Here is a 72,089-nt window from a genome sequence, read left to right on the forward strand (position 1 = left end):
CGCCCACAGCTAATCCATCCCTAAATCCTATGATTTTACCTCTGGCTGGTCGTTCAAGTCCTCCCTGCCTGCCATTCTCTCTGGAGCTGCCATTTGCTTACAGCTTCATCATCCTTTTCTTGATTATTGTGTACCTTCATGAGTTCCGAGCCTGATCATGTTTCTTCATTTTATTCTCTCTGCTTGGAATTTTCTTCCATCATTTACCCCCAGATAGGGAAGTGAAACTTTCTTCCAAGCTCAGTTGAGTGTTCCCTTTCCTATGAAGCCCCCTGTGAAGCCCACACTCCTAATCCAGGCAGAACTCATAACTCTTGTGCGCCTGCTGTGCTCTCCACATTCTTAGGTTGCAAGACTTACCCACTGGGACCACCACTTGAATCCATAGCATTCTCTTTCTCCTTCAGATACCTGTGACCTCCTCAAGATCGTGGGCCATGACTTCCTTAGGTTTTTACCCAGCACACTACCTGGCAAAGGTAGCAGTTAACATTTTGTTGAAACAAGGAAGGTACCCCGGGTTAAACTTTTGCCGCTAAGAATGAAATTATTAGTAAAATATCTTACCTTTAGAATTCTTTAAAATTTTAAATTGTAAAACACCACTTCTTGTAGAAAATTTAGGGAACATAATGAAAAGTAGAAACAAGAAGTGGTAGCAAGTCGTCCATGCTCCCATTTATAATTTTATCTTGCCTTTCCCCCTCTTAGTTTAATGATTACATAACCATCTATAGTGGGATAAGTTGCCCCTCCACTTCCATGTTCCCATTCCTAGAGTCTGGGACTCTTAGACTAAACTAAAAAGGAGGGAGCCTGCTGCAGTGTCAATGAATACTGGGAAGAGAAGGGCAATCCCTTAATATAATAAAAGTAAAGAATGTTAGCAGAAGGTTAACCTTCACAGTTTTTTGATAAGATGTAATATTTTTCAGTGTGGTGCCACAGTGTCTAGAGTTAAGTTCCTGTAGGAATTGAACTGGAGATGAAATGAATAGATTATGAGTGCTCATCTTGACTCCCTACCACTCAGTGTATGCTTTATCACTCGTCATGTGTTGTTTTCCTTAACAATAGTGTTTCTCTGGTGAGATTCTACTTATCTGCCTTTTTCATATTCAATGACCAACTAAAACAATTGAAACAGGAGGGAAGGGGACAGGGTACAACCTTTAAAAGAATGACATAGCCGTAGGAGACGACAAAGACTGCTTAGAGCAAACTAGGTCCGAGATGATGGAAGATTTGACCTTCAGTAGACCTTGAGCCTCATTATACGCTCATGGGAATCCATTAGCTAAATGACACAGCACCATGACAGTTCTAAGGCTAACCATAAAAGGCCAAAAAGTGGGCGGTGGCCCAATTCCTAGAAATCCCCACCCCTTCCCCCAAATAATTGGAATAATCCTCCCACTCATTAGCCTATGAAATTACCCAGCCCATAAAAACTAATCACGCCAGGTTTAGGAGCTCTCTCACCATCTGAGATGGCCCATGCTCTGTCTGTTGAGTACTTTTCTCTCTAATTAAAAACCCAGTTTTTACCTATCACTTCATCTCCAAATTCTTTTGTGACAAAGCAAGAACCTTAAATTCACCGGGACCACAATGAACAAACTTGTATTTGTTGTCTAATTTATCATAGGCTTGAGGAAAGCCAAGAGAAATGGGACGAATCCCATCCTACCCGATCTTTGTATCATTAGACCCAGAAACAAACAAACAAAGCTGTTGAATTTCCTTTGGGATTTCTGGTGGATGCTTCATCAGCTATGGCAGTAAATCTAGTTTGTAACTCACTTTTCTCCCTCTCTCTTCCACGATGAGGGATGTGACTGCAATTTCCATTTGTTTGACGTAATATCTTAATTTGTGTACACAAGGCCATGATGTTGGACGTTTAAGTTTTTCCCTTTTTTACAATTATAATAATTATAATTAATATTTGAGGGATTAGACATTTTCAGTATTTCAGCTTTATATCTTTAAGCCTGTTCTAGAATTACTGAATCAAAGGATAAGAACAGTTTGAGGTTCTTGGTACATTTTTCTTATTTTGTTTCCAAAAGAGTTTTTCAAATTTATACTCTCTCCTGTAACGTACAAAAGGGGCCATTTTTGTCACATCATTTCCAAGAGTGAGTGTTGACAATTAAAAAGTAAATCCCTGCTAATTTTCTAGGTGATAGGCTGTTACAGAATTTTTATACAGTGTCCTTACCTCTTCAGAAAATCTCTAAACTGACCAAGAGTGTTTGTCTCTCTGTAAAGGTTTTAACTGAGCTAGAAGTCTATTATAGACGACTTTAAATGTTCTGATAGTCCTATATTTCTTGGCTACCTTGAGCCTTATTCCCATTTACATGGTGCACAGTTGTGCTTCAAAAATGGATAGTTATAAATAATGTGGGCTGTGTCATCTATGTGTAGGAGGAATAACTGTGTAAGAGAGATGGCAGCTGGAGGCCCCAGGGAGAAAAGAAAGGAAAGAAGATGTTTGAGTAGGGGTAAGTTGGGTAATCTGGGGAAAGGTTAACTCACTGAAGTTTGCTAACCATAAATCATAGTTTTATAACCAAAGGACTGTTAGAGAGTGTAACTAAGGGCCTGCTTTCTTTGGCAGATTGGAAAGGTGGGAACGACACAGCAAAAACCTTGGGAATCTGGACTGCCTTTATTTATTTATTTACTTATTAATAAATTTTTTTATTTTTATTTTTAGCTGTGTTGGGTCTTCGTTGCTGCTCGCGGGCTTTCTGTAGTTGTGGCGAGCGGGGGCTACTCTTCGTTGCGGTGCGCGGGCTTCTCATTGCGGTGGCTTCTCCTGTTGCGGAACATGGGCTCTAGGTGGGCAGGCTTCAGTAGTTGTGGCACGCGGGCTCAGTGGTTGTGGCTCGCGGGCTCTAGAGCGCAGGCTCAGTAGTTGTGGCACACGGGCTTAGTTGCTCCACGGCATGTGGGATCTTCCTGGACCAGGGCTTGAACCCATGTCCCCTGCATTGGCAGGCAGATTCTTAACCACTGCACCACCAGGGAAGCCCCTGGACTGCCTTTAAATTAGAACACTCTGAACACTCACTGGGACTCATTGAGTGTCCCTGTCTTTCATGACATTTGTTTGCTTCTCTAGCTGTCTGCCTTTCCTGAGTGTATACAATGCAAAATGCAGAGTTTGAATTTCAAATCACCATTTGGAAAGTCATTTTGAAGCCCCCAGAGTAGGAAGTTGCTATGTGTGGCAGATGCTTCTCAAACAGTTTCTAGCACTTCACAGATATTTTCTCACCAATCACCATGTATTTTTGTTGCTGTTTTTTAATAGGAAAGTTGGTCCAGTGAGATGAGATTCTGCTGTTCCCCCTTATTAATTTTCAATTCTAACTAAAGCAATCGACGAATGTGTACTGTTGTCTACTTTGTGCTGGATCTTGAAAAGGACCAAGAAAGCTGGCTAATGAATCTCCTCCCACCAGTTTCTTCTGTTCAGGAAAAAAACTCAAGATGATTAGTAACTAAATGAAGTGCTGCTTTCAAACAGATTATGGTCAGGTTTGGTAGAGAAACATGTTGTACCAATAATGGAATTGTTTCAGTGTGTGATGGTTAGGTACCAAATGTTGGAGTACAAGTGTGAATGCAGTTGAAGATTAATAAATAACAACTTTTCTAGAGCCTAACAATTTAGAAAGAACTTGTAAATAAATTATTCTTATTTGAGCTTCACCAAAACCCTGTCTGGTATTATAGTCCCCACCTTCAGCTAAAGAAACTGAGGCTCAGAGATTTTAAATAAATATCTTGTCAAGCAGAATCCCATGAGTAAGGATGTAGACAGGAATAAACTCACAAGTTCATGACTCAGTGAGGAGATTCGCCTACCTGGATTAGAGGATTCTACAAAGTGATTTGCAGAGAATATGATTTCAGAAGTAGGGTAGAGCCTCTGGAACTAAATTAGATGTCTTTGATTGTTTTGATAAGTTTTAGGCAGGAATATGAGTATTAAAAATGATGCCTGGTATAGGTATAACAGGTTGAATTGGAATGGGGAGAAGTTGATTTGTAGAGGTTGGCTAAATAATGTTGTGATCGCCCATGTATGATACACTGGACTTAAATGTGGATGGAAGGATGATGTAGGATAGAGAGGAGAAGAACCAAATGAAGGAAATATCAAAAGAAAAACATGGAGGTCTTAGTAATGAAACGGACATGGTTGCTGACAAAGATGGGGAGAATAAAAGGTGATTTGGTTTTGAGACTGGGGACAAGAAGAATGGCAATTCAGCTGACACAGAACTGTCTCCTTGAATTCTCAGGCAATGAAGCAATTCCCTGAAAGCATTTCTGGTGCTAGAGGAACACAGGGGTGGAGAGTAGTCACGTAGCAGGAATTTTCTGGCTTGTTTATAGTCACTAAGTTGATTCAATGAGGGAAGCTATTAAATAAGATTAAGACGGTATTTCCACTGTTAATGAGGGGCAATAACAATAACTGTTATAAGAACAATAACACTAAACTACTTTATTCAGTTTTCTGCCTTGTTTGTAGATGATATTTCTTCAAGCCACAACCTGAGACAGATAGAGACTAGAATTATTTAATAACAAGGTTTTTATTTGTGAAGATTTGTAAAGTTTTCAGTCTCCTTGAAGAAAAGTAGATATAACTGTTATGACAATTTGTATTTCTCTGGCTTGTGCTGAGTAGCAGAGCTTCTGAATTCACCTTTAAAACACATTACTGCTATTTTAGTAATGTGGGCATTTGAACAAGTCAGTAATAACAGAGGCCTTTGAATACAAGGGTGTCCTGAGCAGATTTCAGTATAATTAGTAGCTCATAGAATAATTATATTCTCAGGTTCCAGAGTTTCCCTCATTTCAATAATGAGAAATGTTATATAAGGGGAATATTCTATAACCACATTTCACAGCATTTGGTGAATAATGGAGAGGAGGCTATATTAGGCATCTTCCATGGACACAGAAGATCAGGATTTTTAAATGGCTTTTTAATTTACCTGAGTCCCTTGAGTGAGGCAACAAAGCAAAAAGGTAATAGGAGTTTTTAAGTCCTTTTGTTCCAAATCATTTTTGAGTGCCTGAGACCTTGAGCCAATACAGACTGTCCCTGACTTTACGATGGTTTGACTTAGATTTTTCGACTATACGACAGCGTGAAAGTGATATGCACCTTCCAGTGTCTGGGGCAGAAGAGAAGCTGAGATCTCTTTCTTCCTCTCCCTTCTCCTCCATCCAATGGCTGGCTCTTGCATTCTCCTAACTTTGCTAGGCTGTCCATATGGACGTCCTACTCTGGAAACTATTACATATTGTGTCCTAAACGTGTATTCCAGGTTCTTTACGGCAAGGTGACGAGAATTTCCTGAAAACCTACTGTATGCCCTGTGCTAGTTCCTGTGCAAAAAAATCTCAATGTTGACAGAGTCTGGCTCTTTGTCTCTACGGAAACCTTGATAGAAAGCTAAGTAACACTCCCAGTAGGATGCCATTCGGTTTGGGATTTGGACAATGCTGGGACAAGAGTTCCTTAGTGAATTAGTATCATATGCTACTGAGACTTCTCAATACTAGATTCTTTTCAGCAAGTATCAGCCTTCCCTGATATATATATATATATATATGTCATATCGTATGTATCTCATGCATATAAATATATATGCCAGAGGCTACTATTAAAGAAACAGAGACAGGATGTAGTGAAGCAGTGCAAAGAGACCTTGAACAGAGGATTTCTAGATTGGAATTTCCCTAACCTGCTGGGAGGCTTTGTCCTGGTTGTCTGACTCTGGGCAAATCCTTTGGTTTCTCTGTACCTCAGTTTCCCCATCTGTAAAGTGAATGGTTGGTCTAGAGGTTGCTTGTAATTTCTGCCCTTTCCCCTAGCTATAGCATTCTGTTATAAAATATGCAATTTTTGTTAGGAAAAAGTGATACCTTCTATACCCTCAGACTGCAGTAAACTGGTGTAAACTGTATTAAAGTGATAGTATTAGTAAAAGATGCTTCAAAACCACACTTTTTTCCATTACTGGAAAATAAATCTACTTGAATGGATTATTTGTGTGATGTTACTCTCATGTCTCTTTTAACTTGGGTGTTTTATGTATAGAAAATTAGTGTAACTTTTTTCAAAAGAGATAAAGCCTCAGCATTTAATCAGACCATTTTACTGCATCTGCTATCTGGGGGCAGTATATTTTCGGGTTTTTTCAGTAGGCTAATAGGGGCACATCATATTTCCATGGTGGGAATGGGGAGTGAGGTTGGTATGTAGGGTTGGAAAAATACAGAGGAGAGAGAACTAGGTAGGAACACAATGGACCCTATTAAGTCTGTGTTTCTTTTCGAAAGGAAAAAAGACACAGCTGCTCCTGTGAATCTAAAATAAATAAATAAGGATTTGTTGTTTAATTATTCAGTTACATAATCCATGTTAGTCATGAGAGTGAAGGGAACTGAAAAGTCTATTTAAATTAAACTGTCACAGGACGTTCTTCTGGGCCTTAGCTGCTTCTCTGACTCACCCTGAGAAGTTTGCTTTCGTCTTTGGCATCAGCCCAACGATGATGGTCATGTTGCCCTTGACAGCGGGAAAACTTAAGTGGTGGGGGGGGGGAGGTGGGGCAGGAGGGGGACTTGGGACACTTGCACTTATCTTCCCAGACTCAATCAGGGAAACACACGCCCTGTGAGAATGCAAACCCCTGCCTGGCCCTGTGATACGGCGTACCCTGTAAATCTATGGCAAAAATCATCATTCTTTTGGTTACTTTTGAGACCTGTTCTTTTGAATCAAAGTTGGACTCTTCCACAAGATTTCCTACCCGGAGTTTAAAGCTCCCTCTGATCTTTCCCCAATTCACTGCAAGCTTTTATTCTATTGCCAGGATTCTATAACCGTCAGTTACAAGACCCAGGTGCGATTTTGTTAGCAGCTAAATCTGGTCCCTTGATAACTACCAAAGGCAATGGCTTCCAACAGAGGCTGCCCTGGCCTTGGGCTTGTTGTGTGGTCAGACTACCAATTGCTACCTCTGACATTTGTCACAGATGCTTAGGAATGAAGATATTTTAGTCTAAGGTTCTTTTTTCTACCCCGCCTGTGAATTCGAAGTTGCACATAGATGGTTCTAAAGGGAAGCAAGTAGGTTGCCTGAGGTCACAGTTCCTCTCTGGGTCTCACATTCCTCATCTATAAAGGAGAGGGTTGTCTGAGGTCATTGCAGCTCTAACATACCAAGATATCACAATATCCACATCTTTATCACTGTTTTCCTACCAAGTTCCTGCTCAAACCCCATCCACGCTCTGAGGTCTCTTTGTCCCGTCTCCATCAAAATTAATGTCTGTCTTTGCAATATCATCTCACCGTGTTCTATTATAACCCTCATCACAGCCCGCTTTATGTTTCAGACCTTGGATCTGTGTCTGTCTCCCTGACCAGACTGTTAACTCCTGTGTATCAGGACAGCTCATGTCTTATTTATCTTTCCATTTCTCCCAGGGCCCTCTGCATTGCAGGCAGGCACTGGAGAAATGTCTGAGTTGAACAAAAGTTTTCACTTACAGGAAACAATCTGTAAGCAGGTCCTTAGGAATACAACAGGTAAAATCTCAATTCCTATTAAGCTCTTTAGAAGATTAGCCATTGAGGAAGCCATTAGCTCCTTGCTCCCAGACTGAAGTTAATTAAAAGGACAGTTGGCTCCAAGAATTCTAGTTCCCTAATGCATTTTTTTTTTTTTTTTGCGGTACACGGGCCTCTCACTGTTGTGGCCTCTCCCGTTGCAGAACACAGGCTCCGGACGCGCAGGCTCAGCGGCCATGGCTCACGGGCCCAGCCGCTCCGCGGCATGTGGGATCCTCCCGGACCAGGGCACGAACCCGCGTTCCCTGCATTGGCAGGCGGACTCTCAACCACTGCGCCACCAGGGAAGCCCTCCTAATGCATTTTTAAAGTTCTGTTGCAGATAAGGTTATTTCAATTCCTGCCAGATTAATGACCCCACAGAGAAGCTGCCTCTACAGATAGTCCAGAGGTAGCAAGTCTTGGAATCCATTGAAAACAGAGACCGGTCAGAGCTCTTTTTTATCCTGTTGTAGCAGAAAATCTAAAACGGCATCAGGGGAACTGTATGAGCAAGGTGAGGAAGTGGGAGATGTGGAGAAATAATAGTCTAGCTTTTTCAGAATGGAGATTATGTATTTCCGAGTAATGGTAGATAAGACAGGGGAAGTAGCAGGGGTTCATGCTGTGTAGGAGATTGAATCCCAAATGGATAGTTTGCTCTGGAACTGGTAGGATAGGGTGTGAGAAAAAAATTTTGAGAGGGGAGTGAATATTTTAAACGAGAGATCAGCAAACTTCTGCCAGTGGGCCAGATCCAGTCTGCTGTCGTATTTTATTGGAACACAGCCATGCCTGTTTATGTATTGTCTATGGCTGCCTTTCAGCTGCGTGGGAGAGTTGAATAGTTGTGACAGAGACGCTGTACGGCCCACAAAGCCTTAGCTATTTACTCTGTGACCTTTTATAGAAAAGTTTGCTGACCCTTGACATAAACATCATTCATTCATTCAGCCATCCATTTATTTACTCATTTATTGATTGATTCAGCAAACATTCAGTATTTAATAAGTGCTAGGGATACACTCTGGTATTTTTTCCCCATTATTTAATTTCAGGTTGGGTCCTCATTCAAACTGCCCTTTAGAATTGTTCAGAGAGATTTCAATTCTTGTGTACTTCTTGGGTAATCCATTATTAGACATGCAGTTTCTTCAAATGTCATGAAAATGTTCCTTCTACAAACATTCTTGGCTAATCTTATCGGGGCTAAAGTTCAAGCAATGTTTATATCAGTGATTCAGGTGGAAAGTGATAATGTAAGATTATAAATTAAATAATGCAGCACAGCAGAGAAGGTTAACTACAGTGTAAGTTAAAGACAAGGAGGCCAACTGTACTATGTAAGTAAAAATTAGTTTGGCCTCTTCATCGATAGCCGGTTGTCTTAACTTTTCTTCTAAGGAAAGATGGCAGCAGAAGGGAAGCGTGTGGCACCGTCTCCCCACAGCCTCGCCGCCTTTACGGCTGCTGTTACCACCACTGCATGCGCCACTTCTACCGTCACCTCCTGTGGCGTTCAGCTATGGCACATGAAAGTCACCCTACGATAGCTGTGTTAGTTTGCTAGATCTGCTATAACAAATATCAGAGACCAGGTGGCTTAAATAACAGAAACTAATGTCCTCACAGTTCTGGAGTCCGAATGCCCAAGACGAAGGTGTCAGCAGGGCTGGTTTCATTCTGAGGCCTCTCTCTTTGGCTTGTAGATGACCGTCTTCTGCCTCTGTCTTCACATGGCTTTTCTCTATGTGCCCACCTGTCTGTGTCTAAATCTCCCCTCTTCTTCTAAGGACACCAATCATATTAGATTAGGGCCCATCCTAATGACCTCATTTTACTTTTATCACTTCTTTAAAGACTATCCCCAAATATAGTCACATTCTGGATTACTGAGGGTTGGAACTTCAATATATGAATGGGGGAGGGTCAATTCAGTCCATAACAATGACTAATTTGTAAGATACGTGCTTTAATTTAATTCAAATGGTAACTATTTATGAGAACCTATTATATTTTAGGAAGCACACTAACCTCAGTTCCATTTATGAGCAAAAATTGTGACAGTGGCCACGGAACAGAGAGAAATCAGCCTACAGGTGTATTAATCCATGGCTTCCATCTCTTTGGTACCATCCTTTGCCCAGCTGACCTCCAGCAGAGAGAGCCTCTAGTCTCCCTCACACCAATGCTGTTGGATTCATGTTTCTAAAGGGCAACTCTGATTATGTCTCTCCCACCACAGTGAGCATTTTAAGGGAAGGAATTTTGTCTGATTTATCTATGAACCTTAGGAACCCCGCTCATTTCCTGGTGAATAGTAGATAGTCAGTGAATGTCTATGGAAATGAAAGTGAGATGCTACACCTGTAAAATAGGTGCTGTTCTAGCTACTAATGTTGCACAATAAGTGACTCCAAAAGGTAGTCACTGAAAACAACAACCATTTTGTTATTCACGGATTCTGTGGCTCAGAAATTTGAACAAAGCACAGCAGAGATGGCTTGTGTTTGCCCCACATGTGCAGACCTCGGCTGAAAAGATTTGAAGGCTTGGAATGACTTGACGGTTGGGACTTCTTGACTCAGATACCTTGTGCCTGGGCAGGGCTGACTTGACAATACCACCTAGAGCACCTATTTATGGGTTTTCTTTGTGGTTTGAGCCTCACAGCTACAGGGTAATCAGGCTTCTTACCTGCTGGCTTAGGGCTCCAAGCACAAGAGTTCTAATGAATAGAGCAGAAGCTGCATCTCCTTTTATTGCTCAGACTCAGACATCACACAGCATCACATCCACCATACTCTATTGGTAGATACCAATGTGTCACAGGCCTGCCTAAATTCAAGGAGAGTACTACTTGAGTGGTACTCTCACATGGTATAAAAAACGTGGGATGGGAGTTATTGCTGTGGTCATCTTTGGAAAATAAAATCTGCCATTTAAAAAAAAATCAAACCTACCCAATCAACAAATACTATACAGAATTCTTTTTAGTTACCAAATGTTAAAGAGGCTTGCGTATGAATACTAAATTACTCATTTAAAGTCAACAATAGAGAAATGGCTGGATAAACCCTCTCATTGGTCTTATCCACCTATCGAAAAAGCTATTTATTTACAAAGATATGTCATAACATGGAAATTCAGCTACATTACTGGTTAAGCTAAAATGGAGGAAGCAACTCGACTTATGGCCACAATCAAGCTTTCTATCAGTTCCCTTCCTGAGTTAAACTCTTTCACCCAGAATTATAAGCCATGTTGCCTCAGGATAAGAGGAACCAGGATATATGCTTATGCAATCATACAGATGCTGGAGGTAGACAACTTGTGTGTTGAGGTTTTTACCCCATTAACTCCACCCAAATGGAGTTTTATGTGGACCAGTGGCACAATGGACGTCAGATTCACCAGCTCACGAATCAGATCCATCACTCCTGCACATAGACAGTGAGACTGCATGTGTTTCTCCTACATTTTCCCCATAAGGGAGCATTTTCCCCTTCAAGTGAAATATGAATAGCACAGTTGTGTTCCGCAGCTAACATTTATGTAATAAGTGAAGAAAGCCCATAGCAAAAATATGTGATTGTAATTGTATATATAACATCTGTGTATTATATATAGTGCCCTCTCTCTTTTTCTCTCTCTCTATATGCATATATATAATTAAATATACAGTTATATCATCAAATGTGATATATATATATCACTATATAACACACACACATGCACATATGCACACACACACACATATTTAAACCCTATGTATAAAGAAAAGGAGACTGAAAGAAAATAAACCAAAATAATACTACTAGTTATCTTTTGGTTGCAGGATTAGGGATACCTTTTCTTTTCTTCATGTTTTAATATTTATCAAATTGTCTATAATTAATATGAATTACTCTTTAATGAAAAAGTATACTTACTAAAATTTATAAAGTAAATTATTAAACTATTCATTTCTCGACAAGTTATTCATGACAAAACTGTTGACACTTCCCACTGTCTCTTTAGGAATAAGCTCTGCCATAGAATTGCTGCAAGAATCAATGAAGCACCTTGAGAAAGAATATTCTAAGAACATACTTCTCTTTCTGGAAACTGAAAAAAGAAAGTCAAAATCTAAAACTTGGCTAATCTATGAAGAAGTGAAAAACTAATAAGAAAAAAATTAGAATACAGAACAGGTAAAAATACAAAGTTCTAAACATAAATATATTTTAAACATTGTTTCCAGAAGGATTAAGCTAATATGGCAACACTGATTATCTCTGGGTCTTAGACTTAAGTGCCTCTTGCTCTCTTAGTTAATACTTTGCTGTGTTTCTGTCATGATGATGTGGTACTTTAATAATCAGGAAAAAAGAGAGGCAGAGTATTTAAGAGCTAGCTTGTCAGCAAGACCAACTGAGAGGTCAAATTAGGGTACTGACCTGGACTCGGGTTTGGTTAGTGTAATTTTTGCTAGCAAGATAAGGAAATGTCTTCCATAAGAAAGGTAGTGGAATCGAACACTTTTTCCCCAAATTGAGCTTGGTCCTGGACTGGGTTTGGGCTCAACAATCTGGGGCTTTTTGAAAGTGGAGAACAGTCACTGTCTCCACAAAGGCACAGAACAAGGTTCCCCTGCGGGTGCCTGTGGTATGCAGACAGTGGGCCTAAGCCATGAGTGCAACCCACTTGTGATTTTTTTGGCCTGAGTCGTGTCTTAAGAAAATTGGGAAATTTAGAAAAAAAATCTAGAATTCTATCTTCTAAAAGAACCTGAAAATATTCGGTACGCATTCCAGCATGCCCCAGCTACCAGTGTAAGGCAAGGGGGCATGTTGCTGCCTCTGGCCCCTGTTATTTCCCAATGCTGTCATAGAGCTGTGGTCACAATTCATCATCACACTTGTACTGCTCCTTTGAATAGAAAGCCAGGCCAGGAGCACTTCGTGTGTCAAGAAAAGAGTTTTCCTGAGGGAAAAGTGAGGCGTTAAAAAACCTTTGATATGAATGCATCGGCCTTTTACTCATTTAGGTCACCTGCCTGCCCCTGTAGTGATTTGAAGGGGTGACCCTGCTGTGGACATTGGGGAAGTGATGCTGAGAGTCTCCCAAGGGATAACAGAACCCAAAGAAAACAGGTATCACAGCACAGGCCCAGGCTGAATGAGACTGAGGGGAGGGTGAAATTGTAGTAGTACTACATGCATCCCTCTGTCCTCCTCCCACAAGTTCTGAGGAGGGCTTTACCCTGGTGAAAAGCTGAGTCAGCCAGAGAGGCTTGGTGATGCTATGGAAACAAATGGCCCTCAAATCTCCATGTCTTAAGGCAGTGGATTTAATTTCTTCCTTGCACCACACATGTCTGTTGTGTGGGAACTGCAGGCTCTGCTTTGTGCCAACATCACTTCAGCATCTCAACTGACAAAGCAGGCACCACCAGGAACAGTGCCAACAGCTGGGATAGAGGGAAAGAGAGCTATGGCAAGTTGCTCCCTGGCTCTTCAAACTCCCCCTTGGAAATAACACATGTTATTTCTGCTCACCTTTCATTGGCCAAATGTCATGTGGCCAGGTCAAACTACTACAAAGATTATGCTTCATACAATCCTACCATGCCCGGAAGTCAGACAGTTGGAAACGTTTGGTGGATAACTGTAAAGACTAGGACATTAACTTCTAGAGAATCTCTTTCAATTTATTGATACTGCAGAAGGAGTTTGAATCAGTCCACCTTAAATTGAAATTTAGAAAGAAATGACTGATAAAAATTCATATGACCAGTCAGGTTGACAGCCAGGGAATCAAAGACCACATGCTTGGACATGAACTTTGAGGAAATGGGCCCTGTTTGTCCAGTAGGAGTTGCCCTTTGGCCAGCTGAGCCTAGCGAGCTTTTAAAGGTTTTCTAGCCCAAAGCATTAAAAGCATTCCCATTGTGACAACACAGCAGAAGGACTGGAGCTTTTGTTTTCTTCCAGAAAGAAAAAATATATAAAACCATTACTTTGGCCCTTCATTGCTCTCTTTCTCATCTCACCCTCAATATGACTTTCAGCATATGTGCTTTTTGGACATGGCGTGATTTGAATGGTGTTGACAATTTAGTATATTCCTTTAAAATTCCATAAAATGTACACAGACATTCCCCAAGTACGTTTGTATAGTTGTAGTAAATAGCTTGTTGAGCATTTAAAATTGGATCATCAAATAACCAAGTATGATTTCAGAAAACTCTCAGGACTTCTAATCACTAAGTCAGTGCACTTGACTGGTTTATATTTTCCTAAGGGAATACATCAGTATTGTTCCCTGAAAGATGTTGGTGGTGTAGAGGTATACAAACAGACATCTTCATCTTTCAAGGGAATTTTAGCTGCTGAAAAGTCACAGCTACTGCCATCAAGATTTATACTGCTTTTTATTTTTAAAGTTCCTCTGTATGATTTATCTTAGTAGAGAGAAGGTTAATTATTGAATGTTCATACAGAAATAAAAGTATATTGCCGAAAAATGTGACCAGCAGCTGGGAGTAATGTGTGGTCTGACCAGACATTTATGTTCTTTACTCAAGGAGGGGTGATGAGGAATATTTCTATATATTAGTTAAATAGAAGACATAGAAGACACAGATAACTGAAGTTCCACATGTTGGGGGAAATAAATGCCAGAAAACTCTATTTTGTTTATGTATAATTTGAAGTTCTTTTATTTTCATCGGGAATCAAAAACCTTTTTGTGAGTCTCTTTATGTTTTACTTAGCCTGTTAACAAGGAGAAATGAAAAATATAGTTAGAATTTCTTTTTCTTTTTTTTTCTTTTTTTTTTTTTTTTTGCGGTACGCGGGCCTCTCACTGTCCAGAGCATAGGCTCTGGACGCGCAGGCTCAGCGGCTATGGCTCACGGGCCCAGCTGCTCTGCGGCATGTGGGATCTTCCCGGACCGGGGCACGAACCTGTGTCCCCTGCATCGGCAGGCGGACTCTCAACCACTGCGCCACCAGGGAAGCCCAGAATTTCTTTTTCTATACATCTTTTTTTCTAAAACACTTAATCCATAATGACATAATTATCTGATCTCCTCAAGTCAAGATCCATGAAAGACCCAGAAAGCAAGATCACACAGCTCAATTTGATTGGTCATCTCATATTACATGAAAGGTCCTAGTTTGAGTCATACCTATCAATGGATTTCTAATGACTGGCTTTGTGTAAGTATAAACCCTTTGGTTAAAAGCAGGGTTGAAGATGTCCTCAACAAAAGAGACAGTAGAATCAACTGTCCATTTGAGAGAATGGAATGTAACCACCCTGCATGCCAAAAACCAAATTCCCAAAATTCTCATCTGGCATCCTGACTTCCTGCAGACTGATTGTTTTCAGACTCCTTCTTCGGGGCCAGTCCCTAGGTGGCCTTTATGAACGACATCTGGTACTCTGGTTTCCCCCAGAGAAAAGCAATTCTATTCATCCCAGGAGGAGGAGGTTGCATTTCTTCTTTCCATAGAAATATGTTCCTTCTTTTCATCTAAGGATTGCTGGAGGACTTTGCAAAGAGTAAAGAAATGCTTGCAGATCACGGAAAGCACGTTATTCCATTTTACAGACAGAGAAGCTGAGCCAGAAAGACTTTTAAAAATTTAAAAAGCTATTTTCCCAAGTACAGCAGAAACCAGAAGGCATAAATCATGACTGATTCTAATGGAGTGATCTGATTAAACCGCAATTCATAGCACTTTTGTTTTGTGTCTTCAAAATCAGCCCTACAATTAAAACATAATTATGCTTTGCTCTTTCATGATACCTTTCACCCAGGGAACAGAAAGTGCTTTACCAACATTAATTAAGCAGTGAAACACCCCTGTGAGGAAGGTAAAGATTATCCTGCTCTTAGATGTTGGTGACATGGAAACTGAAGAATTTAGTAATTTATCCATGATTACAATGGGAATTGTCGCTCAAGGTTCCATATGGTTGAAGTCTCTCTGTGGTCTTATCCTTTAGTTAGACAGTATTTGAAATGTATTAATAATCTTTTGTGAAAAGTATTTTCAACTGTTTATTGTTATTAGTATTCAGTGTTTTTTAAAAAATCTATACTTTTGTGAATCCTTTTCATTATATATATTATAAATTTTATGTATGAGCTTAATGACAGGGAATTTTTTGTATTTTTATTGATTAGAGTACTCTAAATATCTAGGGTCTCACCTGAACCTGAAAGTCATGAAAATATCTTTTAGTAAACTTTTTATGGAACTATATTGAAGTAATACATAGATACAGAAACAGTGCAAAAATCAGAAATATAAGGCTTGATGAATTTTCAAAAAGTGAATACATCTGTGTACCAGCACAGAGTGTTGCCCTGGGTGCCCCCTCCCAGTCACCGCCTTCCCAAAGGTAACCAATAGCCTGTGTGCTAAGAGCATAAATTACTTGTGCCTGTTTTTGTACTTTAGATGCATGAAATCACACTGTAGGTAGTTGTTTGTCTCTGCCTTCTTTCATTAAGCATCATGTCTGCAAGATTCATCCATGTTGTTACCTACAGTTATATTAAGTTCATTCTCATTGCTATAGAGTATTCAACTGTTTAAAACACGACAGTTGTCTCCATCCTCCTCCTGGAGAACAGACCTTAAAACCTGGAGAGAGGCAGAAGAACTAGGAAAAAGTAAAAGAGAGAAAAGTAAACGAAAGTCCTCAGAAGAAAGAAATGGACAGGAACTAAGTGATCAAAGCAGGCGGTGGTGGCTGTGGCCACTCTCTGACCCACATCCAAGTGTGAGTAAGAACCGTGACCTTCTGTTGCTTTGGACACTGTCCAATCCTCAGAGGACAGGAAACAGAGTTGGCAAGCTGCCCCTTCCTTCTACCTTGATTAATGAATTTCAGGAGAGACCTTCAAGATGGTGGAGGAGTAAGACATGGAGATCATCCTCCTCCCCCAAAATACATCAGAAATACATCTACATGTGGAACAACTCATACAGAACACCTACTGAATGCTGGCAGAAGACCTCAGATTTCCCAAAAGATATATATATTTTTTCAATTTTCTCTTTTTGTGAGTGTGTATGTGTCTGCTCCTTTGTGTGATTTTGTCTGTATAGCTTTGCTTTTACCATTTGTCCTAGGGTTCTGTCTGTCCTTTTTTTTTTTCGCATAGTTTTTACTGCTTGTTATCATTGGTGGATTTGTTTCTTGGTTTAGTTGCTCTCTCTTTCTTTCTTTTTTTTTGTTACTTTTAAATTTTTAATAATATTTTTTAGATTTTAGTTTAATAACTTTTTAATTTAATATTATTTTGTCTTTCTTTCTTTCTTTTTTCTTTATTTCTTTCTATTTTTCTCCCTTTTCTTCTGAGCTATGTGGCTGACAAGGTTTTCATGCTCCGGCTGGGTGTCAGGCCTCTGCCTCTGAGGTGGGAGAGCCGAGTTCAGGGCATTGGTCCACCAGAGACCTCCTGGCTCCATGTAATATCAAACGGCGAAAGCTCTCCCAGAGATCTCCATCTCAATGCTAAGACCCAGCTCCACTCAACAACCAGCAAGCTACAGTGCTGGACACCCTATGCCAAACAACTAGCAAGACAGGAACACAACCCCATCCATCAGCAGAGAGGCTGCCTAAAATCATACTAAGGTCACAGACACCCCAAAACACACCACCAGATGTGGTCCTGCCCACCAGAAAGACAAGATCAAGCCTCATCCACCAGAAGACAGACACCAGTCGTCTCCATCAGGAAGCCTATACAATCCAATGAACCAACCTTAGCCACTGGGGACAGACACCAAAAACAATGGGAACTATGAATCCACAGCCTGCGAAAAGGAGACCCCAAACACAGTAAGATAAGCAAAATGAGAAGACAGAGAAACAGAGAGCAGATGGAGGAGCAAGGTAAAAACCCACCAGACCAAAAAAAAATCAAGAGGAAATAGGCAGTCTACGTGAAAAAGAATTCAGAATAATGATAGTAAAGATGATCCAAAATCTTGGAAGTAGAATAGAGAAAGTACAAGAAACATTTAACAAGGACCTTGAAGAACTAAAGATGAAACAAGCAATGATGAACAACACAATAAATGAAATTAAAAATTCTCTAGAAGGAATCAATAGCAGAATAGCTGATGCAGAAGAATGGATAAGTGACCTGGAATATAAAAGAGTGGAAATAACTACTGCAGAGCAGAATAAAGAAAAAAGAATGAAAAGAATTGAGGACAGTCTCAAGACCTCTGGGACAACATGAAATGCACCAACATTCGAATTATAGGAGTCCCAGAAGGAGAAGAGAAAAAGAAAGGGACTGAGAAAATAATTGAAGAGATTATAGTTGAAAACTTCCCTAATATGGGAAAGGAAATAGTCAGTCAAGTCCAGGAAGTACAGAGAGTCCCATACAGCATAAATCCAAGGAGAAACATGCCAAGACAGATATTAATCAAACTATCAAAAATTAAATAAAAGAAAAATATTAAAAGCAGCAAGGGGAAAACAACAAATAACATACAAGGGAATCCCCATAAATGTAACAGCTGATCTTTCAGCAGAAACTCTGCAAGCCAGAATAAAGTGGCAGGACATATTTAAAGTGATGAAAGGGAAAAAACTAGAACAAAGGTTACTCTACCCAGCAAGGATCTCATTCAGATTCGATAGAGAAACTAAAACCTTTACAGACAAGTAAAAGCTATGAGAATTCAGCACCACCAAACTAGCTTTAAAACAAATGCTAAAGGAACTTCTCTAGGCAGGAAACATGAGAGAAGGAAAAGAACTACAATAACAAACCCAAAACAATTAAGAAAATGGTAATAGGAACATACATATCAATAACTACCTTAAATGTAAATGGATTAAATGCTCCCACCAAAAGACATAGACTGGCTGAATGGATACAAAAACAAAACCCATATACATTCTGTCTACAAGAGACCCACTTCACACCTAGGGACACATACAGACTGAAAGTGAGGGGATGGAAAAAGATATTCCATGCAAAGGGAAATCAAAAGAAAGCTGGAGTAGCAATTCTCATATCAGACAAAATAGACTTTAAAATAAAGACTATTACAAGAGACAAAGAAGGACACTACATAATGATCAAGGGATCAATCCAAGAAGAAGATAAAACAACTGTAAATATTTTTGCACCCAACATAGGAGCACATCAATACATAAGGCAAATGCTAACAGCCATAAAAGGGGAAATTGACAGTAACACAATCATAGTAGGGGACTTTAACACCCCACTTTCACCAATGGACAGATCAACCAAAATGAAAATAAATAAGGAAACACAAGCTTTAAATGATACATTAAACAAGATGGACTTAATTGATGTTTATAGGACATTCCATCCAAAAACAACAGAATACACTTTCTTCTCAAGTGCTCATGGAACATTCTCCAGGACAGATCATATCTTGGGTCACAGATCAAGCCTTATTAAATTTAAGAAAATTGAAATCTTATCAAGTATCTTTTCCGACCACAGCGCTATGAGACTAGATATCAATTACAGGAAAAAATCTGTAAAAAATACAAACACATGGAAGCTAAACAATACAATACTTAATAACCAAGAGATCACTGAAGTAATCAAAGAGGAAGTCAAAAAATACCTAGAAACAAATGACAATGAAAACACGATGATCCAAAACCTATGGGATGCAGCAAAAGCAGTTCTAGGAGGGAAGTTTATAGCAATACAGCCCTACCTCAAGCACCAAGAAACATCTCAAATAAACAACCTACCCTTGCACCTAAAACAATTAGAGAAAGAAGAACAAAAAAACCACAAACTTAGCCACAGGAAAGAAATCATAAAGATAAGATCAGAAATAAATGAAAAAGAAATGAAGGAAACAATAGCAAAGATCAATAAAACTAAAAGCTGGTTCTTTGGGCTTCCCTGGTGGTGCAGTGGCTGAGAGTCCGCCTGCCGATGCAGGGGACACGGGTTTGTGCCCTGGTCCGGGAAGATCCCACATGTCGCAGAGCGGCTGGGCCTGTGAGCCATGGCTGCTGAGCCTGCACATCTGGAGCCGGTGCTCTGCAACGGGAGAGGCCACAACTGTGAAAAGCCCACGAACCGCAAAAAAAAAAAAAAAAAAAAAAAAGCTGGGTCTTTGAGAAGATAAACAAAATTGATAAACCATTAGCCAGACTCATGAAGAAAAAAGGGGAGAAGACTCAAATCAATAGAATTAGAAGTGAAGAAGGAGAAGTAACAACTGACACTGCAGAAATACAAAGGATCGTGAAAGATTACTACAAGCAACTATATGCCAATAAAATGGACAATCTGGAAGAAATGGACAAATTATTAGAAATGCACAACCTTCCGAGAATGAACCAGGAAGAAACAGAAGATATGAACAGATCAATCACAAGCACTAAAATTGGAACTGTGATTAAAAATCTTCCAACAAACAAAAGCCCAGGACCAGATGGCTTCACAGGTAAATTCTATCAAACATTTAGAGAAGAGTTAAAACCTGTCCTTCTCAAACTCTTCCAAAACATAGCAGAGGGAGGAACACTCCCAAACTCATTCTACGAGGGCACCATCACCTTGATACCAAAACCAGACAAAGATGTCATAAAAAAAAGAAAACTACAGGCCAATATCACTGATGAACATAGATGCAAAAATCCTCAACGAAATACTAGCAAACAGAATCCAACAGCACATTGAAAGGAGCATACACCATGATCAAGTGGGGTTTATCCCAGGAATGCAAGGATTATTCAATATATGCAAATCAATCAATGTGATAAACTCTATTAACAAATTGAAGGAGAAAAACCATATGATCATTTCAATAGATGCAGAAAAAGCTTTTGACACACATTCAACACCCATTTATGATAAAAAATTCAACACCCATTTATGATAAAAACCCTCCAGAAAGTAGGCATAGAGGGAACTTACCTCAACAATAGTAAAGGCCATATATGACAAACCCACAGCCAACATCGTTCTCAGTGCTAAAAACCTGAAACCATTTCCTCTAAGATCAGGAAGATGACAAGGTTGTCCACTCTTACCAGTATTATTCAACATAGTTTTGGAAGCTTTAGCCACAGCAATCAGAGAAGAAAAAGAAATAAAAGGAATCCAAATTGGAAAAGAAGAAGTAAAGCCATCACTCTTTACAGATGACATGATACTATACATAGAGAATCCTAAAGATGCTACCAGAAAACTACTGGAGCTAATCAATGAATTTGGTAAAATAGCAGGATACAAAATTAATGCACAGAAATCCCTTGCATTCCTATACACTAATGATGAAAAATCTGAAAAAGAAATTAAGGAAACACTCCCATTTACCATTGCAACAAAAAGAATAAAATACCTAGGAATAAACCTACGTAAGGAGACAATAGACCTATATGCAGAAAACTAGAAGACACTGATGAAAGAAATTAAAGATGATGCAAACAGATGGAGAGATATACCATGTGCTTGGATTGGAAGAATCAACATTGTGCAAGTGACTACACTACCCAAAGCAATCTACAGATTCAGTGTAATCCCTATCAAACTACCAATGGCATTTTTCATGGAACTAGAACAAAAAATTTCACAATTTGTATGGAAACACAAAAGACCCTGAATAGCCAAAGCAATCTTGAGAAAGAAAAACGGAGCTGGAGGAATCAGGCTCCCAGACTTCAGACTATACCACAAAGCTACAGTAATCAAGACAGTATGGTAGTGACACAAAAACAGAAATATAGATCAATGGAACAGTATAGAAAGCCTAGAGATAAACCCGTGGCACATATGGTCACCTTATTTTTGAGTAAGGAGGCAAGAGTATACAATGTAGAAAAGACAGCCTCTTCAATAAGTGGTGCTGGGAACACTGGACAGCTACATGTAAAAGAATGAAATTAGAACACTTCCTAACACCATACACAAAAATAAACTCAAAATGGATTAAAAACCTAAATGTAAGGCCAGACACTATAAAACTCTTAGGGGAAAACATAGGCAGAACACTCTATGACATAAATCACAGCAAGATCCTTTTTGACCCACCTCCTAGAGACATGGAAATAAAGACAAAAATAAACAAATGGGACGTAATGAAACTTCAAAGCTTTTGCACAGCAAAGGAAACCATAAACAAGACCAAAAGACAACCCTCAGAATGGGAGAAAGTATTTGCAAATGAAGCAAATGACAAAGGATTAATTTCCAAAATTTACAAGCAGCTCATGCAGCTCAATAACAAAAAAACAAACAACCCAATCCAAAAATGGGCAGAAGACCTAAACAGACATTTCTCCAAAGAAGATATACAGAATGCCAACAAACACATGAAAGAATGCTCAACATCATTAATCATTAGAGAAACGCAAATCAAAACTACAATGAGGTATCACCTCACACCAATCAAAAAATCTACAAACAATAAATTCTGGAGAGGGTGTGGAGAAAAGGGAACCCTCTTGCACTGTTGGTGGGAATACAAATGATACAGCCACTATGGAGAACAGTATGGAGGTTCCTTAAAAAACTACAAATAGAACTACCATACGACCCAGCAATCCCACTACTGGGCATATACCCTGAGAAAACCATAATTCAAAAAGAGTCATGTACCACAATGTTCATTGCAGCTCTATTTACTGTAACCAGGACACGGAAGCAAGGTAAGTGTCCATCAACAGATGAATGGATAAAGAAGATGTGGCACATATATCCAATGGAATATTACTCAGCCATAAAAAGAAACAAAACTGAGTTATTTCTAGTGAGGTGGATGGACCTAGAGTCTGTCATACAGAATGAAGTAAGTCAGAAAGTGAAAAACAAATACCGTATGCTGACACATATATATGGAATCTGAAAAAAAAACTGGTTCTGGAGAACCTAGGGGCAGGACAGGAATAAAGACTCAGACGTAGAGAATGGACTTGAGGTCTTGGGGAGGGGGAAGGGTAAGCTTGGACGAAGTAAGAGAGTGGCATGGACATATATACACTACCAAATGTAAAATAGATAGCTAAGGGGAAGCAGCCATATAGCACAGGGAGATCAGCTTGGTATTTTGCGACCACCTAGAGGGATGGGATAGGGAGGGTGGGAAGAAGTCGCAAGAGGGAAGAGATATGGGGACATATGTATATGTATAGCTGATTCACTTTGTTATAAAGCAGAAACTAACACACCATTGTAAAGCAGTTATACTCCAATAAAGATGTTTAAAAAAAAACACCACAATTTCTTTATCCTACTGTTGATGAACAATTGATGGTTTCCAGTTTGGGGCAATTTAAGTATTCTTTTAAAAGTATGCTTCTGTACAGGCTCTTCTTCAATTAGGTTGAGATAAATCAAAATTATCTTTTTCACATGATTTACCATGAAGGCACTGAGATAAATGAATGATGTGCACTAAGAAGTTGCCAGATGTTATTCACATAAAGAGGAGTGAGTGTCTTAAGAACCTGTTTCCCAATTGCAGGGTGGGGATAATTAAACTTTTTCTGTAAACCTGAAAATATCACCTGCCTTTATTCGTTTGTTGAGTTCACAAGAGGCATCTTGGAGAAGTTCAAAGAGCTCAGATACCAGGTAGACCTGGGTGTGAACTCGATCGCCACCACTTACTAACCATGTGACCTTGGCCAGCTCAGCCTCACTCAACTCCACTTTCCTTAACCATCAAATGGTCTCTAGGATTGTTGAAAGATATGAAGTTAAAATATTAATACATATCATGAAGTAGGAACTCAGTGAATTGCATATATTATTAGATATTTTCTGACCCAATATGACTCTAAGTCCTACCAAATGGTAGTCTGACTGACCTGGATTATAGTTTTGGATTATTAAGAATGATTATTTGAGAAAGTCAATAAATAACTGTACAGTGAATGTAGAAATATCTATATTCAAAGAGACCTCCAAGCTAAAGGGACCTCCAACTTTAAGTATTTCTTTATTTCTTTTTGAGATATATTCATGTTGACTATACAGTGGTCAATTGATTCAATCTTGGCCTCCTTGAAAGAATTTATCATAGATATAATAAAAGAGCAGGCCAAGTATCATTACAGACATACTCTGTGAACAGCTTGATTTTAATGTATGGTTTCGGTTGGAAGATTGTTGGCTCTAAGCTCAGGATTCTGTGGAAGTGGAAACTTGGGCAGAGAATTGTTATGCAGCTTTGCATGTGTTGGCTCCTAGATCGAGGAGTCTCATGTTAAATATTTTAGAAATGATAATAGTTGGAGTGAACTGAATGAGAGAGGTGGTACTCATGTGACTGGCTGCCAATTAAATTAAATTCATTTCATATATTCTTGAATTTCCACTGGAGAGTCATTTATCTGAATCACTATGTTGTCCTGTTCTACCTTTTCCCATCTGAAGAAATGGTACCCAGTTGCTGAAGCTAGAGCCTGAGGGTTCTTGACTTCTCATTCTACCCAGACCCAACCAATCCAACAATTCTTGCCAATTCTACTTCCTAAATATCTTGTGAATCCACCCACTTCTCCCTGTCCCATTGCCATGACCACAGTCCAGTCCGCCAGTATCTCCCACCTGGAGCGCTTCAGGAGCCTTATACCTAATCCCCCAGCATCCATTTTTGCCCTTTCATAATTCTATCCCTATGTTACTGCTAGAAGTGATCTTTTAAAACAACAAAGAGATCAGTCCTGTGTTCTGCTTCAAACCCTTTAATAGTTTCACACTGAATTTAGGGTAAAGTTCATAATCCTTAATTTAGCCTAAAGAATGACCCTTCTCTGCTGCCCAGCCCCAGAGGCCTTCTTTCTGGTCCCTGAATGTTGTGTGTTCTTCCTTCACATGCTTTTCTCTGTACCCTCTCTTTTCCTAGCAAACTCCTACTAATTCATCAGGTCTCAGATTTAACACATTTCTTTGGGAAATCATCCCATGATTCCATGCATTAAACTATTAGGTCCTTCCTTTGAATACTTTCATAGCACTTTCTACTTATATTTATGATAATGTTCATACTTAGAATTTTGTATTTAATGTTACTTTCCCATTAGTCTATAAGTTTTATGAGAGCAGGGATTCTGTCTACTTTGTTTAATTATGTGTCTTCATTGCTAATTGCTCAATAAATATTATTGATTGATGAGTCATGTATTTCTATAGGATAAGATTAGGTTGTTTATATCTCCAGAGGAAAGAGTGGACACATTTTTATATCTTCATAAATGTTGAAATAATATTTTAAAACAGGGTCGGAAATTATCAGTGTTGTTTGTGAAAGTAAATATAGAAAACCCTTCTAAAGGAATTATAATGGTTTTATGCTGCTACTTGTTTTGACCACTTTTCCTGATTTATTTTGTTAGCAATAGGTAGGAATTCACAATATAATTTAAACAACAACAAAATACATGTATATGGTCTCTGATATCTCAGAGATAACATGCAACAGCAAAATATACCTTGAAGGAGCTCCTTTTCCTACCTTTTCTATCTTCTTAACTACGTCTCTTCTCCATATACTGAGCATCTACATCGAGACCATCTGCAAGCTCAGAGACGATACCTCTTTCCTTTGCTACATCAGCAGGTGCAGTGTTAGTTCCTCAGAGTGGAGCACACAAAGCATTACATTCAGAATCACCTGGGGTTTTAACTACAAATACAGATTCCTGCTCCCATCAGAAACTCTGGAATTAAAATCTCTGCTGGATGAGGCCTAGGGAACTATGTCTTTAAAGAGAACCCAACGTTTGAAAGCTATCAGCCTAGTTCCTAGACATTACATGTTTAGAACTGACACGGCACACATAAGGCTAACTTTGGAGAGCACAGATTACAATTCATGCATGCCTTCGTCAGCAAGGCCACTCTGTTGGCTTTAACCTTGAAATAAGGAGTCATACAAACACAAAGATAAAAGGACCTTAAAAGACCATTTGATTAAGCTTTATGCTTCAGGCATATTTATACCCAAACCACATAGGGCTGCCAATGGCCTGTTTTCTTGCTGGAGATGTTTAAGGACAGAGAACCGATTAATATATCTGGGGTTTATCACTGAGACAATCAGATACTCTAAGGTGATCTTTCAAGTCGAAAACCTTTTGGCTTTACTTAGGGTCCATTTCTTCTTGTTGGTACTTTGTAAACATGGAGAACAAACTAACATTCTCATCATCTTAAAATAATACATGTAGACATCTCATCATCCATCAGGACTCAGTCCCGAGAGCAACCTTCCCCACTGCACACAGGCTCATTGAGTTAGAGCAATCTTAGGCACCACTTAAGTTGACCTCTTTATTTTACAGGTGTGTAAACAAATGCAGAGATTAGATGTCATTCAGTTACAAATCTGACAGACTTATGAGTGTATTTCAACATCTCAGATTCATTTTTATCCTGGGTTATATTTTCCCATGGTGCAGTTTGAAAGCATCTGGTCCATCTAAATTTAGATCTGGTTCAGATCCTTCTCTATCACTAACTACCTGTATGATTTCAGCACATTATTTGACAAACCTGAGCTTCATTTTCGTCATATGGTATACGAAGATAAAAATCTGTGTTGTATAACTGTATTGAGGATTAAGTAAGAAACAGCATAGTGCCTAGCACATAGTAGGTGCTCAGTTATAAAACTGCTGTGTTTGGTGTTGGTACAATATTTTGGAAGGCAGTTTGGCAACATGTATCAAAATGTAAGTTATGCTTTCCTATGACTTGGGATTTCTAGTCATCATGGAGAAATCAGGCACCACATACAACATTCAGAAAAGCAGCTCACTATTACAAGACTTTTGTTACACAGAGGGTCAGAGCTTATTTTCTTAACCAAAAACCCAGAGTAAATCTTGATACAAGCCAAATATCCTAGAACAGTGGTGCTGTCTTCTGACAACCTTCTGGAAGAATTTAACTGCAGCTACTTTCGTCATAAGAAGAAAAAATTGTGATAAATGAGTTAATAGTTTATTTAATGTGTATTGTGTGCCAACCCTAAGGTTATTCACTTCATCTTTGCCATAACCTTTTGACACAGATACAATATTATCCATTTTTTTAAACATCTTTCTTGGAGTACAATTGCTTTACAATGGTGTGTTAGTTTCTGCTTTATAACAAAGTGAATCAGCTATGCGTATACATATGTACCCATATCTCCTCCCTCTTGTGTCTCCCTCCCACCCTCCCTATCCCACCCCTCTAGGTGGTCACAAAGCACCGAGCTGATCTCCCTGTGCTATGTGGCTGCTTCCCACTAGCTATTATTTTACATTTGGTAGTGTAAAGAGATTAAGTAACGTGTGCATCTTTGGGGGAGTAGTAGCGTGTCAGGGGTTGTCATAGTTTGTTAGCAATTGAATCAGGATTTGAACAGAAGTTGTTTTGATTCCGGAGCCAAGTGCCCAACTCTGTAACTCTTATATGTGGAGATGAAAACAAAACAAACATTAATGTCAGGGCCCATCCCAGATTTTCTGAACCACAAAGATGTAACACAGGCAGAGTTGAAAACAACTGTTATAACCACTATGCTTTTCTGTCTCTATGTGCCTTGCATGTGGTCTGCTTACTAGAAAGAGAATATACTACTGTATATGACATGAGATTACCTTAATCACTTATTGTGGCCCTATTTTCATCCATCAAACTCTCCAGACAGCATCTTTGAATTGCCTCAGGGTATGGGGTCCCCATTTGAAAGATCTTGATGAAAAACCCTAATTAGGTACAAATGCACTTGAATGTTTGTTTTACTTACTGATGGTTGGGTGTAGGTTTCCTTCTTTCCCCTTGTCAAGGAAGCTGAGGTTCTGAGGCAGCCACAGACTACAACATAAATATGGGGAGGAAGGGAAGAAAAATCTTGGAAAACTCAATAGCCTGCAATTTCCCAGACGAGATCCAATCTGCTTTTGACATCACTCCAAAAGGAGTGGTTTCCATAGCAGAATGTAACTTAATGCGATCCCCCTGGAGCCATTCTGCATTAGACACTTAAGACGTTCACTTTTTCTTCCTTGCAGCCGGGGACTCTATTCTTCAGTTCTACTTGCTGGCTGCTAAGAGAGGAGAGGGTACTTGGGCTGTGCAGGCCAACAGCTGTCTTCATGGCAGCCTTTTTGTCATTGCTGCTTCCTTCTCCATCAACATCACTAGGTCCAGTGGGAATGATTTGTGGCCCCATGTTATACGTGTAGTTGACAAGTGTTCACTAATTATATTCCTTCCTCTTACTTCTAACGACCCCTGCCCGGTAAGCAATCTGAGAGCTAAAACAGCTTCTCTTTACATTTGGCAGCAGAAAAGACTGCGAAAGGTTTGGGAGGTGAAAGAGTCTGCCCACGGCAGCATGGGGATGGAAACGGAGCCAGACAGAACTCAACTCTTAGCACTTCCAATCGATTAGGCGAGATTACCTCCCAGTTTGCCATGTGGGCTGTCTCATTCTCCTTGTATCTTCTGACCCGAGTTTTCCTTCTGAGACCCACAGCAACGTTGGTGGAAGGGTCAGACGTCGGGGTGACTTGGCAATAGCTTCCATTATGACTGCTGCTTTCTCTAGAATGATGAAATTCAATCTCACAGTTTCAATGCTTGTCCCAAAATATTTCAAAATGTGAAATGCATGAGAGCCAAATGACAAAAATGTTTTTTAAAAAAACAAAAACATGGGCTTCTTGTCATACACCACACTGGCTGTTTCAGTGTCTGTTCAGTCAGTAAATTATTCTTTCTGATCTTCATTTCTGATGATATCCAGATGGTCTAAAAGTCAATCTTTTTCTGCAAGAGAGAAATTCTCTGTGAAGTTAAAAGTGAGTAGCCCTCATGTTCAGATAGTATGGCTAGGAATTAAGTGGAATGACATAGGGTTGTCTGTACCCAATTAACATAATATTTAAATAATTACAGCACCTATATATTCAGCTTGAGGTTGGGCTTAATTATTAATGTTCTTAACTCTTAAAGGGAGGCTGTATCTTTCTCCCTAAATTACAGGACACTTTGTAAAAACCAAAATTGCTAATGTTAACTTTTCTTCCTTTCTATTTCCTCCAGATCTTCTAGAATTAAAATACTATTTTGATGGGTTCAAAGATGTTCTCTAGAATTAAAATACTATTTTGGTGGGTTCAAAGATGTTCTGTAGTCAACCTACCACAGGTCGATTCTGAGGGCTTGAAATGGATCATGGCGTGGATTACGATGTTTAAGATTTATTCTGTTTCTTTTTAAATATAGCCTTAAAATGACTAATTCATAATAATAACAAAATGTTAATATAATTTTAAGTCACCATTATTTATCAGGCTTTGAGAAAAAGATAATATTCTTTTTCAGAATGAGAAGAGCAATATTCGCTTCTATTTACTGAGCCTACCACGAACGAAGCATTATAATAGAAGCTTTCATTTGTTTTCTCATTTATTTCCTTTTAGAACGCAAAAGATGGACGTAATTATCCATATTTTATAGATGCAGAAACAGAAGCGCGAAGAACATCAGTAATTTTCCCAAGTTGCAGAGGTTTTAAGGATAGGAATTCAGAAATTTTAGGCTCAAAACCCATGCACTTTCCACTTTTCTAGCAGTTTACCAAATTAAAATCATCCACAGACTATGTTCATATACAGTGAAAGCAAGGTAAGCTTTGTTGCAGTTGCTCATTACTGCTAGTAACCAAATGAAGTAGGTGATGCTGCACTTCCCTTCCCACACACAGATATGTTCATACTGGGTTCTAGAATACAAGTTGGTAGTTACTGATTTTCTTACTGGCTGGAGTTCGAGGGAGAGGGCCCTACATAATTGTACATTATATGGCAGATACTTAGATACAGAACTTCAGAAATGCATTTAGTTGTGAAAATCAAATAATAAAATGTAAGGATTTGAAAAGTACTCTGCGGGAAAGAAAACTGCAAAATGGATGTTGCTAAACACAGATTGAATATTCGGAGAATGTCAAAGACCTAAAATCTCCCACTTTCCCTCCCCTTTTCTTTTCCTCCTTCCCTCCCTCCCTCTCTCCCTCTCCCTCCCTCCTTCTTCATCTCTCTCTTGCTTTTGTTTTTATTCTCACTCCCATGCTTTCTGATTATAAACACTTTTCTTCTCTCACTCACCAGAAGGAGTTTCTTCTTCTCACACTCCACCAGTGTGAGAACTCACTGTCACCATAAATGGAGGTGGCTTGCACACTGATGTGGAGTTTGGGGTAACTCCTTAGATCCTTGCTACTCAGAGTGTGGTCTGTGAACCAGCAGCATTTGGCATTACCTGGGAGTCTGTTAGAAATGCAGAATCTCAGGCTCTATCCCAGACCTAAAGAATGAGAATCTGCCTTTTCACAAGATCCTCAGGGATTTTATATGCATAGTAAGTTCGAGAAGCACTGTCCTAGAAGAGTCTAATAGGTCTTTCCCTCTAGAGCAGAATCACTACTCTAAAGGGAAAAGGGGTCATCAGAGAATAGCCATCCCAGGCTCCTTCTGTAGTCTGCTGTAGTCAGAACCGGGGCTGTTCTGTGGGTGGGGAGAAAAGTGTTACTGCAGGTAACAGAATACCACAACGCTGCGCAGATAGCAAAGTGTCTCGCGGGAATTGTGGTTACCATTCTGTTACCACCATTGACAAGGTTGCCACAGTGGAGGTCCTTTAGGGCCTGGCCTCTTGTGGCAGCCACTTCCTCAAGTCCCTATCAACAGAGGCACACATACGTCACAAATACCCATGTGTGCACCTAAAGGAAAGGGAAGAGAGAAACCCAAATGCCTTACATCTCCTGTGTGCCAGACGTTGCAGCAGGTGCTTTCATTTTAAAGACTAGACAGCACATAGAAAATCAGATTATTGTGAGCACACGTTCAATTACTAGCCAAACTTCATTAACTAGAACCTCCAGATCTGTAACTGCTGTTTTTAATGATGACCTCATTAAATGATTAAGTTAAATGATGAGATCCTAAACATCTAAATTATAGAAGAGTAATTAAATTATATTAATTATATTAGAGTTCTCATGTTTATAACATCATCTTAAAAGACAGTTTCCAAGTGACTTCAAATGCAAAAGACGTATTCTAGTCTAAATATTATACACTTAACCTCAGATGTTAGTGGCTTGAAAGGGACCCTCTTTTCTACGAGTAGCTTTCTGGAGTTGGACACTATACTGTGAGTACTATAATTTAAACAGTTATTTTCTTCCCAATCTCTGGGAAGCCTGTCTTTTACAATATTCCTTCAATATTCCTTTCTTTTATAGGACCTTAAAGTTCCCCAGTGCCTACCCTCTACAAGGACCAGTGTTCCCAGCATGGAATTGTGCACAGAATCCTTGAATGGATTCTAGTCCTGTAACTGCTCTGATTGGCTGGGAGGTTTGGGGCTGTCACTGAATCCCTTTGGGTCCCAGGTTTGTCCTCTGTAACAAGTAGTGAGCTTGACTGGACTCTAAGATCCTTTCCATCCTACGTGAATATTCTGGAGTCTATAGACAGAATATTTTAAAATAGAATATGTCAACAGGGATTCAGATAGATGCAGTTGGGTCTCATCACATGCTTCTGGTGTTTCCAGGCATCCCAAAGTCTGCATCTCTCACACCAGCTCTTCCCACAGGCTTGGCTTGTGTCAGATGGCAACTCAGCTACTGGACAAGCGGCAAGACAGCCGGTGTTGAGGTACTGATTGGTGATCACTAAACAGAGAATGTTGGTGTCCTGACTACACCATGGCTTTTCAGAAAAGGATTTGGGCCTCTGTAATCAGTTCATAGGTTGCATGCTTAATATTTTCCTTTGTTTTAGAAATTTTCACCAAAAATTCAGGACAATGCAAAATGTATTTCTTCTCATTATTTGAAAATTATAAACCCAGTGATAGTATAGGGGGTAACTCTCTACAGAAGCAAATTTTTGATTGGCACCCCATGCAAGAGAGAGAATATAAACTTTGAAGTTGGAAGGACCTGTATTTGTATAGTACCTCTTACTAGCTGGGTGACTCTGAGCATGACAGTTACATTGTCTGAAACTCAAATTCCTAATCTCTTAAATGGGGGTAATGATATATACTTCACGGAGTTACTATAAGGAATCGAGGTAATGTCTACAAAGCTTCTGGCATATAATCGATGCTCAATAAATGTAAGCTATGATTTGCAATTAGAAAAATGGTTACCAAATGCCAGCTTGTGAATCAGCATGATCTTTGACCCATTTTACCATTCTGTGATAAACAGTGTAAAATTACAGTGTAGCTGGTTTTTCACAAATTTAAATTTATGTGGTGTTTCTTTTTTATGAAATGATATTGACAGTGGATGCTAATGATTGTTTTTAAGTTATTTAGCAAAATTTTAAAAACTGGTAATTCTAAGACATCTGCCCATATTTTCCTTGTCTAATTTGTCTGATCTACAAATCCAAAATAATAAGACCCGCTGAATTAAGACATCCTAATCATACTGAATATTAGGGTCAATTGAATCAAATGACTTTCACTTTAAAACCATATTAATGGCAGCAAGGGGGTTCTGAGCATTCCTTATCCGCTTTGTACTGCAACCAGTTATTATCTCCTGAATTCCTGCAATACCTATCATCGGGATAACTTGGTTCACACTGTGTGTGTGTGTGTATGTGTGTTCTTAGCACCAGTACTCAATTCGGTCTCAGTGTGTCTTGTACCTGTGTCTGATTTTGGAAACACAACAATGCAACGAGGCCATATACTGTTGTAATAGAGTCTCGGCTCTGCAATCAAACTGCCTAGGTTCAAGTCCTAGATTCACCACTGGGTAGCTGTAAAATCTGAAACAACTAACTTAGCTTTACTGTGCCGCAATTTCATCACCTATCAAGTTTCGAAACTAACATTACCTACCTAATAAGGTTGTGCTGAAGATTTACTCCGATAATCCATGAAAGCATTTAGTATAATGCCTGATACATAATAAGCGCTCAATAAACAACAGGAAAAACAACAGACAAATAACAAGTAAACAGAAAACTCTAGGGAGTCAGACAGGCTTGAGATCTGACATACCCGCCTCCATCACCAAACCCTCCTCCTCGATTGCATTGCATGGCTTTAGGCAAGTTACTTACTTAGCATCTCTGCATCTCATTTGCCTTGTCTATATAATGCCTACCTCACACATTTGTTGTCAGCATCAAATAAGTTATTATATGTAAATTATTTAATATTATGCTTGACTCATTGCAGTTGCACGATAAATGTTTTATCAGTTCCTTCCACTTTTACAAATCTGTATTCCACACAGCTCTTCCTCTGTACTTTGCACATAATAGTAATTAATAAATATTTGCTGCAGCCTTGTACCCATCTCTCTGTCTTACTGCCTGTCACCTGCTTTGTCAGTTATTCTACAAGGAAGAATAGAGACTAAACACAGAACAGGAAACTTACTGGTTGGGACTCAGATCACTTAGACCTATTGGCCATTCCTCTGCTTTGGCCAAGATCGATCTTGATAGACCTCTCTGATGACAAGACAGCTAATCAGAAGGGACACTGCATTGGGACATTTTGTGATATCTTGTCACAGATGAGAGAGTTACGGACCCAACACATTATTTTAAAGACAAACTCTTTTTTAAGAAGTTTGTGGTTTGGTGTCTCTCTCTTTCCTGAGAGCTCCACCTCAACCTCTTCCTTTATGTGATTCTCACATTGTTGGCTCATGAGGAAAAGGTGGACTGCGTTGTTGGACTTGACCACCAAGCCTGGCGTGCATGGGGAAAACTCGTAGGGCATATTTTCAGGCTTATCCCGATAAGTTCCTCAAGTTAAATAAATTCCATTGCTCTTTTAAAAAAAGGCATCACCCTTTTAAAAGCCATTTTGGAGCAAGATAATGTTTATTTTCACTGCTGGAATGAAGGTGAGTGATTGCAGAGTAAATCACTAAAATAGTTTTTAAATATTAAAAGAAAAATCCTGCCTTGACATTAACATTCTAATATATGAGGATGCAGTGCATAAAACTCTGGTCCTGTGTCTTTTCCTTTTCTCAACCTCTTCTTTGCTGGAATATGTTTCTTTTCCTTTTTCTTTTTAAAATTTTTTTTCAATCAGTGCAGTATTTTAAGGAGAGACTCCTTCTAAAAGTGAGAATTTAGAAGGGGTGGTTAAAACGCTGACTCTTTGTGATTCCAAGATGTACTCTGACAGTTACGGGGTTACAAAGCAGAGGGTACGTTCTTCAATGTGGGCTGCAGATCGGGCGGCAGAGGGCACCTTGCCAAGAACAGGAACCACGGATGTTCACTTTGGGCACATTTTTTACCGTGAGTTGATCCTCAGCTGTCTACCATTTCCATTGCTCAGGATAGAATGTTCCTTTACTACAATTCAAGCACCTACACCAGCTCCAAAAACACTACTGTTTCCAACTGTTGGGAAAGAGGTTTTGTAAAATTTCATTAAATATTGACACTTTTGCTCTGCTGTCAGAAGAATGAATTTAGACTTGCTTTGGTGCCCTTTCTAGGGCACCCTTCTTAACATTCCTTTTTGCTACTTTGTGACACTTCCTTTTTTTTTTTTTTTTTTTTTTTGCAATTTCATTATTTTTATTTCTTTTATAATTGTTTCCCTTTTTTCTATTGGCATAAAAAGCTAAATAAATTTCTATTTTTTATTTTTAAAAAATTTTTATTGGAGTATAGTTGCTTTACAATACTGTGTTAGTTTCTATGGTACAGCACAGTGAATCAGCTATATGTATACATATATCCCCTCTTTTTTGGATTTCCTTCCCATTTAGGTCACCACAGAGCACTGAGTAGAGTTCCCTGTGCTATACAGTAGGTTCTCATTAGTTATCTATTTTATACATAGTGTGACACTTTGTCTTGAGTAAAATAAGGTTAGGAGCTCAAAGAACATCACCGCCTATCAGGGAGACAAACAGGGACAAGAAAACAAACCTTTGTTAACATGAACCAGACTAGATCAGCTTTTCCCAAACGTAAGTTATTCAAAGACTGTCATGATTTTCCCCTTATTTGTATCACTTCTCTTATAACTTCATAGTTGTTGTTTTTTTTACTTTAAATTGATGCACTTTTAAAAAATATAGCTCTGTCCTAAGGAATATCTAAGAAATCATAGGTTTTATGTTCTAAATTCCTAACACATATAAAAAGAAACCCATGACAGCTAAAATTAAATTTTTAAATGTGTGTGTCACTTAAAAGCATCCTGTGTAATACTAGTGGTAGCACTAAACTTTGGGAAACTTTGAATTGGGTTGTCTACTGTTGAAGCTGATATCAAGAATCAAGACCACATTCCCATTCCTTACATGGGATTAAGAATGTAGGAGTTCATTTGCAAAGCCAAGGTTGGTAGAAATACCTGTAGGTGTGCCAGGTATTTAAGGCCTCCTTCCCTCTCTGTCTGCTTTCAACCACTCTATTTTAATCCTGTGTGTCTTAACCTTAGGACTCTCCCTCCTCCTCTTCTTTTGTGTTCTTGACCTCCATTCTTAATCACTGCCTTTGCTTCACCACTCACTGTGCTCTGTGGGTTGCCAGCCTCAGACTGAAGACTTGATGCCCACGTATAGACAGCCCTTTGGATTGGTTTACTTTTGGCCTTTTTGACAGTGGGCTTTCCGTCAATTTCTATTATTATGGCAGTAGTAACAGCAAATTAGTACAAAACAGCAAATTAGTGCTGAAACTGCTCTGGGAAGAACCTGATCTGGAAGGACTTTGTGTGACTAGGAATGAGGCCATTATCAATTGAAACATAAAATCTCGTGAGAAGAGAATTTGTGAGAAGCTTAAAATAAAAATAGAGTGTCTGCCCATATCTCTCATAAACATTTTATATCTTAACTGTGAAAAATGTGGGCCACCCTCACTGTTCCTCTCATTATCTCCTGAGCCAAAATGATGTTCCATGCTGCAAGGGTCACTTCCAAGTATTCTTAAACATGAGTTCACCATTCTTCACATGCATCTCCAGGGACCACGAACTGTTTTAGGGCTGGAGGGATAGGAGTTGTAAGACACTGAGGAAATGTACTAGTCTAAACCTCAATCTTCTACACCCTGATTTAGGACTCTCTTCACTGATCTTTGTGTCTTCATTTTTCTTAGCTCAAAATAATTTGTATAGTTTGGCATCAAATAAAAAACACCTAAGACTTTTCTAACAAGATACTCGCTGAACAAGATGTGGATTTTTTTTAAGGGACAAAGTCTGTAAATAGCCCTGCTAAGTAGTATTAGAACTGTAGTTCGTTCAATTCACAAGAATGCCTTTGATAAAAATACCAACTGAATGCTATACTTCTGGTAAATGGGGTCACATTCTGGGGCCATGAGATTCCACGCTCTACACTTATAGTTTTCACATGGAGTCTTATTTATGTTGATGCAGTTGTGCAAGGCACCTTTTAGGCCAAAAAGAGTCACGTCATCAACATGAAAATGGAGGTATATCCAGAGAACCCAACACTTTTGGATTCTTCTTCCTCTTAAATGTCTGAATTTTAACTGGGCTTTGGAAATATGAAATTCCTGAGTCATACTAACTAGCATAAGCGAATTTCAAACCAAAGTGGCATATCCGTGAAACGTTTGCTGCCAAGGGCCGAGGTAGAAAAATGTCAGTGTCTTTGAGGCCAGGGCAGGATATTATTCATGTGTGTGAGCAGCTGTTGCGTTTGGAATCCTCTGACAGATAGCAGAATGTGCTGTGCCTGCGATACTGACTCCTTCTCTCTATCCCAACTGTGTAGTTGCATGCAAGCCCTTTTCGATGGCATCTACAAATTCTCGCTCTTGGTTTTGCCGCACACAGTCATCAACAGCCAAAACGACTAAAAAGCGTGGTTAGGAGAAGCAGAAATGGAAACCTCTCACCAAGTATTTCCGACAATTGATAATGCTGAAAATGTTTACTCACATAGCAGGATCAAAACTGGCATTGTAGATTAAGAATATCAGAATAACAGAGACTTGGTCTTGACTGATGACATCCACCCAAAAATGAACAGAGAGACTACTTCCAAGGAAATCTAGGTCAAATTTCCCTTTTTACTAGTCTGTGTTTCTATCTCACCTCCACATTCCCCATTCATCTACCGTTTGTCTCCACAGTTTGTAAGGCAAGGATGAAGCCCTTTAATATGAAAATGATTTGTTTATTTGTAATACAGTTCATAACTCTGCCTAAGTAAATGAACTAATAAATAACTGCAGAGTTCCTTAATCCTAGCACTCTTTGTTTGGCCAGTTAGATTTCTTTGCTTGACTTTAGTACCATAAACACTGATAATTCATGTATGGAAAGAAAAGGACTAATGTTTTTTGCTGAGCAGCAACCCATAACAGCTCCATCTATCAAATGTCTGCAGATGCCTTTCAGAAAGAGTCTGCCCTGATGGTACCCATCAACAGGATTCTTACACTTATGGGTGAGAATTCAGATTGCATCAGCTCAAAACCCTCTGTGGTCTAAGTAAGGCAATACATCACAGCAGAAAGAGCACTAGAAACTTACTTTCAAATTCTGGTTTTGCCACTAACTAGTTTTGTGACTTTAAGCAAGTTATTTAACCTTTCTGGACCTCACTTTTAATGAAACACAAATGTAAGATCAGATCTGGGCTTGTCTCAAGTGCTAATTCAAATTCATTGGTAGTAGTATGCTGGAGAATGTTGAGAACAATTGTAAGTCTGTGTCCAGGCACAGTGGGAATGAGTATCCTTATTGACTGATTCAGACTCAGTCTTATCCTAATAGATAAGCTACGTCTGTCCTGTACAGATAACGGCAGGAGTGCCTCGTATGTGTTAACCACAACCAGAAATGCACTCTAAGGTGCATTTCATCTCTGTTTGAGAGAAGGTAGAAACGTTTCAGAAGCAGCAAGGTTATTTTATAATTTTCAGAATCAGAAGTAGAAAATTCTCTTGGACAAGACAAGTTTTCAGAGACAATTCTTCCGAAATCCTTAGTCCCGCATTTCGTATTTTCCTTCTGACTATTAATAACTAGTTGGAACAAATGGCCAGATGATGCACCCTGCCTGGGGAATAAATGGAAGCACCCAGAAATTCATGATGAGGCAGGACTTGGAAGGTTTACTTTGCTTACCAGTCAATGAACTCATAATATATTAGTATGAGGTGTTTAGCGTTAGCTGTAAACTAGAATTTATATAATTTTCACTTGATGGGATCAACTTTGAGAGGTCCTTAAATCAGGCAGAAATCCTAAAATTATTTAATTCTACACAATCTTTAGGAGAAAGTTTGCCATATAAGTGTAATGTTGACTTCTACACTTTGGAATTCATGATAAGTGCCCTGAGTAGCTTCAAATACACAAGTCTGTCTTTTGTTAGTTAGTTTGTTTAATTTTACTACTTCCTAAAAATCTCAGAAATTTGAAGGAGATTTGGACCACTGTTTATTTATCCGTTAGACTAATTTGCTTGAATTAAAGCTGAGGCTTTGGAATCACCATTCATTACCACTTGACTGTGTACTTTATATTTGACTAAGAGTCAGGGTTTGGGGCTTCTGGTCCTTTTTTTTTTTTTTTTTAACTGGATCTATTGCTAAATTTAGGAAAATTGTTGGAGCACAGTCTTTCTGCTTCCTTCTCCAAACAATTGGATATTTGCTTTTGCCCCTTGACTGTCAGAGATATTGGAGGAATCAAAGAAGTTCCAGGAGGTCCATTGAGGCTCTCTGGTGAGAGTCACTCATGCCGTTACCATTGTTGTTACCTAATCTGTGCCTTCATTTTCAACAGCCCTGTGTATTCTCCTGAGCACAGTGATGCCATTTACATGCCATTTACATCACCCAGAAACTATAGAGGCTCAGAAGAAATCATTTTGACTGCGAAATACTAGTACAATTTTTATCTTAATCCACAAAACAAGTTCATCTACTTTGTGATTTCTCAAATGTCTGGGAGAACTTATGCAACACAAGCTGCTACCAGGGCATAAGGGTGTGTTGGCAGATGTCCTAAGCAGGTTTTATACCCTCCAGACCCTGTAGTCTCTTCTGTTATGTTCATTTTTTCTGTTAAAGGCAAAAAGGAACAGGAGTAATGTGTCATGGCTTCATTTTCCTTAAAAATCTATTAATTTCGAGAGGACAGACGCATACATCTTCAGAGAATATGATTTTATTTCACTGGTCCTCTCCTAGACTATAATTTTAGTGGATTTTCTACATATTATTACACTGATTGACTGTTTTTCTGCCAATATCCATTTTTTCTCCTTCCCAACCACTCTCCCCATTCTTTATTCCATATGAGCAGTGGTGCATGAGTCAAGGCTTAAAAACTGGATCTCTGAAGAAAAAGAAAAAAGAATCATGATTTGTAGCACTTGCCAATTTTGTGGTGTGAATACTCCTGGCATGGCCGTTTTTGAGTTACCAATATGGCATCCCTGAACACAGAATTGGGAAGAGATGCACGGTAGATACCATTGTATAGTATTACCACCACCCAAAATCAATAGATGTAAATGAACCTGAGAGCAGAGATAATAGTAAAATGTAGTAAAATAATTAGGAAGTGATGTTTTTAGTATATATTACCCTTGTTTTAAACATAATTTATTTGTTAGTGCGTATAATTTAATTTTTAATCACAGCCATGTTTAACAACCGGCTCACAAATTTCCCGAATATGTAAGTTGGTTCTTATGAGCTGGTGTGGACTATTTCCAGCACACCATTACAGATGAGTTACTTAGAGACTATAGTTTATTAATTCCCTGGGAATGCTTGAAAAACTGGGCAGGGAAATGTAAATGATTCTAAACTCCCATCCTAAGCAAAGTAAATTAAAGAGCAGGGATGTATCCACTTAACATGCTTTATTTGGTGCCAGTACAAAGCCCTGGCATTTGTGCATTTAATGCATAGATCATATCAATAGCAAAGAGTGGGGAGACCAGGCTTGCCAGTGAGGCCACTCCTAAACACATCAAAAAGACTCTTTAAAATTTGGAAAGGAATATAAACACAACTGAACATGAAACCAGAAGAACTTGGAGAGAGAGATTTTTTAAAGTTAGTTTAATCTAGACAATATAAACACAGAGATAGTATTAAATCTGTCTGGGAAGGCAGCACTGTAGATATCATTGTTCATTGTGTATGAGGTGAAGGAAGTAAAGAAGACAGGCCGAAAGGAAACAGAGCCTTAGAGTCTGATGTATGTAGGTAGATTAAGAAAATATAATTTGTATCTACTTTGGCTGCAAGTGAATGGATCTGAGACCACCGTTAAAGTCAGTCTTCAAAGCCTGGCTGCTTGGTTAGAATAGCTCAGGGTTCCAGGAGGGAACATGAACTCTACTGTGTCTAGCAATAGCGGGAGAAGAAAGTGAAAATGGTCTTATAGTCTACATATCTTTCTTCTCTTCCTCCAGAAACTGCGTCCAAGCCACACACTCCCCAAATCCTGTTGATTCTGCCTTCTCTCCTCTTGCCAAGCGTTTACTTGGAAGTCTCTTTCTTGCCTTGTCTCCCTCACTGTCTCCTCCCAACTTCTGCTGTTCTGAATTGCAGCTTGAGTATCAGTTCCAGGAAGCCTTCCTTGACCCCCCCCCCCCAAGTCCTGGCTGGAAGACACAATGAGTTGGCATTCCGTGTTTATTGGTATGTCTCTCCCAATAGACTTGAAACTGCTTACAGATGGAAATGTATCTCATTCTATTGTATCCTATGTGCTGAGAGCAAATCCTGATCGTGTAATGGGTGTTCGACAAAGACTTTCTCTGCACGAGTAAAATAAATGAATCAAGGCCCATAAAGGAGGTAGAACCCAAAGGAACCTGGGAGGCTTCCCATCGCTTACGACACATAGTAACACCTATATTGCTGGATGATAATCCTGCTGGTACCACCCTCTCTGAATAAATGAGTAGAACAAAGTCAATTATGAATTTTCCTTCAATGAACATACCTTCTGTTGCCTTTCCTCATGCCAGTCCCTGTTACTCTCCCATCGGCTATGGTAACATCCTTTTCCCTCTTTCCCCTGATTGCCTTCTGGAACTCCTTGCTTACTGTACCAAGTATAAGAGATGGTCTGTAATTACCTGGGGTGAAATGAACAGTAGGTTCCAATGGGAGGAACTCGCCACCTTTGAGCGCCTGTGTCACTTCTCTCTTTACCTCTACCTGAATAATTAAATGCATGCTCCTTTGTATGGCTCTTTAGCACTCTGGCAAACACTGCTCTCTGCGTATTCAGGGAGACAAAATAAAATGGAGTAAGGAAAAAATTATATGTTAGACAAGTGTCTGGTGATAGCCTAAGTTATTATCTTTGCAGAAAGCTAAAGGTTGACATAGGCCTTTTACACACCTCCAAAGACATGAAATTCACGTTCTCAATTAGAGGTAGAATTATATTATGTAGCTTGATATTTTATTCTCAGGTGTGTGGGAGATGTCAGGAAGTAAAACAGCTTTAGCCCCTGTCAGACTGGTGCTGTTTAAGTTGGGAGGTATGTCACAGGCATTATTTTTAACAGGCAGAGATGCCCTGAACTTTGGTTTTTCAGAGATTTACTTCCTGCAGCCCACTAGGTTAAACATGGATTTTCTCAAAGCCATTTAGGCACAACTGATGACCGTCTGTCAACACTGAGAAGAACTTTTACTTTCTTTGTGACCATAGCATGTGGAATGTCCTGTGGGCATGGGTGAGATTATCAGTACTTACCTACACTTTTTCTGCTTGACCTTATTACCTCTACCAGGTACGAGAGTCTCAGGCACCCTCATTACTCCTTCAGAGGCTTCCAGAGCAAAGTGAACAAGCCTTCGGCATTGTGGTTATATCTCCTTTGCCATTGGAGATGGCCATTTTTCAGCTCTGGGTTTTTTGTGTTTTTTTTTTTTTTTTTTTTTTTTTTTTTTGCAGTACGTGGGCCTCTCACTGTTGTGGCCTCCCCGTTGCGGAGCACAGGCTCCGGACGCGCAGGCTCAGCGGCCATGGCTCACGGGCCCAGCCGCTCCGCGGCATGTGGGATCTTCCCGGACCGTGGCACGAACCCGCGTCCCCTGCATCGGCAGGCGGACTCTCAACCACTGCGCCACCAGGGAAGCCCACAGCTCTGGGTATTTTTTAATGGTCTCCTTTCTCTTTGTTGAATTAAGTAGCAACTTTTGTAACTGGCAGTAATTTAAAACCTGGAGGTTCCAAAAGAGATTTATATTCAACTTTTTTAAAGGATCAAAAAGAGTCCGAATGTGCTTAATGTAAAACTTTGTCCCTATCAACTCTTTAGGACACTACCCAGAAGTTCAGAAGAGTTTATATCTGATTACATCTCAGGAGTATTGGTTCAAAATATTTTATCTGTATGAATGTCATTAAGAAAATATACAGTAATTATTTTCAATGCAGTCTTTAAAGCATTGTTTCTCAAAATGTGGACCAGTCTTCCTGCATCTTACTTGGAGAGCTTGTTTAAAATGCAGATCCTTAGGCCTGATACTAGATACTGTGATGCAGACTATCTGAGGATGGGACCTAGGAATCTGCATATTTAGCAAGTTCCCAGGTGACACTGATGTACTTTACAGACTAAAGACCATAAATTTAAAACATTAAGAAACAAAATGCAAGAAATACCCTGTCATTTTTCTTTAAACACGTGGAAATGAGAGCCTTCCTCATTACTGCTGTGAGTTCATAAAAGTATATTTATTGGGCAGCCACGTAGGTGGGTGTGTGTGACAGAATCTGAGCCATGATGGGTGGGACTTTGGTGCAAGTTCTAAAAATTTGTAGCTCTGTGAATCAATATCAAAATGGCCTACAATTGAACATTATACACTGTGCATGAAAGGGCCTATGTAGAAGAGTCAGATTCAGTAATACAGGTGGAACTGAACAAGTAAGTTTCCTCATGATGTCTGTAGATTAGGTGAGATAAGGACAAAGGTTTCGTAGGACTATTCATTCGTGCACTCATTCATCCATCCATTTGGCAGATAATTATCGGGTACTTACTTTGTCTCAGGCACTACGCTGGATTCCGGGAATATAGATGTGAGCAAAAGTGATGTGGTCTCTGCCCTCGTGGGACTTAGATCAGCATGAGAAGCAAGATTTCAAATAAATCATCCTAGAATCACAAAAATAAGCACATAATTATAATTTGTGGTAAATGAAGAAAAGTTACACGGTGCTGAGAGTGGCAAGAGTATCTAATACAAGGCAGGATGTAACACCTAAATCGGTGGTGAAACTGGCAACTCTGGCAGAACAAGCAGAGTGCTTCTCCTCCATCTCTTTTTTATCTATGTGACAAATATCATCAAATTAATAACTAACATTACTGAGTGCCAACTATCTCTCTTAACACCATGGTAGGTTTTTACAAATGTTTTCTCATTTGACCTTCTCAGTGACCCTATGAGTTACGTCTCATTTCACACATAGAAAAGTAGAAGCTCCCAAAGCTGTTAAATGCCTCCGCTGGGATTCAGGTCTGATTTATCTGATCCCAATGCCTATATTCTACTCACTGTTCACTCTTCATTAGACAGATGCCATAGATTTATAGAGTGTTCATGGATGGAGTATCAGAAATCACTGAGCCCACTACCAGACACTCTGTTTTGCAGATGCAAACACAGGGATTAAGCACCTATCAAAACTCTTGTCGAGACTTGTTGATAGCAGAGCTGAATCTAGAACCCATGTGGAGTCTCAGTCCAAAGCTCTTCTCACTGTATCATGTTGCCTCTGTTTCTCATAATCACTTGTGACCTAATAGGAATTTGGCATTTAACTGATTCCCTGTGCTAGATTTTTAAAAACTGGTTGGTTTAGCTGGCAGAAATAATTCCCAGTTAGCAAAAATTGCTCTTTATTGTTCTTATGTATCAGCATCCTCGTACTCCTCTTCTAAGCGTTCGAAATCCACCTTGTGATCATTAGTTGTAACCTGCTGCTTTTTAGGTGCAAATAATACGCTATTGGCGCACTCTCCGGAAGGAAGGGACCTCTCAGTTGTATTTTCAGTAGTGGAAATGGATTTATTTTTTCTATTTTTTACCCTGGGTTACAGTAATTCCAAGGGCAATGGCAAGGTGCCTGGGATCCATAGACCTGCAAGATAAATATGGTACATCTTCCTAGAGCATTCATTTAGCCAACAGCAAGTTTTTTAAACCCCTTTCTTTAACATTACAGCAAGTATGAATACATTATGGAATAGAATGCAAAATTAGAGTGAATTTTTTAGGTAAATAAAAGACTTCAAAGAAATTATGTGCATGCAGCCGAATGCTTCAGACTAACATCCTCAGAAGCACACTGTATCTCCTTCCCTCCAACATGTGCTGACACCCACTTATCCACATACCTTCCCTCTTCTCTGCCATTAGGGATGATTTGTTGAAAAAAATTAGATGAAATGTACCTTAGATTCATTACACTCTCAGGCCTTTGTCTATTCCTGAAGGCATGATGTAGAGGAAAAATTTTGTGCTTTGGAATCAGTGAGACTTGCGTCTGAATCTTGAAATCACAGCTCCCCAGCTGTGTGACTCCTGTACTCGGAGCCTCCGGTTGTTCAGCTGTATATTGGAGATGTACTCTGTACACCACAGGCCTATTTTGATGATTAAATGAGATAAGTGTAAAGGTGCCAGTGTCTGGGACATAGAAGGCACTGAAGAAATGGCAGGTGATCATGAGCTCATGTCTCATGGAGGGGCATGAAGGGTGGCCAGGGAGATGAGAAAGCTACTGGTCCCAGAAGGGTTTCCACCATGTCTTGGCTTCTGGAGCATTGAAACAAGATGCAAGAGCAAAGTACACACACACATACACACACGAACATACTCATATACCTGTACTCATGGGAAGAGAGGAGAAGCAAATGGGTGGGAAAGATTGAACCATGGGAATGAGGCTTGCAGAGCTTGGAGCATTTGAGATATGAGGCGTATGAATCAAACTTTCATAAGAAGACCAAGAGTTACTCTCCATTTTGCTGCTTCTTCTCAAACACCAATTTATGAAAGGTTAAGGAAACAATTGGGATAAGCTTTTTTTTTCTCCCACAGACACTTTGTTTTAAATCTAGTCTTTATTTTCTTCACAGCTGTTGTGGGACTGATATTATTTGTGATGTCAGGATCAGAAAATACATTGTGCCAGAACTAGCACCACTCAGATTTTGCCTTAAATCAGAATGTTTTGATTTTCTGGTTTATTTTCCCACTTCCCGTTTCCAAAGCCAAGAGCTTTAAAAAGATCAGAAAGTAGTTATCACACGATATTAGGCCCATAGGAAAAAAATGTTTTTAGGAGTCAAGTGCTAATTCGTCAGAACTATATAGCTTAAAATATCTTCAGAGGCTATATATAAGTTTATAGGCAAAAAACCCCTTGGATTCGATTCATCCAAGCTATGAAAACTCTGTCAGTTGACAAAACCAGCTGACAAATTCCTATACTCCCTATGCATTGTGTTTGTGAGTGCCTCCCACCCTGGCACCACGCATGGTGTGTGAAGGCCCAGACAACAGTTCTGTATAGATCCACCTTCGGTCTGGTTCTTCCAGGGAAGAAATGAAGAGAAGGCAATTGCTCTGAAGATCAGAATAGTGTGGAGCTTGGCTGTTGGCCTGGGGGAGGTAGATAGAATGAATTCCAGACTCTCCTCCAGAGAAGATACTCTACCCACCTCTGTCCTGTGTCAACTGTGTGTCAGTCTCACCACAGTCTTTGGTATAAGACTGTGACTATCATCTCCCCTAGCTCTAAGAGGAGACAAATTCATGGTCTCTATCTTCAAACAGTAACATCTCCACGGGTTTCTTGATTAAACATATAAGGAGTTTTAACATCTTTGTATTTCTTATAAAAGTTTTAATGTTACTTCTAAAAATAGAAACATCTAAGAGAAATAAGAACCTCCCTAAACCACATTCCCCAGTGGCTCTGTCATACCTGTTGCTCAAATGTACTTCTCAGGGCCTCTTTTCATTACATCTTTTGAGGCTATTCAGAGATACCTGTCCCTTTGAGGAATCAGAAATAGGTGGAGATGACAAAGCTCTCAGAAATGCTTACCTTTTTTCTTCCCTGCTAAACATCTCTGAACCATTGCATCACACCCAGATCTAACAGGGAAAATTCTTGCCTAGCTGGAAGGTGTCATTAACTGGCCTGCTTTGGAGAGAAGATCCAATGATCATCTCAATAGCGTATGACTAAAGTATAGAGGAAAGAAAATGCTGACAGTTTTGATCAAAGACAGAGATGGTCTAAACCGGATGCAGGCAATTGTCGGGACTAAGAGGTTAGGCCCGATGAATCATACTTGCTTCACAGAGACGGCATGAGGCATAGGACTTAGGAACTTGCTCTGTCTTGTGGCACTGGGACAAGGTGAAAAGAGAAGGTATTGCAGGTATCCTAACAAGTACTTTTTGAGCATCAGCTTCCAAAGAAATGCCTGTGTGTTTGATTTTCACACAGTAAAGGGTTTAGACAGATTTCCTTCTCCACTCAATTGACTGTCATTTTATAGACACACATAATTAGGAATGTTTATTTTCGTAATACGTACTTTCAGATGACAACTGTCAGGGCCGAGGGTCAATAATGTGAATTAACTGAGGTCAAGAACACTTAGCATATAGAATGAATTATTGTTGCCTACCTCCCTTTCAGCAGGAAAGTTTAGAGTTTGAGGCTAAGTACAGGCTTTCCTAAGACTCTTCTTAGACATGGGTGGTTACCTACTAACTGTGATACGTGGAACGTTTCTTCATTCCACAATTATTTATTGAGCCAGGCATGATGCTAGATGCTGGGAGAAAACAGAAGAGGAAAGTCCCTGTCCTTGCAGAGCCTATAGACCCACAGGAGAGAGGCACATCAAATACTCACACAGATGGCTGGAGGCCCAGACCTCCCAAGGGCCCCCACCAGCTTCACTAAGTGCTTTGATTTCTCAACTCTGTCAAGAGTGTCCTCAAAGTCTGGCCCACTGATCTGCTATATCTTTGTCTCCTGGAGCTTACTTTCAGTATATATTTCTGGGACTCACCCCAGTCCTACAGAAGAAAAATCTCTGACCTTTTAACAAGTGTCCCCAAATACTTCTGATACCATAAATTGTCTCATTGCACACTTTAACCATGATAAGGCTTTATTTTACAATGTTTCTGCAAGAGGGAACACATGAGCAAGCATGTTGGTTTGTGATGGAGTGAGCACTGAATCTGTGGCTTTGAATGTTGATTCCTCCAGTTATAGCTCTGCTTTAGAGTCTGTTTCTTTATCGCCCAGCCCACTGAAGGATTGTATGTGACAGTGCCAAGTCCACAACCTGTGATCGCTCCTTTTGGCTTCTTCATCAAATAATTTACTCATAAACAACGTTAAAATATAAGCCAAGGACAGGAAGAAGATACTTGCAATATTCATATATAATATGCAAATTACTATTGTTCTGAATGTGTAAAAAAGAAGAATTCCTACAAATCAGTAGACAAAAGACAAGTAATAGAAAAATGGGCAATGGATGTAAACAGACAAGTCACAGAGAAGGAAATTGAATCAGAAAAAAAAAACTCAATCCGTTACAAGGAAATGTGAATCAAAACAAGCATGAGGCAGACACCTTTCATTGCACACTGACATTAGCAAAAACTAACAAGTCTGACAATTTCAACAGTTGTCAGCGTGTGGGAGAAACGGTATCCTCCCTCCTTAGTCTTGGGAATACAGCGTGATACACCCACTTTCAAGCTATATTGACAGCATCTAGTAAAATTCAAGATATAACACCTAGGTCTCAATAATTCCACTTCTGTGTATATATCCAACAGAAACTCTGGTGTATGTGCACAGGGTCATGTAATAGGGTGGGCATTGCAGCATTGCTTGTAAGAGTAAACAAAGTTGGAAACAATTCACAGCCCACTATAGAGAAATACATGTGCAAATATAATGAACAGGTAAAAATGATCATCTAAATCAACTGGTTAGAGCTCAAGAACTTTATGCGGAGTGAAAACAAGGAGAAGGACAAAACACTCAATATGAATCACTTAAATAAACAAAAAAAAGTTATATTATTAAATATATGAATAATAATAAACAATAATATATTCTTAATAAAAACAAAAATATAATAATATTATGGGTTGTCTTATAATCCATGTTTATATATGCAAATTTTTAACAAAATAAAAGGAATCAAAACTCACGATATTTGTTGCCTGAAAGGGTAATGGAAAAAGGACAGGGCTAAAGCTCTTGGACTATATCTGTCATGTAATTCCATAAAAACAAAATATTAAAACCTGGAAGAGACACAACCAAATGTAACAGTTGCTAAATCTGGATAGTAGGACTGTGAGGGTTTGTTGTTACATTATTCTTTGTAGTTTTATACATCACTAATTTTTGGAAAATTAATAAATGACACTGATTAGTCTTCATTGTCTCATGGCTGAAGAAACTATCTGGACAGACAAGAGATGGTCACTGACCTGGAATGCAGTGACGGGTCCTGGTTTACCAACCCGAGGGTCCAGGGTTGGCTGGAGAGTGTTGCAGGTCCTCAGAAGACTCCCATGGAGGGAGGCTCCAAGAATATGAACCGTGTTTGTAGTATGATTGTATTTGTTTTCAGTGCTCTCGGCTACTGTATACATAGACAGTGAAATTACCACTCAGAGACTCAGAGGATAAAGAGCTCTCTTTCTTCTCTTCCACGTCACCCCTTCTCATCCCCTCTTGACTGTGGTTTGGCAGCCACACTCGACTGCTTTACAGTTAGCTGCACTTCTCCATTTCGGTTTTATCTTCCTGTCTGGTAGGTGGCTGCTGTGGGAGTAGGAAGGAGACAAGGAAAGGAGAAAACAAAGAGGGAGAGTGTAATCAACTCTGGATAAAGGAAGGACATCTCTTGGTTTATCATGCAAAGGGTCAAGTTTCATGCCCTGACCCACACGTGATTTTAAGGTTGAGGACACCAGGGATTTTCACTTCCAGGCCCCTGAGCGGTTTTGTAGCGACCCTTAATCTTCTTGCAACCTGTCCTCCAAAAATGTGGCACACAGAGACAAGAGGCACACACACATACACTCAATCCCCACTCCCACCTCTCATGCTTGAGTAAGACCTCCAGCTTGTTTGGGCAGCATGAATACCCATGAATAAAAACCAGTGTTCAAGAGAGTGGAATATAAGGCATCACATTCATTTTCACGTGCTTCCCCACATATGCATTTAACTTGCAAGCTCCAGGTGATATTAAGTCAAAGAAAAAGAGGGCCTTTGCAATTAATGTGTTATCATTTGGCTTTGATATGCCTTCTAGGTTTTTCTCTTCTTGGAAACAGGATAGATGATTGTTGATTCTGTCCTATTAGAAAAGAGCTGCCTTGGTATAGGATAAAGCAGTGGTTTCCAAAGTGTGTTCCCAGTACTAGCAGCATCAGCATCACTGGAGCCTTGTTAGAAATGCAAATTCTTGGCCCTACCCCAGACCTGCTACTAGGTGAAGGTCCAGCAATCAGTATTTTAACAAGCCCTCCAGGTGATTCTGCTGCATGTTAAAGTTTGAGAACCTCAAGTATAAAGAAACAGCACGGAACCAGAAATCTGGAGATACAAGTTCAGATCTCTACTCCTTTACTTACCAACTGTACCACTTTGGGCAAATAACCCACTAGGGTAGAGTCTTTTTATAAAATGTAAACAGCAGCTGGTTGCTGAATGAGGCACGTCTATGAAAGTTCTCTGAAAACTGTAAAAGGTAATGTGATGTACATTGTTACTATTGGTGTTATCCTGGGAGTGGTTTTGTTTGCTAAATCAGATGCCCTGATTTAAGCATCTCTTCTGCTACTCTTAGAAGCTGTTTACTACTATCTACAAAGAACTGCCAGATACAGCAAATAAAAATACAGGACACCCGGTTAAATTTGAATTTCTAATAAACCGCAAGTGTTTTTAATATAAATATGTCCCCAAATTGAATGGACATACATATACTGAAGAATTGTGCATTGTTTTTAGTAAGTCCTATATTTAATCTGGTGTCCTGTATTTACTCTGGTGACCCTTTTTTTAAGGTGTCTCTTTTAAGGTTAGGGACCAGTTTTTATTAATTTCTTTTAAGGTTAGGGACCAGTATTTATTAATTTCAAAATGTTCCTGTATAAAAAGAAATGCTTGGGCTTCCCTGGTGGCGCAGTGGTTGAGAGTCCGCCTGCTGATGCAGGGGACATGGGTTCACGCCCCGGTCCGGGAAGATCCCACATGCTGCGGAGCGGCTGAGCCCGTGAGCCGTGGCCGCTGGGCCTGCGTGTCTGGCAACAGGAGAGGCCACAACAGTGAGAGGCCCATGTACCGCAAAAAAAAAAAAGAAATGCTTTAAGCTTGAAGTAACAGAAGCTCTCAGTGTTTTTAACAAACAGAGTTTAGTTTTCTAACACAACAGGTAGTCTTGGAGGGAGGTGATTGTGGCAAAGGTTCAGTAGCTCAAAGACATCAAGGATCTGGTTCTGGGTTCCTGTGATTCTCTTGGTCTTTCCCTCATTATCACAGAATGGCTGCAGTAGCTCTAAGCATCTATCTGCACAAGCTTTCTTGTCAGATGCCTTTATAGTGTCGGGAAGAGAAATATCTTTCCCAAAATCTTCCTGAAAAACTGGTTAAGTTACCTAGTTTATCCAGTCTCCAGAATGGAGGTAACCAAGGAGGCATGGGCTAGGAAAGCATTTGCGGTAGCTCAGTGAAAGTGTCTGCCAGTGTTGAGCAAACATTTCTCGAGTGCCTACTGTATGCCAATCTCCGTGCCTAGTGTTAGAGACACAGAATGTATAAGACAAAGTTTCTTCCCTCCAGGAGCTTATACTCTATTCAGGAAGGCAGATGTGAGTCGGGTGAATTGATATGATTAGCTATGTGCTTTGTTAGAGTTGTGTGCCAGGTGTAATGAGAGCTCACAGAAGGGCCACTTCTCTTGAGCCAGGAGATTAGAAAAGGCCTCTGGAAGAGATTCTGCTTAGCACATAATAGATACTTGGAATCGTGTGAAGATTAAACCAGTTTACGTACATACAAATCTTTATTGTGATTTCTGGCACGTATTAAGGATACAATAGCTGTTAGCTGTTATAATGATTATTATCCCACCCAGGGAGCCAGTGATTGGCCTGTCACATGGGTGCCCATCTTAATTAGGGTGTGTGACCTGCCTTACCTGACACAGGATTAGGAAGTTGAACAAGGAGTGGTGAGAATGAGCAGAAACTAAGCAGATGGCAGAACCAGGGAAATTAAAATTCATAGATCTGAAGAGCTGTCTAATCAGTGGTTCTCAAGATTTTTACAGCCCTTGCTCTTTTTTGTATATGAGTGTGTGATCTTCATATGATTATTGATGTGAATTGAAATTTATTCAAAACTGTAACTAAAAACAAATCAAAACAATGGGATAATTTGCTGCTTTATTTTCCAGTTGTATCACATCTCCCCTTGCCCCACAAAACCCATTCAGATAACCTTCATCTGCCTACTGTGTTAGTTTAATACATTATTGCTTTGAAGATCATATGGTTTGGAGGGTTTTTATTCTATGATTCCTCAGTTCTCTGGAGGGTGCCATAGAGCTACCTCAGGGACTAGTGAAAAAGCCAAGTTTTCTGCACTCTATTGTATTAAGAATCTTACATGCCCCCCTTCCCCAATAGCATAAACACACACACACACACACACACACACACACACACACACACACACACCCCAAAACAGGACTTCCATTTAGCCTGGGGGTTAAGAACCAAGACCTGAGAGTCAGACTCCCTGCTCTTTACTAGCTGTGTGATCTTGGGCAAGTTTCTTAACTTCTCTGTGCCTCAGTTTCCTCATTCATAAAACAGGAATGATAATTACATCTCCTATTTTATACTGTTAAGAGTGAGAATTTAAATGAGGTCGTCTGACACAGACATAGAGAACAAACATATGGATACCAAGGTGGGGGGTGGTGGGATGAATTGGGAGATTGGGATTGACATATATACGCTACTATGTATAAAATAGATAACTATGTATGTAAAAATAGAGAACCTACTGTAGAGCACAGGGAACTCTACTCAGTGCTCTCTGGTGACCTAAATGGGAAGGAAATCCAAAAAAGAGGGGATATATGTATACATATAGCTGATTCACTTTGCTGTACAGCAGAAACTAACACAACATTGTAAAGCAGCTCTACTCCAATTAAATTAATAAATTTTTTAAAATGAGGTCATCTACCTGGAGTGCTTAGTACAAAGCCTGGCAGAGGTTAAGTATGCAATTTTTGTGAATTATGAGTAGTAGAGATATTGGGGGTTGGAATATGATTTATGTCAAATAAGAGTTCCACTGCCAAAAAAATGACCACAGTTCTCATCAAACCCCCTTGTTCTGTTGCTGAAGCCATTGAGATCCAGAGAAGTTGTGACTTGTCTGAGTTCAATTGGTTAGTGGTAGATCTAGGTCCAGGCATCAGGTCCCCCAGACCCTCACTGCAGAGCCTGTAGAGACTCACAGTTCACAAGGTTTTTACAGCTCAAAAGAATTTTACTTGAATTATTGTAAAACTGGCAACAGGTAGCAGGAGTTTGTGGGACTATGCTTCAAGCACGGGTTTCTGTGCTTTGAGGTCTGATGTGAGCAGTGGGTATACCTACTTTAACAGCAGGCATCAGCATCCACTTGGCCCACTGACAGGATTCCCATCCAAATCTCTCTTCAGTTCCTACCCCAGACCCGGGTTCACTCTCAGCACTTTTAGTGCTTTGTTATCCAATCCAGCTGACCTCTCACTGAGCCACATACTCAGAGAGATGGGCTAGAAAACTAGCAAGTTCTCCCGGAGGAGAAGGTAACCCATGCTCCTTATAGGTAGTCCCGTTCTCACAGGCTCCCAGTCTAGAGACTCAGAATTTATTTCTAATTCTTCTTTGTCTTCCCCACATTTCTATTTTACTTTCTCTAAAACCTTCAGAGGCCTTTTTCCAAAACCTTGGTCTACTTGGTTTCACTAATGTGATCTCTTACATTAGCCAGGTCATTCTCCTCCCTGGACCCAGCAAGTAATAAATCCAACGAAAATGGGCTTAGACAGTAGCAGTCATTGTCTCACATGACAGGAAAACTAAGGAAGGCAGTTAAAGAGTTGATTGCCAAGGCTGGCACAGAATCTCTCTGTAATTTTCTCATGTTCATCTCATGGTACTAGATGGCCACCACAACTCCAGGGCTTATGTCATTGAAGAACAGTGTCCTGGGCAGGACTTTCCCCCCACCTGTCTCTCCTTGTTCATGATAGAAGAAGAGTTTTCCCAGAGTCCCTCAGTAGACTTTCCCTTTTGCGCCAGGATGGGTGCAGTTGTCCATGGTTTAGCACCAAGGGCAGTTGGGAGACCCTATGCTGGAGGTGAGCTCTGCCAGGTAGAAGATGGGAGGAGAGGAGTGGCTGGTTAGCTTGCTCAGGCTGCCATCACAAAATACCAACACTGGCTGGCTTAAACAGCACAAACTTACTTTCTCACCGTTGTGGAGGCTGAAAGTTCATGATCGATGTGCTGACAGGATTGGTTTCTTCTGAGGCCCCTCTCCTTGGCTTGTGGTTGGCTATCTCCTTACTCTGTGCTCACGTGGTCTTTCCTCTCTCTGGTGCCTCCCTGTGTGTACAGATCTCCTCTTTGTATAAGGACACGAGTCAGGTTGAATTAGAGCCCATCCTAATGGCCTCATTTAACTTGATCAGCTCTTTAAGGCCCTATCTTCAAATACACTCACATTCTGAGGTACTGGAAGGGTTAGAGCTTCAACGTATGCATTTTGAGGGGGGACGGAATTCAGCCTATAACAGAAGACAAGCAGCTGTACCTGTCATATTGCCAGTGACAGATTCCTTTCTACCTGTCCCTGAGCCTTTATTTGTTCCATCCTTATTATCCAGAATTACTTTCTCTTCTCCAGATATCCAAAAGACATTCATTAAAAAAAAAAAAAAAAATTCCGAAGCCCACCTCTCCCAGGAATCCTTTTCCTGCACCTTTTCTCATCTTCCCAGTCTACTTCAGTGGAACTCTGCCTCAATTCATATGCATGCCTCTTTATCACTGAAGACGTGTGAGCCCGGGGATAACTTGATTAGAGCCGAAGAAATATTGTAGACAAGTCATGACATCACACAGTGTGAGTTATTGTTTAGACAAAACCTGGGTTTGAATGAACTTTGGCTGAAGTAGGGGAAAGTCATCGTGCTGAGATGGGAATGTGATCTGAGATCTTTTCTAAAATCTGCATGTTAGTTCATCAGTGCTGAAGAGAGAACTTGAGAGGAACTCAGAGTTCAATCTGGAGTCTTTCAAGGGGACTTTAGAACAAGAAACTGTAAAACGAGTTTCAGTTACAAAAGCGGGATTGGTTGGGCACCGTTTTATTTACTGTTGAATTCCTGATGCTCTCTACCTATTATCTTGTTATAATGGATTAGTATGGAGATGGGAAGATGGCAATTTCAAAATTAAAAAACTCAGCTTATAGCAGCAGCCCTGCCACAGTTGGATTTCGAAATGTGTAATTAACTTCTTAGTCCTCTACAAAAAGAGTGTTTCTCAGAGGAGGGATTTGGAGTCCCTTATTGATAAGATCCTCCTGGGTCTGGAATTCTTATTTGTGACAGTTTCTCTTGGTGACTTTTTAACATGGATTATTGCAAGATTATTTGAATCTTAACTTTAAAAAAACCTGTTACTGTGTGGGCCTGCTTAAGGCATCACGCTTTCAAGCTTGCTTTTTATCTCCGATCAGTGCTGGACTTCAAAGAGAGGGACACGTTTTGCACATCTTACCTCCCCACCACTCCCTTTCTTTGCTGCTTCTATTGAAAGGAAGACAGCTCACACCTACACACAGGATATGCGCACAAAATACCAGGTGTCCTGGGCCAGGGCCTTCCAAAGGCCACCCACTACCCCTATCCCAGTAATGTTATGAGCCGTGAAAATGGTCTTTCAAGTCAACAGCACTTTATTGTCAGGCTTATAAGGAAAATACAGCATCAGAAGTTTGGTTTTATGTTGGAACAATCCACTCTTTTGTTACATGCACGTTTGCCGTGCTTTCTTATTTAAAATCTGCAGCAGCCTATGAACTATAATACACTGTGATAAGTGCTAATGACTGGTATAAACGAAGTGCAGCAGGAACGGTGTTGTAAAGCACCAATAAATAAGGTACCATTAATTCCGTCTGACAAGGGAAGACTCCTAGACAAGTGGAGAGGGAAGAAAGCCTTGAAAATGAACGAAGAATCTTGCCAGGTTGGAGGGTAAGGAATTCTTGGCAAAGGCAAGAGCACAGAGGAGTGAAAATGCCAGGTCTGTTGAAGGAATCAGTAGCATTGAAGTAGCATTGAAGTCGGGGCAACAGGACTGGGTGGGTAGATAAAACTTTAGAGGGAGGGAATAAATGCACAAGTTAGGTCTCCAAGGATGCAGGGTACTGAGAGCAGAAAAGGGAACATCCACGGAATAACAAAGCACACACAGAAAGATCTTGGCACTAATATTTTACACAATTGGAGTGACTATAGACTCATACTTGTAAAGCAGTTAGAGAGCAAGAAAAGGATTGTATTATCATGTTTTCAATTCAATTACCTGGACCGTAAGTGCATATTTAGATACAGGGTTTGTTCAGAGGTCAGTATATTCAAGGAAGTCTTCCTGGAGTGGGTGGAGATGGGCCGAGGTCTGACAGGTGAAGACTTGAATTATCAGAGAAGGGAGGAGAAGGCATTCGCCCTGAGCCAATGAGTAGGACTGTGGGAGCAAAGGTGGTAGATATGAAAGACAAAAAAGAGATTAGCCTAGCAATTAGGAGGCAGGCTTAAGCTGGGAGTCAGTTGGTTTGTTTCCGTGCTTCTCAATCTTGACTGCACATTGGAATCACCTAGGGAGATTTTTAAAATATTGATGCCTGGATCCCATGCCCAGGAGTTCTGACTTAATTGGTGTGGAGTGTGTCCTGAGCAACGGGATTTTGCAAAGCTCCCGAAGATTCTAGTGTACATCCAGATTTAGTATGGGGACCCACACATTCCAAGCTGAGGAATTTGGATTTGGTTCCATAGGCATCGCATGTTCTTAGGTGATGGAGAAATAGAATAAATAAATAGAAGTGGCCTGTTAGAAAGAGGAGGCTGGTGATTGAAAAGTGGATTGGAAAGAGGGTGAAGCTCATGGAAATGAGTCCAACCAGAAATTCATGGAGAAATCCTGGCATGAGTTATCTATCTGAGCATCAGGCCAGCATTGTGTCTGTGGGAAAGGAAGGAACAGGGCAGACCCCAGAGACACATCAGAGAATCATCTCGGGAACCTGATGACAGGGACAGCAAGACTTAGCAGAAATAATGGTGATTCTGGGAGTGAATGGACCTGGGTTCAAATCGCAGCTCCACCCAGTTTCCAGCATTATGACCTGGGCAAGGCCTTTAACTCCTCCTTTGCATGATTTCTCTGCTGTAGAGACAGAAATAATAATACTGACCTAGCAGAGGTGTGGTGAAGAGCAGTGAGATTATGTATACATAGTACCTGGCATAGAGCAAGTCTTCCAAAAAAGCAATCTATGGTACCTTTCCTATAGGGAATAAGAAGCCGGCTGCTTAAGAGCATCCACTTTGGAGACACACCAGTGACCTAAAGCTAACTCAGCCCCTTGAAGGTTGAGTGACTTTGGATAAGGGACACAATCTCTCTAAACTTAAATTTTCCCATTTGTGAAATCAGTACTTACTTCCTTTCTATGGTTGAGTAATAATATTCCATTGAATGAATATGCTGCATTTTATTTATCCATTTCTCAGCTGATGGACATTTGGGTTGTTTCCACTTTCGGGCTTTTATGAACAATGCTGCTATGAACAGTTGTGTACAGATTTTTGTGTGGACATGTGTTTTCATTTCCCTTGGGTCTATACCTATGAATGGAATTGATAGATCATGTGGTAACTCTGTTTAACATTTTGTTTTCCACAGCACCTCTACTATTTTACATCACTACCATCACTGTACAAGGGTCCCAATTTCTCCACATACTTGACAATACTTTTCATTATTTGCGTTTTTTATTATACCCATCCGAGTGGGTGTGAAGTGGTATCTTGTGTTTTGTTGGGTTTTTTTTAAAGTAAAAACTTTACTTTTACTTACTTTTTAAAAATAAAAGTAGATATATTTAAGATGTACAACATGTTTTGATATGCATGTACATAGTGAAATTATTACAATAGTCAAGCTAATTAACATATTCATCTCTTCACAAAGTTACCGTTTTTATTTATTTATTTATTTTTATTTTATTTTTTAACATCTTTATTGGAGTATAATTGCTTTACAATGGTGTGTTAGTTTCCGCTTTATAACAAAGTGAGTCAGCTATACATATACATATATCCCCATATCTCTTCCCTCTTGCATCTCCCTCCCTCCCACCCTCCCTATCCCACCCCCCTAGGTGGTCACAAAGCACCGAGCTGATCTCCCTGTGCTATGCAGCTGCTTCCCACTAGCTATCTATTTTACGTTTGGTAGTGTATATATGTCCATGCCACTCTCTCACTTTATCCCAGCTTACCCTTCCCCCTCTCCATATCCTCAAGTCCATTCTCTAGTAGGTCTGTGTCTTTATTCCCATCTTACCCCTAGGTTCTTCATGACCTTTTTTTTTTTTTTTTTAATGTGTTAGCATATGGTATTTGTTTTTCTCTTTCTGACTTACTTCACTCTGTATGACAGACTCTAGGTCCATCCACCTCACTACAAATAACTCAATTTCGTTTCTTTTTATGGCTGAGTAATATTCCATTGTATATATGTGCCACATCTTCTTTATCCATTCATCTGTTGATGGACACTTAGGTTGATTTCATGTCCTGGCTATTGTAAATAGAGCTGCAATGAACATTGTGGTACATGACTCTTTTTGAATTATGGTTTTCTCAGGGTATATGCCCAGTAGTGGGATTGCTGGGTCATATGGTAGTTCTATTTGTAGTTTTTTAAGGAACCTCCATAGTGTTCTCCATAGTGGCTGTATCAATTTGCATTCCCACCAGCAGTGCAAGAGGGTTCCCTTTTCTCCACACCCTCTCCAGCATTTATTGTTTCTAGATTTTTTGATGATGGCCATTCTGACCAGTGTGAGATGATATCTCATTGTAGTTTTGATTTGCATTTCTCTAATGATTAATGATGTTGAGCATTCTTTCATGTGTTTGTTGGCAATCTGTATATCTTCTTTGGAGAAGTGTCTATTTAGGTCTTCTGCCCATTTTTCGATTGGGTTGTTTGTTTTTTTGTTATTGAGCTGCATGAGCTGCTTATAAATTTTGGAGATTAATCCTTTGTCAGTTGCTTCATTTGCAAATATTTTCTCCCATTCTGAGGGTTGTCTTTTGGTCTTGTTTATGGTTTCCTTTGCTGTGCAAAAGCTTTGAAGTTTCATTAGGTCCCATTTGTTTATTTTTGTTTTTATTTCCATTTCTCTCGGAGGTGGGTCAAAAAGGCTCTTGCTGTGATTTATGTCATAGAGTGTCCTGCCTATGTTCCATTTTTTTTATACTGTATATGGCGAACGCACCTGAAGTCTACTCTCTTAGCAAATTTCTAGTATACAATACAGTATTATTAACTGTAGTCATCATGTTGTACATTAAATCTCTAGACTTATTCATCTTACATAACTGCAACTTCGTACCATTTAACCAACATCTCCCCTGTTTCCCCTACCTTCCCACCCCTGGTAACCATGGTTCTACTCTCTGCTTCTAATGTATTCAACTTTTTTTTTTTTTGACTTATTTTAAACATTTTATCAAGAAGGCACATTTCTTTTTTTTATACAGCTGGTTCTTATTAGTCATCAATTTTATACACATCAGTGTATACATGTCAATCCCAATAGCCCAATTCATCACAACTTGTTGTGGTTTTGATTTGTATTTTTCTAATAGCTAATAATGGTGAGAATTTTTTCATGTCTTTACTGCCATTTGTAAATCTTCTTCGGAGAACTGCCTATTTAAATCCTATGCCTGTTTTAAAATGGGGTTATTTGTCTTTTTATTGTTGAGTTGTACAAGTTCTTTATATATTATGGATGCAAATCCTTTATCAGATTTGCACTTTGCAAATATCTTCTCCCATTCTGTGGTTCATTTTTTCACTTTCTTGACAGTGTCCTTTGAAGCACATTTTTTTTAAAATTTTGATGAAGCCTAATTTATTTATTTTTACTTTTGTTCCTTGGGATATTGTATCTGAGAAGATGTTGCTTAACCCAAGGTCATGAAGATTAACTCCTATGTTTTCTTCTACGACTTTTAATAGTTTTAGTTTTTACATTTAAGTCTGTGATCCATTTAGAGCTAATTTTTATCTACGGTGTAAGGAAGGAGTCCAGCTTCATTTTTTTACAATGGATATGCACCATTTGTTGAAAAGACCATTCTTTCCCCATGCCATTAGTTTGGCACCCTTGTCAAGAATTTATGTCAAGTCTTATTCTGCCTTATCTTTTGAATGAGAAAATAATACAAGTTTGAGAAATCTTACAGGACTTGCTGCTACCATTCTCTTCTGTTAGATTTGTTTTATTCCATGGAAACATTTTCAGTGATCTACCATTGCCTTTTAAAAATTTGATTGATCTGACTTAGACTTTATTCTGTATTTCACATTAAAAATTAGTGGTGAGAAAATTATTACCAGTTTGTTTGTTTTTTTCACTTTTCCAAGAGAGAAAAGAAAAAAAGCAAACTGTGGCGATTTGGCTTGAGGTCACAGCCGTGGTGCACACACTGCTTACTGTCACACATTTCCCTAAACATCTCTCTCCTGGCATTCTTTCCTTAATGATAACCCCAATGGACCAACAGTAGGTTTTATGGCTAGGCAACCATACTTAATTCTTTCTGTATGTTCATCAGTGTGGATTTTCAATAGACCTCTGGCAGTCTTGTTTACCCCAAATATCTCAAAAATCCTTTTGAGAATGTGCATTGTTTCTCTGCCCTGAAGGTAAAACACAGCAACCTTGTTTAACAGCAAAGCTCACGTGGCTAGTAGTTCAGGAACAGAAGGACTGATTGTCTTCCCTCTGGGCCTCGTCCTCATTTGTTCAGCTAAAGGATAAGGGGCAGAGCTGAAATAGGGCGGCCAGGCTGGCCGGGCAGAGCTGCTCTCCACTGATGGGAAGACAGCCTATGGGGCTGCCTTTCATGGGCCTGCAGAGTGTGTGAGAGGCAGACAGTGGCCGCAGGCCTTGGGGCAGAGTTAATCCGTATCTCCAAGGGCACAGATCATTTCCACGTCTTCAAGTTCTCCGGGTTGTGGTATCGGGACCCCAGACTAACAGAGCAGAGCGTGATTTGGACCCAGAATGGACAGTAGAAAGTGATTCTGGAATGGAACTTCGTATCTACCGATCCCTCCCCTGGCCCAGACTCTCAGTGATTATCTCCTTAGTGACATATGCTGTGGTATTTTATCTTTCCTTGTAGGGAGGAGCAAGATGGACACACGGGGAAATGAAGTTTAAAGCATCCAGTAATAGCACTAAAAAGACAGACAAAATCTGATCAGCCTTGTTTCATTTTTGTGAGATGAGGTAAGGAATGAATGCTAGGTTTTGTTTTCTCGGAAGCTAGTGCCTGGATAACTCTTTAAAATAGCCCGAGAAATTAATTTGCTGACAATTCTGAAAGACAACTATAATTATTCCATTCACATAATTTGTGCCAACTTCTGCTTTCTTCTCTGAGGGTGCTCACCAGACACATGGAATTGGTCTACTCTACATCAGAAAAGAGAACTTACTATCCTTACTTAGGTTATTTCTTCTTTGTAGGTGAATAGAGGATAGAAAGGTACAAGTAACATGAATATCATTTATTTAATTTTGTTTTTCCTTTGAAGAACTGTGCATTTATCCATTTAATTTGTAACATGGATGTCTTCTGAAGCACTTACCTTCAGTCAAGCTTATTACTCTGAAGTTCTAGATCCCTTTTCTAGATCTAAACCTTTTCTAGGCTAAGAGTTTCCAGTCTTCCTTGGTTGAGAGATGCTTTCAAATTCAAAATACTCATGAGCAGGTTGTCAACGGTGGACAGTCTAACCTGTGGAGGGTGTTTAGAAAAGTGTTGTCACAGAGACTGAGGGGACTACTGGACTGTAGTGGATGCGTCGAGAGATGCTAAACGTCTTGCTGTGTGAGGCACAGTCCTGCACAGCAAAGAATTTTCCCACCCAGAGTGTGAGCAGAAGCCCCTCTCCCACCCCGCACTGAGAAGCTGATCCATTCACTTGAGGCTGCGTCTTATCCCTGGACTTTCGAGTGGGCTGATGTGTACTTGTCTGCATATCCTGAACCAACAACCTTAAAGAGCAGTCACAGGAAGGTCGGATGCAGTTACAGCATCACCTGGTCTATGGTGCTTATTCCCCTTCCTGCTTCCCCTGTGATCTAGACTCAGTCGAATCGTCTTCCCTCCACAGCCTCAATACTGCCATCTGAAGCAGGATATTAATAACAACTAGCATTTACTGAGTGCTTAACTTGGCATCAGGGCAGATGCTGGATGATTTTTAATATATTATTTTATTTTCACCACAGTAATCCCAAGAGGACACTATAATATCCTTCACAAAAATGTTTTGTTTTTGTTTTTGTTTTTTTTTGCGGTACGCAGGCCTCTCACTGCTGTGGCCTCTCCCGTTGCGGAGCACAGGCTCCGGACGCGCAGGCTCAGCGGCCATGGCTCACAGACCCAGCCGCTCCGCGGCATGTGGGATCTTCCCGGACCGGGGCACGAACCCGCATCCCCTAGTATCGGCAGGCGGACTCTCAACCACTGCGCCACCGGGGAAGCCCACACAAAAATGTTTTGAGGGGTTAAATAATTTGCTTACAGTCTGCGCTGCTTCCGCAGCCTTTGTCTCTTGGCGACAGACTCTGCATTGGCTCCCCTGCCAGCTCCCTCCCTTGCCCTACATGTTGCTCCCTCTGTTAGGAAACTTCTTCCTTCCTCATCTTCATCCCATCCTTCGTTGCCTGGCTGATTCCTACTTGGTTTCCAATCTCACTTCCTTGGGGAGGCCTTGGTGACTTTCCCCATTTGGGGTTAGGGGCCTCATCTCTGTGCACCCTCTATTTCCCCAGTCGTGGGCAATAATGGCACTGTTATAAATGCAGTTCACATGTCTACACTCCTTACTAGACACTAAGGGACTATGGCTTGTTCCACACTCTGTCTCTGACGCCTAGCTCTGGGCCTGGCACAGACCAGGTGCCACACAGATGTTCGTGGGGTGTGGAGAGGGTGGCCTGGGCTCACCCCTCTAGCTCTTACCATTCCACGAGTGTCTCCGTGGGTACTACCCCCTAACTCCAGCCCTCTGATCACAACTAGCCTTCTTGACTGGGACTCTCTGCCAGGCCAGCTCTAAGTGGGGGAGCAGAGCTTGGTTGTGGAGACTCGGACTGGTGGATATAAAAGGCAGGGGTTTTCATGGGAGAGGTGGCTGGGAATTTGTGGTCCCACAGTAGGACCTATGGGACCAATGGGACAAGCTGTCATAATGTGGACTCCCTGGGCCACAGACGGAAGTAGAAATGGCTTCCCGATCCACTAATTCCCTCTAACCGTATTGTGCCATTGAACTAAAACCCAAACTGGATCCAGTGGGGTTCCTACCCCCGCAAAACCTCCAGGTGACTTGATAGGGAAAAAAGCTATGGGTTTTATGAGAAAAACAGTAGAGACGAGACATTTCTCGAGTAACGCTGTTGGCATTTAACATGAAAGAAAACCAGTTCCTTACTCAGAAGTCAGCAACTCAGGCACATTTTTATAGGATTATATAGATTCTCAGCATAATTATTACCTTGTGATGGTGCCTACTGTGTGCTAAGGACGTTAAACATATCTGCGTGGGTTCATTCGTTTATTTCTTTTTCTCTCTAATGTTTACCACAATCTTACGACGTGGGTATGATATCCCCTATTTTACACAAGGTTATATAACTCACTCAAGGTCATGCACCTTGTAAAGTGGCTGAAAAGGAATTTGAACTCAGGTCTGTCTGAACACAAAGTCTGATGAGTTTCTGGTTCCCTCATGCAAAAGCATCACCACTCTTATTATGTACCAGCCCCTCTGCGCCACAGCCCTTTCACTTCCTCATTCTTACAAAGACAGTGTCCTCTGTCACCTGGGGTGAGCCATGTGGCCCAAGAAAACATGAGCAAAAGAAGACTCAGGCATGACGGGGTGGGTGTGTGAAGAGGAGGAAACCTGGCCTTTCTTTGCCAGAAAAGGGGATAAAACCTCTGCCAAGTTGCAGGTGGAAATGATCTGTGACAGGAATGGGAAGCCTTCCTTTTCCTTTAGGACCACTCTTCATCCAGCAGAAAAGATTGAAAATGCTCCAGATCAAAGAATTTCCCTAACTTTGTTTATTCTTATCCAAATTTTGTTTTTTAAACCCGGAACAATATTCAGTCTGACTCAGCCGGGAAACCTATACTCATAAATAGATATTCCTGAACATAATCAAAATGATATTTCCTCCTCTGGGCTAGACCAGCCCTGGCTGCCTGACTGCAATTATCCATTGATCCGCCAGTCTCCTGTGCCGCTTCATTTTGTCAATCCACACTCATTTCCAGGCTCTGCAAAGAGTTGGCTTTTTTTTTTTCCTCCTGCAGCTCAAATCCTCCCAGTCTCCGGAGGCAAACATGACTGCTGTAAGTCAGATTGAATTTGCAATTCCCAGGGGTGCCTTTATCACTGTTGTGCAAACACCATCCTCCTGAAAACCTGTCTGGAGCAGCATTTGATACCTCGGTGTCACCTGACTCCATGAGGTCAGAGTAGAAAAGCTCTTTTTCCTCTGCACACATTCTTGTGGCACCAGCACGGATTGGGCCTCGTCATTATCATGAAAGGGCTGTTCTTGTCTGAAGTGTCCCTCTCATAGGTGGCTCCATGAACAGGGTGGGTCATCACTTAATACAGGAAATGAGGGGGTGGAAGTTGGGGGTTGTACGTGTTTTCTGGAGGTTAAATATTTTAAGTGTGTACATAAGTGTGCCTGTTTCTGTCAGAGTCCCTTTCTGTCCCGGGTGCCCCCTGTGAACATAGGACAATGTCAGGAGGTGTATGACGTGGATCATTCCACGACGTGCTGCACAGACATATTTAGAGCCTGTCCCCAAGAGGACTGTGGATGCCAGGCAGGTGAGGACTCTGTTTCCACGGTCCAGAGAGAGAAACTGATCAGAGAAGGATCACGGCATTATAGCCGGTGTCTGTCAGCACCGAAGTAATCAGCTTTCGATAATTTAGGAACTGTGTTTCTGTTCGGTGAGTGACTTAGGGCCTTTTATTCTGTGATTGCGAGCACTTCTTTCACAAGAAGGGCAGAGGGAGGGGAAACGAGATGAAACCGAAACACGTCCATGTTCCAACTCATTGGTAGCTTTGCCAGTAGCTGTGATGCCTTGGAATGGTTTTTGGAGGAAGAATATTTAATGTATCTGCATCACTCTGTTCATTAGAGTTGACACAGATGAGTTTTTTAGAAAACCAGGAAGTTGGAGCTCCTATTTCTGTGCCCCAACTCTAAGGTATAAGAAGAGAACGTCCAGGTCACTGTGATTAAAGGTCTCGCCCAGCATTTGGTGACATAGTACACCCCCTGCTTCTTGAAACTGTCTCTTCCTCATATTTCCCTTAGCCCGCACTCTCTTTCTTTCTTTGCTACCTCTTGACGCAACCTTAACCTCCTTCGCTAATTCCTAATTTTTCCACGCAGCTCTGTGATGGGGGAACTGCCTTAGGATCTATAGTCACCTCCCTTCTCTGCTCCATCCTCTTCCCCAGGGCGATTCCATTCCACTCCTATGTCCTCACTCAAACTTAGATCCTTTCCTGTCCGCGCTGAGCATCTCACTGCCTGCTGGGTATCAACATGCAGACGCCCAGCAGGCCTCTTAGACTTAACTAGTCAACAATGGAACTAAACTATGGTCCTTTCTTTCCCCTGTACCACCCAGGCCCCCACTCCTCACAACTGCACATCATCACCAAGATTCCTTTTATTGCTGGTAGAGCAAAAATTGCTTCACATTCTTTCAAAAGAAATCTGGAAAACTCAGTTACAGTGAAAAGTACATATACCTTTTAACCCAGCAATCCCACTTTTGGGTTCTCTTATTGAAATCAAAGCACATCTCTATATAGGAGTATATACGTAAGGGTGTTTATTGTGTGTCATGGTGGGAACGTGGGAACAAACTGAATGCCCATCGGGGAGAATAGATGACTGTGAATTAGAACCATTATGCAGCTATTTGCTGTGGAAAGATGTCCATGATGTATTCTGAAGTCAAAAAGCAACTTGCAAAGTAACGGGTATAATATTATCTATTATATTAGATAATACTATGTAATTATTGTACAAAGCAAATAGAGAAAAGCCCTATATATGTATATATGTTTGCGTTCTTGAATGGACACGAGGAAAGCAGTAGGCGGATATTCGGCAGACTGTGAGTATTGTTTCCCTGGGTGGGGCAGTGGCCAGAAGAGCCGCAGAGCATATGTTGCTTTTGTAATATTTGGAAAAATATTTAATTGCTCAACCTCCTCTATTTCTTGCTAGTCACTCAAGTAAGAATCTTAGCATCATCTTAGGCACCTCCTTCCCCCCTCCTCTTTCCAGTGAGTCATTGTTTTTATGTTTGCATCCTCCACTAGACTATAAAGTCATTGTGAGCAAGGGCCTTCTGCACAGCACCCTGCATATATCTCTCAGTATATGGTTATTGATGTGAAATGAAGATTTTAGTGTCATTGTTCCATATTTCTATCATATGTCTATCTCTAAGCTTTTATTTCTAATTCAGAAGAATACTAGTGCTTTCGCCAAAGCCCTCAAATACACATGGCCTTCCCCCAGGCCTGCTCCGGAAAATGTGCCTTTGGAATATGAGGTGTTACGTCATGTGCTCTTTCGTCGCAGGTTTACTTATTTGATCTTCTTTTATGTGTATTTTTACTCAATTCCGCATCCTGCTTTCAGTATCATTTAGAGTTCCTTGGATGGGAGGCAGGTAAACAGGGGATAAACAGCCCCCGAAGGGCTATGTAAGTATTGGCACTGAAATAAGCAAAGAACAGCACGTGTCAAACATAATGATGAAGAAATTCGTCCAAACATCCAGGTGTCTCCTGATGTCAAAGCTTTGGCAATATGAAACCACAACATTCAGACATTTTAGAACCAATTCTTAAAATAGTCTAATCTCTATAGTAAAGATTATACAGGGAACATTTTGCCACACCCAAGGAAACCTTTCAGCACACCCATGACCTTCATACACCCACATCCACACCCACAGCCAAACACACACACACACACACACACACACACACACACACACACACACTGCATTGAACTTTACCTGAACCTCAGCTTGCTGGATTATGATTCCACTGGCTTAGGTCCAGTGGCTTTCCAGGACTGATGGTTCACTTCTAAGTCGCCTGAAAGGGGAGTGGTTGATGTGCAGTCAGAGTTGATGGGTGAATTGTTCCACCAATCTTTCCATCAGTTCTGCATGTACTATTTCGGTCTGCATTTCAGAACCTTGAACAGATCCTGATACAAAGATCTGTGACTGACCATCCTCACAGTGTGTGGGATCACACAGCACATTGAATGACCAGGCATGAGAATGAACAAGAAAACAGATTGAGTTAAATCGTCGGCATGCTATTTATATCCCCAACGTTTTTCAGACTGAGGGTTCAGCATAATAGCAAATATCAATCACAACCCTCCTTTGTTCCTGGAAGTTGCTGTTTATCACTATTGCCATTTTACTAATACGGGAATAGGGAATAGCTCATAAGAGAAAGAATCTGGCATTCCATTAAAGAACATAAACTCTGCAAATAGTGAGACCCAAGAAGTGAAAAATAATTGACGTGAAACAAATTGTGTTTTTTTTAAAGAATGCTACCCTTTGTGATGAGATCTATACATAGTTATATCAATAAGCTCCAGGCTGAACATAGCCAACGGATAGAATTTCATGCAAGAGGTATGCTTCTTGAACCCTCTGTGTGTGTGTTCTGCGTTTCTAAGGGTTGATGTCAAACTGGTACCTGTTGGGGGCTGTATCTCCCTCCACTGGTAGTGAATTCTGAATGTGGCCCCTCACTGCAGTCAGTTGACTATTCTGAGTTGAGCCAACCCTTTGGAAAGATATTCTTATGTATCTTGACTCTTTATTGAGCCCTCCTTCTCTACAACCCCCCTCCCCAAACAAACAGGAAATACCACCTGAAGCTTCAAAATGTCCTCGGAGTGAGCATAATCTCCTAGAATCAGAAGTTAGTGGGAGCTTTGCCGAGGGAGAGGAATTAGAAATCAGCCCATAAAAATAAGTGGATCTGTTTCCATAGTGATGGAGATCTTTCTCCTCATAGTTTTTATCCTGTGTCCCCCCACAGATCCCCTAGGCAGAATAACAATAAACTCGAAGAAAACATTTTATTATCTTAATGGAGTCTTAATTTAACGGCAAAAGCCTTTACATTATCATCCCGAGGATACTGTTGGCCATAACTTTTGGAATTGAATACCTGAACAGAGTTGCAGGAGGAATATCACCTCTTAGAACACAGCCCAGTGGGGGAGGTGGAGTGGGGAGGACCTTGTGGGTTACACAAGCGTTTTGTATGCAGCTTTCCTGATGGGTAACACACCTGTCATGTTTAATATTTCATTGGTGGAGGAAATGTGCATCTGTCTGTGTTCATCTGCCGAGCGAAATTCTGCCTTGATAGAGCCTGCATGTGGTGAACACGACAGGGCTCCCTCATTACGCCCCTAAATCGTATTCCGCAGCAACCGGGAGGAATCCAGACTAGCAGCAAAGCCTGAGCCACTGCACTTTCCCCACCAGCCGGCTCCAGGGAGCCCTTTACCTATGTCCTAGGGTGCAGGTGAGAAACTGGGAACCCCTGGGAAGGCAGAGCTAGTGGAAGTGTCCTGGTGTCAATGTGGCAAACTCATCAGTCAGGTGGTCAGTCCCTGTGTGGGATGGTACAAGCCCACATGAGTGGAAATTATTTCAACATCGTTGCAAAACGGAAGGAGAAAAGTCTGAGTAAATACCCTTGATTTTCTGAGAAGTCATCTCAATAGAAAAAAAGTCACGACTCCCTTCCTTATTTCCTTATGAGGGTGAACGTAGGTCCCAGTTTTCTTGGAAGGTTTAAGGTTCATGTCTAGTGTCCCAGGATAACGATTAATGCCACTTCTTTCCATTCTCAAAAGTATCTCAAAGGTTTGAACAGTAAATGCTAAGGTCACCCTACTTTAAAACCCACAAATATAAGTCTAGTCTTCCACCACTGGCATTATCTCTATTTCTTTCCATAAATATTACATGCTGTTTCTAGACAGATTTGTGCCATTTTCCCATAATGTAGCAGCTGCCAGGTGTAGACTCTTTCAGGCTAAAGATAAGTGGAGCCATGAACACATGATTCTCAAGATGAAAAGTGGAGAATGGAGTTGCTTCTTCCTTACACTGTAATACTTAAGTCGTGAAATAAAAGCCCATGAATTACGTTTGTACCCTAGATAAAAATTTCTTGAGGACAATGAAAGAGTATTACTTATTTTTCTATTGCCAGGGACATTTATAGGCATTCAGCAGAAGTGTGTAGCTGTAATCATAAATGGATGAATACAGCAGTAGTCAGGAGAGAGTCTATTTGGGCCCAACACCAAGCACACTTTGGAGGAGTGGGGTTGGATAGTAAGTAATACATGACAGTGAAGTAGATAAGGCAGGGGAAAAAAGGAATTTCAGAGACTATCATTTTCTCTCTTCCCATCATTCGTTAACTTAAAAAAATATATTACATGCTTCTTGTATAAAGTTAGAAAGAGAAATAGGCAATAAGAAAAGAAGATGACTTTAAAAGATCACTCACCTGGGGGGTGTGGGTGTCGTGTGTTTCTCACTCATATTCCCGTATGTGTAAATGCGGGCCTGTATATTCGTGTGGTTTATTGGCATACGGTCTGTCATCAGGATCACTTCTCTGGGAGGGACTGCACTGTCAAGACTTGTCACAAAGTGCAGCCTGCCACTACTTGTTCAGGTGGCAAAGGAGCGCTCAGAGTTGTTTGGAGAATTTATATGAGTACTCCAAGTGATGGAAGAGAAACTTGAAGAAAGAGCAGGGATTGGTTTCACTACTTTATTCGGACTCAAGTTTTCCGTATCCTTTTCAAGGATATTCTGCCTTTGCCGGAGTCTTCTGTCACTAAGATCAAGTGAGTATGGTTGGGAACACTGGACTTGGAATCAGAAGATCGGTACCTATTCTGAATTAGTCACCTATTTGTTGTCCGAACCTGCGCTAGTTCTGTAACCATTCAGTTTTATCACCATGGAGGCATTGATTCTCACCACATAGCATCAATATAAGGGTCACATGAAATCAGAAACATTCTCGATAGTCTAGAACATAGGCAGTGATCAGTACATGGTGGCTGATGTAAAGAGCGGTAAATATGTTCTTTATAGTTCGGTGTTTTCATGGAAAACAAAGGACTTGGGACATGGAGGTGGGTTTGAGATTGTGCTTAGCCCACAATGACTCTGTGATTTTAAGGCAATTTGTTTAACTTTTTTTAGCCTTTGTTTTCTCATCAACTACCTGAAATCGTTTACATAATAAAGTGTTAAATTAACAAATCAAACTTCACATGATAATAATAATAATATGATGATGGTGATGGTGGTGATGATGCTAGTTTCCTTATTGGTAGAGTTGAAAGGAGAAGGAAGAGAAGAGGAGGAAGAAGGGTTTATCATGCTGTTATAAAGTTAGATGAGATGGACTTCCATGGTGGCGCAGTGGTTGAGAATCCACCTGCTGGTGCAGGGGACATGGGTTTGAGCCCTGGTCCGGGAGGATCCCACATGCCGCAGAGAGGCTGGGTCCGTGTGCCACGGCTGGTGGGCCCTGTGCTCTGGAGCCCATGAGCTGCAACTACTGAGCCCATGTGCCACGAATGCTGAGGTCCGCGCGCCTGGAGCCCACGCTCCACGGCAGGAGAGGCCACCGCAATGAGAAGCACACGCACCGCAACGAAGACCCAGCGCAGCCAAAAATAAATAGTAAATAGGTAAATTTATTTAAAAAAAATAAAGATAGATGAGAGAATGATATTTTATTATTATTCCTTAAGTCCTACACTTTCAAACTGAGGTCTATTTTATTTCAGCTATTTTCAACCATGGCTGTGCGTTAGAATCACTGGGAAAGTTGAGAAAACAAGCAAAAAATAACAAGTGAGACGTAGTTAAATGAGAGGCTCGGAGGGGTTATGTTGGCTATCATTATTTGTAAAAGCTCCTTAGATCATTGTCATAAGCCGTCAGGGCTGAGAACTGCTGCTATATATACATGCCTCCAGAAGGAAGCTACTGGTAAGAAGTATGACTAATTTTCACAACCCAGAAGGGCACGGACAGGAAACTTGTTGGGACCCAGTACCCCGTGTTGGCGGGAAGATGGAGAAGCTGGGGAAGGCAGCCAGTCTGTGGAAAGTAGCCTCCTCCCAAGTTGCAGGGTGTTTTACAGAACCAAGTTCAAAGGCAGCAGCGGTGAGCTCAGCTCAGCAGGGAAGGCCTCACTGTGATTCTGGGCATTCAGCCCACATCTGCATAACTGCTGCAACCTCCTCACGGTCTCCCCGTCTCTAGTCTTAATCCTTGCAAAGCTGTTTTCCACACAGTCCAGCAGAAGCCTGTGTTTGTTTTCTGCTACTGCAGAGCAAATCACCATGAACGTGGTGGCGTAAACCCACACCCACTTGTGAGTTCACACTGCTGAAGGGATGGAGGGGAAGGATTCTCTGCTCAGTACCTCACCAGACTGAAATCAAGGCATTGGTTGGCTGTGTCCTCATCTGGAACTCGAGATCCTCTTCCAAGCCCCTTCAGGTTGCTGATAGAATTCAGTTCCTTTCTGTTGCAGGACTGAGGCTCCCATTTCCCTGCTGACTGTCAGCCAGGATCTACTCTCAGCTCCTGTGCACCATTCCCACTCCTTTTCACATGGCCCCCAAGCAGTGGAGAATCTCCCTCGTGTCAAATTTATCTCATGCTTTGAATCTCTTTTGCTCGGATGAGCACAGTCCCTTTTAATGGGCTCACCTGATTAGGTCAGGCTCACCTAGGATAATCTCCTCATCTTAAAGTCAACTGACTTGGGACCTTAATCACATCTGCAAAATTAGGGTTTAATTCAGTAACTGAGAGAAGATAGTGGGCTGGAAATTTGAGGGACTACCTTAGAATTACAAAGTCCAAATATATGCTTACTCTTCAGTGGGCACTCATTTTGTTTATTAAATAAAGCCCATGCTCCTTAGTATGGCACACAAGGCTCTAATAATTTGGCTTTTCTCTCCAGACTTGCCTCTAGTCACCCTATGCTCTGCACCTTACTCCAGCTCCATTATACGTGTCTGCACCAATTTGTTCATACTCCATGGCTTTATACACTGTTTTGTTTCTCACTTCTGAGCTCTAGCTAATGCTGTTCCCTGTGCTGAGGATGCCTTTCCCGTCTGTATTTATATGAAAATCCTTTATGATTCAGCACAGGCTTCATCTCCTCTAGGAGACTTTCCCTGAATTCATTCACTCAACACATATTTATTGAGCACCTACTATGTGTCATTCACTATCTCAGGCACTGGAAATATAGTACTGAATCTGGTAATGTCTCTCTCCCTCTTGCAGAGCTTACCCACCAGTGGCGGAGACAGGAAAAACACAAAAATAATGATAAAGTCTGTCAGATGGTGATAGCCCTATGAAAAAGGATAAAGCAAAATAAGAGAGAGGGAGTGATGGGCAAGTTGTCATTTTATATACCATCAACCCATAATGCTTCTGTCACAGGTGACATTTAAGCAGAAACCTGAAACATCGCAGAATGTTTCAGGGAGTAAACATCGCAGAAATATGAGGAAGAGCCTCAGGGTCAGTCTTTTCTGTTTCTTTTGTCTCCATATTTGCTGAATGGATGGATGGATGAAAAAAAAGTGTTCCAGGCAGAGGGAAGAGCAAGTGCAAAGCTCTAAGGTAGCAAGTCTTTCAATGCTCAGTTAGTATTTGCGAGGCCTGATATGAGCAATTAGACTTTTCAGGGTAGAACTTTAGCC

This window comes from Monodon monoceros, unplaced genomic scaffold, assembly GCF_005190385.1.
Source record: "Monodon monoceros isolate NGI ecotype Baffin Bay Population unplaced genomic scaffold, NGI_Narwhal_1 Super_Scaffold_20, whole genome shotgun sequence".
Classification (NCBI taxonomy): domain Eukaryota; kingdom Metazoa; phylum Chordata; class Mammalia; order Artiodactyla; family Monodontidae; genus Monodon; species Monodon monoceros.